This window comes from Ipomoea nil, unplaced genomic scaffold (assembly GCF_001879475.1).
Source record: "Ipomoea nil cultivar Tokyo-kokei standard unplaced genomic scaffold, Asagao_1.1 scaffold1562, whole genome shotgun sequence".
Classification (NCBI taxonomy): domain Eukaryota; kingdom Viridiplantae; phylum Streptophyta; class Magnoliopsida; order Solanales; family Convolvulaceae; genus Ipomoea; species Ipomoea nil.
In genome coordinates this window covers 211344-283432 of record NW_017617990.1, presented here as the reverse complement: position 1 = coordinate 283432, position 72089 = coordinate 211344, and the positions used below count along the sequence as shown (strand labels likewise).

At 39.2% G+C, this 72089-nt stretch overlaps 4 protein-coding genes and 1 long non-coding RNA gene across 9 annotated transcripts; 1 reads left to right on the top strand and 4 right to left on the bottom strand.

The window, feature by feature from the left end:
- Positions 1 to 12079: 12079 nt before the first annotated feature.
- On the top strand, positions 12080 to 13952 carry LOC109189703 (protein SOMBRERO-like). The gene is made up of 3 exons (XM_019340316.1): positions 12080 to 12281; positions 12370 to 12692; positions 13066 to 13952. The coding sequence occupies exons 1-3, from the start codon at positions 12089 to 12091 to the stop codon at positions 13825 to 13827; spliced, it is 1278 nt and encodes a 425-aa protein (XP_019195861.1). The 5' UTR covers positions 12080 to 12088; the 3' UTR covers positions 13828 to 13952.
- Positions 13953 to 24990: 11038 nt separating this feature from the next.
- LOC109189739 lies at positions 24991 to 25497 on the bottom strand. The gene is made up of 4 exons (XR_002055620.1): positions 25481 to 25497; positions 25312 to 25390; positions 25081 to 25213; positions 24991 to 25004 (listed from the first exon to the last, which is right to left on the bottom strand). It is a non-coding gene; the product is annotated as an uncharacterized LOC109189739 (long non-coding RNA).
- A 9829-nt stretch (positions 25498 to 35326) lies between these two features.
- Positions 35327 to 39931, bottom strand: LOC109189752 (probable receptor-like protein kinase At5g18500). Of its 5 annotated transcripts, none has more exons than XM_019340364.1 (9): positions 39714 to 39930; positions 39320 to 39623; positions 38098 to 38728; positions 37903 to 38007; positions 37511 to 37633; positions 37223 to 37393; positions 36746 to 36875; positions 35956 to 36168; positions 35327 to 35666 (listed from the first exon to the last, which is right to left on the bottom strand). In XM_019340364.1, the coding sequence occupies exons 3-9, from the start codon at positions 38715 to 38717 to the stop codon at positions 35625 to 35627; spliced, it is 1404 nt and encodes a 467-aa protein (XP_019195909.1). In that variant the 5' UTR covers positions 38718 to 38728; positions 39320 to 39623; positions 39714 to 39930; the 3' UTR covers positions 35327 to 35624. The 5 variants fall into 5 exon arrangements, with proteins under 5 accessions (XP_019195909.1, XP_019195910.1, XP_019195911.1 ...); XM_019340365.1 differs by having other exon boundaries at positions 39744 to 39930; XM_019340366.1 differs by having other exon boundaries at positions 39753 to 39930.
- Positions 39932 to 40467: 536 nt separating this feature from the next.
- LOC109189753 (vignain-like) lies at positions 40468 to 42079 on the bottom strand. The gene is made up of 3 exons (XM_019340368.1): positions 41277 to 42079; positions 41042 to 41182; positions 40468 to 40945 (listed from the first exon to the last, which is right to left on the bottom strand). Exons 1-3 carry the CDS (start codon positions 41970 to 41972, stop codon positions 40673 to 40675), a joined length of 1110 nt encoding a protein of 369 aa, XP_019195913.1. The 5' UTR covers positions 41973 to 42079; the 3' UTR covers positions 40468 to 40672.
- A 5549-nt stretch (positions 42080 to 47628) lies between these two features.
- On the bottom strand, positions 47629 to 49835 carry LOC109189751 (leucine-rich repeat receptor-like serine/threonine/tyrosine-protein kinase SOBIR1). The gene has a single exon (XM_019340362.1). The coding sequence runs from the start codon at positions 49690 to 49692 to the stop codon at positions 47812 to 47814; it is 1881 nt and encodes a 626-aa protein (XP_019195907.1). The 5' UTR covers positions 49693 to 49835; the 3' UTR covers positions 47629 to 47811.
- Between the last annotated feature and the right edge of the window lie 22254 nt (positions 49836 to 72089).

The following is a 72089-nucleotide window of genomic DNA, read 5'->3' as shown; positions in this document are numbered from 1 at the left end:
TCCGTGGTTCTTGGTTAGATGAACGCTTGTATCAAACGGTGTTCTAGCCAAATGATCATCATTCTTGTTAAATTTTGCAAGGATTTTGTCAATATAAGGAGATTGGCTCAACACAAGACCGTCAGGTCTTCTAATGATTTTAATCCCGAGGATTAAATCAGCTAAACCCATATCCTTCATGTCAAATCTCACATTTAACATGTTTTTGGTAGACTTGATCATCCGATCGTTACTACCAACGATGAACATATCATATATGGCCGTCTATAATTTCCTTAACGTAGACACATTTGTCACTTTCGTTTATTTTAAACCCATTGGTTAACATCGCGTGGTCAAACTTCCCGTGCCACTACTTAGGCGCTTGTTTTAAACCATATAGCGATTTAACCAACCTACACACTTTTCTTTCTTGGCCCAGAACCACGAACCCTTCGGGTTGTTCCATATAGATTTCCTCATCTAACTCGCCATTTAGGAAAGCGGTTTTAACGTCCATTTGATGAACTTCCAAATTCCGCAATGCGGCTATGACAAGTATCATTCTAATGGATTTTATTCTCGCTATGGGAGAATACGTGTCGAAGTAATCAAGACCCTCGCATTTCCTGTAACCCTTGATTACAAGCCTAGCTTTATACTTCTTGATGGAACCATCCGGTTTCATCTTCCTTTTAATGACCCACTTGGGTCCTAAGGGTTTACTACCCGGAGGAAGATCAACAAGTTCCCAAGTGTAATTCTGTAGAATATAATCCACTTCACTCTTTATAGCCTCTTTCCACATTGGTCCTTTGTAGAAGTCACAACTTATACATACGTTCGAGGCTCATTTTCTACCAAACAAGATAGAAAATCGGGTTCATTTTCTAATAAACAAGTTAGAGTATTAGACTCTAACAAGTAAGTTAGAAAATTAGGACCAAATTAATAACTTTTCAACTCTTGCCCGCTTACTGCGTCTCCGCTCGAGCTCGGGTTCTTTCTCAGATTCCCCACTATCATTATCCATAGCTTCGCCAAATGTCCGTTTTGACGTATTCGGTCCCTTGTTGGACCTACAAGGAAGGCTTCACTTTGACGTATTTAGTCCTTCCACCCTGGATGCAGCAAGTAGATCATAGATCCCACTAGGAAGGCTTCACTCAACACCATGCCCTCGTCACGGATTTCGTCGAAGATTAATTGCAAATCTTCTACCTGACTTAGCACGGTTTTGGAATCAAGCATTTTGAAGTCAAGGAATCGGCCAACTACAAATTTCTTTGCGCTGGCATCCTCGCTTCTATACTTATGATCCAAGGTTTCCCATAGTGCTTTCGCTGTTCCAATCTTGTGATATACATCGTATAACACATCACACAACTCGTTTAGGATGTAGTTACGACATAGGAAGTCCGAATCCTTCCAATAGCCAACCGCTATCACGGATTAGATATCTTGTTCCTTCAACTTAGGAACTTTCTTGGTCAAGAACCTTGCCAAGCCGAGAGTTGCCAGGTAAAACAACATTTTTTGCTGTCACCTCTTGAAGTCCGATCCAATACCGGTGAACTTCTCCAGTCTTTCAGTCCAGCCACATGGTACTGTAGGCACCCACATCGTTGGGATGTACCCCTTGGTGCTCCGACCATCTTGTGAACCAACATTCACTGGTGGTGCTTGGGAAAGTGCAACGTTGTTGCCATTCCCACCATTGTTATTCTCAACAACATTTTCTTCCCCATGATTTGGCAGTATGGGGTTCTCTATTTTTCTTCAAGGAAATTAGGAGAAAAACGAACGGGAAAACAAAGAAATAAGGTTTTAAGATTGTAGGGAATAAGGTTGGAAAAATCCAATAATAATCCTACGAAAAGGATTATTATTTTATGAAATACTGGGAAGGAAAGGACTAAGGGATATGGTTTATGAAATATTTGGAAGGAAAGGACGAAGGGATACGGTTTAGGTGGTTAGTATGAGTCGAGCGAATTACTCTTTCCTTAAAACCTTATTTGCTACCTCCCAAAAGTGCTAAGAGCGTTGTAGCCTAGGTTTCCCATAATAAAATGTACTACAATTCAACATTTGAGCACCCAAATGAATGAACCCAGCGAACTAGAGCTTGGGATGAACACAACAGGCTACGAAAGGAGTACTTATATAGGAGAAGGGGGATGAACACAACAGGCTATGAAAGGAGTACTTATATAGGAGAAGGTGGAATTCGTAGCACTTATATAGGAGAAGGGGGATGAACACAACAAGTTATGAAAGGAGTACTTATAAGAGAAGGGGGATGAACACAACAAGTTATGAAAGGAGTACTTATATAGGAGAAGGTGGAAACTGAACCGTTTCGGAAGACGACATTTGAACTGTTCCGTTTCGGAAGACGCATGCCTGCCAATTTTTCAGACGACATTCGTGCGGGTACACGAGTTAAGCCTTTTCAGGCTCATTTTGGAATTTGATTTACACCCCCCTCGCGCAAGAGAAAGCCTCTATGCTATACAAGTCAATGTGCCATAGAAATGACTCTTGTATAAATAGTGGTGCAAATCCACTTCCCAAACAAATGTGGGACAAAGCTACTTTAAGGCCTTTTCCTCTTCATTTTCCAACTCAAATGGGTCTACTTTGAGAATCAATTTCTCATTCACCCATTATCCATTTTGAGTGTACAATATATCAATCTATTCGTCTCACTACGAATAACCCGAATCCACTTTGACCCGACCCAAATTGAAAGTGGAACCCACTAATAATTGTACCACAAAATAGCTATTTAAAAAGCTATTTTATACCAATTTATGTTATGTTTTCCAACAATCAACGTCTAAAATTAGTAGTGAGATATCGTGTATACTACTTGTCTTATTTTGAGAATGTCCCCCCCCCCCCCCCCCCCAGTATATCTCTTGATATGATTGGCTTATTTCTTCGCTTACCTTACTACTTCATTTACATTATTGTTGGCCTGACTTACTGCTGGCTTGCCTTACTGCTATAGTGCTAACTTACCTTATTGTTGGCTTGCCTTACTACTATCTTGGCTTACTGTTGGCTTAGTTTATTACAATATTACTTTGTCTTTCTGCTTGTTGTCGTAAGACTTACGTCATTTTTGAGCTTTACTATTTCCGTCTTACTACCTTGATGCTTTCGTCTTGTAAGCTTGGAATATGTTTCCTTTACTACTTAAGCTTTATTAAGCTCTGAGGGTGTTTTACTGTTTTGTGAGATAGTTTTACTTTAAAAGGGTGTCTTAGTACCTTTCTTAGATTTGTCTTAGTGTTAATACTTGTGAACGTCATTCTCTGTTTCTCCTTCACTGTTTTTTTTAAATTTCTTTGCTACTGGGATGATTTGAGATACTTTTACAAAGTAAACTTGGGGGTTCTAATAAAATACTAACTTAATTAGATAGTAGAGTACTTGTAACACCCCAGATTTTCAAGACATTTAAAACTTATAATAAAGGTAGAATCTTATTAAATCCCAAGATATAAATACAAGCGTTCGGGGTGATATGCCACACCTGGGCTAGAGAACCCAAGTGCACAGGCTAACTAACTAATATCCTCAAAGCGTAAATATGTAAACGTGGCACGCAGGCCAAAAGGGAAACTATCTACTTCTAAGTTCTAGCGCACTCCAGTGACTTAATCTTCTGTGCCTGAAAGCCAAATATATCTGTTCAGCGAGAGATGCTGGTAACCCACTCCAACGCGTTGAAATACAATACATATAGAGATATATATAGATATACGAAAACCATTTTGAGCATGAAGATATATCCTACGAACTCTAGCTTTAAAACCGGGAATGACTCGACAGATAAGGCCAGACACAAGCAACAGTTATAACGAGCATATGCAGTTCACAACAGATAAGGCAAAGCATAAACAATGATCATGAACAATCCCCAATATAAATCCCATAGTCACATCTCCCAAGACACTCGTAATCACAACTCGTCCATGTCACAGCACATAACACACTTTGTTGGCGCCACAGGACCAATCGCATGCCCATACATGAGGGTTAGCGCATATAGCTCTGACACGGCCCCGCAGCACCCTGCCCCGTATCGCAACACGGAGGGGTCGATCGCAACCGACCAATGAACCGCAGCTCATCATAGTGTTTGATCGCAACCAAATAGTGGACCGCAGCCCAAGAGAATGTCATCTGACCGCAGCCAGGAAAAAGGACGAACCGCAGCTCGTATAGAAACGTTTGATCGCAACCAAACGGTGGACCGCAGCCCAAGAGTATCAACCTGACCGCAGCCAGCTTCTGAACCGCAGCTCAGGATAACCAATCCGATCGCAACCGAATTGGGGTAACACACACATAACACATAGCAAGCACATGCAACCCACATTACACATTAGGAAGGGGGAGAAAACGTATAACAAAACCTATGCGTGATCCATCACTTACTAAGAATAGTCCTAAGGGGTTCATACTTCTTCCACCTAGGTCAACGGGATACCAATTCAACTAGCATGCAATATAATAGACTCATAAACCTACGAACGGTACCCGAAACATCAAACTAGACATAGGCACGATAAACGGAGTCCGTTGGGACACCACGGGGAACGGGGAACATCAAACGGGGAAGCCGGGATCCCAAGTTGGGGGAATTTCCAGCGGGTAGCCGGTGGGTGGGGGGCCACCCGCCGGCTGCCCGCCGGTTTTACTGTTCCGGGCAGCGGGTCGCCGGCAGGCAGCTGCCCGCCCGCCGGCCACCCGCTGCCAGGCGGTGATTCTCGGCACCGGGTAGGTGGCGGGTCCCCTACCCCCCACTGACTCTTTTTCATCAATTGCGCCCCGGGAACCGTTGTGGAACCCGAAACCATGCTTAGACGCTTTACAACGCAATTAACGACAACACGTAGACAATTAACGGATCAATTACGAGAAACGAATGACACATAACCTATCATGCTTTTCTAAATATAATCAACACCCAAACATGCGATTTCCCCACCCGATAATCCAAGAATAAGATCATACGATACAACCTAGGGTTCTAATCACTTTTATATCAACAAGAATACGGTTCGTCTTCTAATTGCAAGATTTGGTAAGAATAACACATAAACATCAAGAGCATCACATAATTATCAAGAACAACGCATAATCATCAAGAACTCCATATAATTACCAAGAACACCATAATTATCAAGAATCTCCCAATATCAAGATTATCAAGATCCCTCATGGGATCATCACATCAAACATCAATAATTATCATCATATCTCGCCAATCACAATAATATGGGGGAAACCCTAAGGGGGAATCATAGCTATGAAAATAGGTTTTGTTGAGACATGGGTTACCTCTTAGCCTTAATTAATTCCTTGGCTATGAAGGGTCTTTCTTTAAGCTTTCTTGCTTTCTTGATTTCTTCTAAGGGGATTCTTGGAGCACTTTGGGGTGGTGGAACGTTTATTGTGGTGGGGGGGGGGGGGGGGGGTTCTAGGTGCCTCTTAAGTCCCCTATTTATATATTTAGGAGTCCTAATTAGGAACTAATATTATAGGCTTGCTAATTCTATTCCTTTTGGGACTAAGGATTGGGTTCCATGGTCCATAGTGGACCATATTAATTAATTAAAGAGAATCCTAATCATAATCTGAATAGTAAAAGACCTACTTCCTTTATTCCTAATAGATAACTAGGTCTAGGATTCCTAATCAGAATCTGAATAGTAAAAGGTTTACTTTCTTTATTCCTAATAGGCTTAAGGCTCTAATTTAGGCAAGGGCCCACGGTTCATGGTGGGCCTTATTAATTAATTAAAGGGAAACCTAACCGAATTAAATCATATTTAATTATTATTAACGGGATTAATTAAATAATTAATCCGGGATTGAAGGCCGTAACACGGGGTGTTACAGTACTAAAAAGGAGTAGGAAGGTAAACTAGACAGTAAAGTGAGAACAACAGAGAGATTAGTAACAATGAGTTGAAGTGTACACACTACTACAAAATGAGTCATTTGGGTCTTTAGTAAATGACAATAAGCATCCTTACAGTTCTAGATGTGAAAAATGCCCACTTTACACATCATGACTAGCTAGTTGTGTAATTTTTTGTACAATAGGTGTCTTTACTAATATAGTAAAGTAAAGATGCCTATTTTGTGTGTGTTTTAAATATTAATTTACGAATACAATAGGAATGCTAAAGACACATGCATGTTGTATGCTTTTTTTTAAAACTTTTTTATCACTATAGGCGTCTTTGCTAGTATAGTAAATACGGTTATTTTTAAAATAATTTATTTATATTTATGAACGGTAATTAGATTGCAGTGTTCAACATGTGAAGTCGAATCCAAGAATCGCTCCAAGAAGTCGTATCTACCCTACATCCCAGGCAAGCATGGAATCGCCGAACCTGGCGGAGAGGTCATTAGGAGAGCAAGATATCATTGAGCGCAACACAAAGAAGTCTAAACATGGCGAACCGATGCCCCTAGCCGATCAATCATCCCCAATGATTGACGTTGTGCACATAACTCCAATAGAAAATGATGCGAGGGTTCTCGACTCTGCAATCTGGTGCTTCAACTCCGGCTGCCTTCGGACAAACACCCCGGGAAGCTGTCACCCCCATGCCAGATGGTGATGATTTAGATGCCGATATAGTATCAGACGACGACACCTTAGGAGAGGATCGCGGGGAGGCCAACTACCCCACAATACTAGTCACCAAGGAAGAAAAAAAAAGGCTGCGAAGGCCTTGGAAGCGAACCCTCATTATCAGGTCCTCGGGAGGTCTGTAGGCCACGCTTACCTCCTTCGGCGACTTCACGTGATGTGGAGGCCTGAAGCTCCTATAGTACTAATTGTTGGAAATAATCGCAATGTCAATGCACGATCTGGAAGCCTTTTAAGAAGCACAGACACTATGGGTGTATGGTTGAAAGGAAATCTCTGCCGTGTTATAATAACACTACCTTAAAAGCGTTATTTGCCCGGTAACGGTGCAGTTAGAACCCTGGCACGCTTTCAACAGGCTACACAGACCTACTACGGATAGCATGCACTAGCAATTACGTAGGCAAACCTCACTATTTCTCAGACTAACAGGCAGACACGAAACTATATTATATATATATATATATATATATATATATATATATATATATATATATATATATATATATATATATATATATATATATATATTATAATATATATTAATTCTCGCACAGAAGGAAGGAAGAAGGCTTTTATTTTTTGTGCTTTTAGACAAAATGTCTTGCTTCTATATATAGTGTAGGAGAGTGAGGTCATTTCTCATTTCATCCACAGACTAACGAAAAGAAAGGGGAAGTGGAAAATAAAGAGATCTATGCAGCCACATCTTACACCACTAATTATGGATGGATCATTGTTGACCATCCAAAAGGGTGTTGCTGCTTTGAATTTCCAACAATCCCCCACACATTCAAAGTAGAAGGCTAGAATGAAATAATGTCTGAGCAATACAGATGAGTTGATCTTAATGTCAGTGTTTGAGAACTTGGACTGACACGTAGTGACACTGAGTAATTTTCTTTCTGAGAGTGATATGAATCTTGAACTCACCTGTTAGATAAATTTTGAACTCTAATGCACACACCAACTCAAAAAGCAGGTTCTATGAAAGTCAAACTCTTTGACTTCTTATGAACACCCTTAGTATTAAAGAATGTTATGTCTGTCTCAATATAGACTTCTACCCTGTCAAAGTCTATCTCAACATAGACTTTTAACTCTGACAAGTCTTACCACATTACAGATTTTTATGTCTTGTCAAGTCCATCTCAATATAGACTTTTAATTCTATCAAGTATATCTTAGTATAGACCACCATTAAAGGCTTATAGAGTAGTTAAAGACATAAATCAGTTGTTAGTCTTTTCTTTCTATCGTAGGCACTGTTATTTGCAATGCAAACGACAGTTTGTGTATCACAATGTAGTGAAGGTGCTGGACACCCCCACAACTGCACGGTTACCAACATGTTTCTTAGCCACTCAGCTTCTTGGGATAACCCCATTATTTTTCATAAGAGGCGGTTAGCCCCTTTCCACTCAAGTCAGGGATCTCTTTAGGTCTACCTCAAAATAGACCACCCCAATTGAGTATAAGTCCCCAAGAGCACTTTTGTACTCATGTCATTATGCGGTGAATTCATTAGGTTTGTCTCAAAAAAACCACCCTTCTCAAAGAGTTATGAATTCATTAAGAGCTGTAGCTCAACCTCACAAGTACACACATTGTAGGAATGACCACCTAGTGTACTGTTTTATAACTCTTTTCATGGCTTCGTTTGACCACAAAAGTGGGACCCACCACGAATTCATTACCACTTGAACTTTAAGTCCTTCCAATGATTTAGCGACTAATCCTCATGATTAGCCCTCAAGTAAGTTGATTCTCTTGATCAAACTTACATACACTTTGACGAGTACTTTGTTTACTCGTAAATAATCCCTTGAGATTTTCATGCTTAACATGAAACATTCTCTTCTACCATTATTGTTGGTACCACAGAGAGACTTTTAGGAACGAAATATATATAAAGAGTTAATTGCCCTCACAATGCAACACTTACAAATATTTTTCTCAAAAGTATTTGATCTTTTACCCAGATTGATCTTTGGTGCCCAACTTGGCTCCTTTGTAGACTGAGTTTTGTCGATTTACTTTGTGGAGCATTATAGTAGCTTCGCGCTTTGCCTGATACATACTCAATAGTTGAATATATTTCAACAAACTTGGTTATCTCAACCCATCTTAATTACCCTTTAAACCGGAATTATAGGTCTTTCAAGATGACTCAACTAAGAATTTAAATAATGTACATATATTATATATAAATGCTCATTGTTAGTAAGCCATAGAAATAATTTTGTCCACATGCTACATCAAGTTAATCAACATAATCACAAGTTTCACCTCATATTCTTACAAGAAATCAATCTCATACACAAAGAATATGTTCAAACTAACATTTATTAGGAAATATATCTCAACAAGGTGAATTCAAAGTTGCCACCTGCACAACTTTTCATTCACTTGAGGAGACTAAAACTCATATAAATCATTCATATGATGCAGATCAATATTACTATTGCAGTACTTCAACAATTTCTGTTGCAAGGCTTTAATTGTTTACAACATATGAAAGTCAACCTTATTTCAGGTGGAGATCAAGTGGCGCTCTAACTAGTCTACATAGTTTCATTTAACATTAATGAAAATTGCATATAAATATTTGATATCTAATCCCCAAAAAAACAAAGATATAAAAATAGTGTAATTCATTTACTACATAACATAGCAAGACGTAGCCTCATCAACATACCCGGAACAGTATCTGGGTACAATGTTAGATATTATTTATACACAGTAGAGCTTTCCTTTTTCCCCAAGATGTTGCGGTGGTGGTGGTATTATTATTAGAGTAGTAAAAATTTTTTGGGTACTAATTGAGTAGTAACATTACAATACGATGTCGGACAACCAAACCATGTGGTTCGATCAGAAAAGCAATCAAACCCAAATCCTATTCATAAAAGTAAAATTGTTAAACAAAAAAGAAGTAATATTATAAATTCAAAAAAAAAAAAAATAGATTAACAAAAATAATACTGCAATTTTATAAAAATTGCATTGATTGATCAGGTATTATTTAAGTATATTATTTATTTATTTATTTTTTATTAAAAACTAATATTTAAAAATATTTCATTAAAAATATATATGTTGTTGAGACTTTTTAAATGACACACACATATTCAATATATCATTTTAATAATTGTGTGATAAACTTGTAGTAGTGACATATAACCTTATAATAGTGACTTTATGAAGATACAATAGTTACTTAATGAACTAGTAATAACCTTTTAAAAAAAAACAAATAGTAATAACTTTATATTAATCTACAATAGTAATTTAATGAGATTTTATGAACATGAAGTTATGACTTTATGAACCAATATATAGTGTAGGTGAATTTATGAAACTACATATATAAGTGATAGGTTCATTAAAAAATTAGAAAGAATATTAATATGACTGTTATATATATATATATATATTTAAAATGTCCATTATTAAAATTTTTTATTAATATATTTTATACTTAAATTTATTTTTTTCCTTTTATTAATATATTAATATATATATATATTTTATTTTTTTACTTAAATTTACAAAAATAAAATTATAAGTTGAAAAAATTAGGCGGAGAAATATAATGAATATACGTTGTCTCTATCAGACGATTCTGTTTACTGTTGTCTCTATTGGGTTGTCTTATTTGAATTAGAGAGAATAATATATAGCAATAACTCATAAATATACGTTGTATATATGGTCCTCGTAATGTATAGCTGAAATGGAAGCGCAGCTTAGACATGGCTCCGGTAATAGTTTTAGGAAATCAAGACCTTGAATTGTGTATTTTGTTGGACCAACACGTGTATATTCCACTGAATTTTAGGATATTGTTTTCTTTTTTCATGCGGCTGATATATGTTATTTTCAATTGTTATACCATGGATCAGAGTTCATATTGCATTGTGATTTTTACTTTTGATATATAAATTTTGTACCTTTAATTAATATATTTTGTACCTCTTTAATATTTTATGTATATGTAAATAAATAATTTTATAATTATTGACACATAATATGATAGTTATATGTACATAAATTATCAACTGTAGGTACATAAACTACAGAAGGTGTCAAATCATAAATACAGAATTAGAAGATTATTGTTAGACTAAGATCTACCGTGAAAAGTAAACTCTGGTCCATGATATAATTTGCCAGTTATTTTACTCTTCTCTTTCCCTACCCTTTTCATGCACTTAAGCGCTCGTGACTTCTTTTGACTATAGTCGATATATCATTTAGACAGTGTGCTAAGTGCTTTCTTATTCACATTAATTAGCAAATATATATTACATTTTTCATCAAAAAGTATTACATTTACCTTTATAAATAACAAATTACTTAGAAAAATATAATACTTTTACATCAAAATTTAAAAATATTACATTTTTTTTTGCAAAAGTATTATATTTTTTATTATAAATATCATATCAGAACACTTTGTTCCTAATCAGTATTACATTTTCTGTATAAGTATTACATTTAATCTTGACCCAACCATCTCACGAATAAGGATTCGTGAGACGATCTCAGACAAGTTTTTGTCAAAATTAGATAGGATGGAAATGACCAGCACCTGGTGCCCACACCATATTGAGTGTAACTTCACATTGAGTGTGTCATGACTTAATCCAGTGTCCTTGTGCACAATCTATCACCCAGAAATTACCATGCATGCTGGTTCATAATAAAACTAATTAGATGAAAAATCGTTTTTATACTGTGGACCATATATATATGGTCCATATTACAATGTGATATTGAAAATTAAAAACTGACGTATATACATGTTCATATTTAATATATTAAATGTTTATTTTTAAAAATAAACCTTCAATACACAAAAAAAATATACATTTATTAATAGGCGACGGTATACATTGCGGATGAAAAGAGTGGTAGCTAGTAGTTTCATTATTGGGAGAATTCAAAAATAGAATTAAAAAAAAAAAAAAGAAAAAGAAAAAAGAAGAAGAATAGGACAATAATTGGGCCGCATTAGGTGAAATAAAAGTAGAGCGAATTCCGAAATAGGTCTCCCATTCAACAGCATTGAATCCTAAAATCCCCCCCTGCCCCACTCTCGATTCATTCTTAATTCACTTTGACATTTTCCGTGCATTCAGATAGATGCCGCAAGTTATTAGATCCCAGATCAGATCAGATCCTTAATTAAGGCTGCATATATAGCATTGGAAACCGGAAAAGAATTACGTGGGAATTACGTACCTACAATGCAATTACGTAGGAATCACGACGTATAGTATAGTATAGTATGAATTCAAGCTATCTATACTAGCAGCAGCCTGCAGGCCGGACGTATAGTAGTACAAATCAAAATCAACTAACATATATACTACTACTACTACTACACTAGAAGATCAGAGTATTATCTGATCTGATCTGATGATGATGCAAGGTGGTGCAGGAAATAGTGAGAGCGGGGGCCAAGTTTGTGTACCTCCCGGTTTCCGCTTCCATCCTACCGACGAGGAGCTTCTTTATTACTATTTGAGGAAGAAAGTATGCTATGAACCCATTGATTTGGACGTTATCAGGGAAGTTGATCTCAACAAACTTGAGCCTTGGGACCTCAAAGGTACATACTATCTCTATCTATCTCTAAATATATATTCCCTAGCTTCAATTCGATCCCTTTAATCGATCTACATATATATTGCGCGCAGAGAAATGTAGAATTGGAACAGGCCCTCAGAACGAGTGGTACTTTTTCAGCCACAAGGATAAGAAGTATCCAACTGGAAGCCGAACAAATAGAGCCACAGCAGCCGGGTTTTGGAAGGCTACAGGAAGGGACAAGCCCATATACCACCACCATACCTCATCATCATCATCATCATCCATGAGTAGTAGTAGGAGGATTGGGATGAGGAAGACTCTTGTATTTTATACAGGGCGGGCTCCTCACGGCCAAAAGACAGACTGGATCATGCACGAGTATCGCCTTATTATTGATAATACTAATCTTCATGCACATTCACTACTCGAGGTATGTAAATTAATTACTTACCTAAACCTAATTAACTTGCTTGCTACATACTCCCATCCACTTGACTTGGATAGAGGCCGGTAAAGGCCAAGTCTAGCACTTATGGCCGGGGGATTGTTTTGCCCAGAGACCAATAAAGGGTAAAAGCTAAGTCTAGCGTGCACTCGGTGGCTGGGAGATTATTGTTAGGTTAAAGGGTAAAGGCTAAGTCCAGCACCCAACTTGTCAAAAAATGTGTAATGGTCTATAAAGAAATAAAGTTAGACATTTGTTACTAGCTATAATTTTTAGCATAGTGGTAAATGCTTAATCCTAACAACTTGCTACCAACTCATTACATTAACTAACCATCTATTACGTACTATCCATCCAGGAAGATGGGTGGGTGGTGTGTAGGGTATTCAGGAAGAAAAACCACAGCAGATGTAGTCTCCAGCCTGAAATAATTATGAGTCCAAGTCTGCAGCAGCAGGATGATGATGATGAATGTTTAGCAGCTGTTCAAATGAACATGAAGAAGAAGGCCAGTTGTCCTTCATCTGGTGAGCTGTCTCAGCAACAACAACAACATAGTCGTCTACCGGGGGAGGAGGAGGAGGCAGCTAATAATAATAATAATAATAATAATAATAGTTTTGCTTGGTACCAGCAGGTGTGGGATAATATAGGTTGTAATTATATGCATCTCCCTCAACTGTTGAGTTCGGAGTCGACGTCTCATCATCATACATCTCCCTTCCTAGCTCCTGCACCGCCCTTCACCAATATGGAGACTACTGCGCCTCATGGGGTTCTTCAAACCTTCCTCAGGCCACTAGCATATTCACAACATCATCATAACAAATTGAATAATAATAATAATACCCCCGGTGGCGGTGGCGGCAGCGGCAGCGGCAGCGGCGCAGGCGATTGGGCATTCTTGGGCAAGCTTCTTGCATCAAACCATCGAAGCAATGATGATATTGCGCTCACTGGCCTTGGGGATCAAACCACATACTGCAACCAGCTGCTCTTGTCCCAAGCGGCGGCGGCTGACAATATGATCAACATCCACCACCACCTTTCTTCTACTTCTACTTCCACTCAACAATGCTTTCCATTCCAACACAACGCCGCCGCCAGCTTTGATCCATAGTTACGTTACACACCCACCTATACTAGTTAATTAAATTAGCTACCAACTTTAATTTTCCATTCCTACATCATATCATTATTTCATCATGATTTCGCTAAATGAATCAAATTATTATTATTATTATTTGTTGAGTACTACTAACTCTCTATTACAATATAGTATTTGTTCATATAACTACTTTCTCACTGAAGCACAAAAAGTCAATACTGCCCCTATTAGGGATCGAACCCATGATCTCCCATATGGGAAAGTCAATCTCATCATCCATCAACGAAATAGATCTATGGAGGATTAAAAATGTGCGTGTGCATATTAAGAATGTATTGTGTGCAACGTAGAGACATACTTAATATGCACACATCATACATAATGTCTAATATGCACACATGCGTTTTTAAACCTCCAATTAATCTCATCTATTGGTTCTCATGCACTCATGAGGGTTCTCATGGGATCTCACACACACACACACACACACACACACACACACACACACACACATATATAATTGGGTTCCCGTGCGGTTGTATGTGTCAGGTGCAGTTGTGGGGTGAGATAAGAGTCATTGATCTTGTCAATATCAACGTCCAGGATTAAAAAAAATTTAAGGCGTTTGGCTTTCCTTCTTAAGGTACGTGATTTTTGTGTTGTGTGCTTAAGGTGCGCCAGTTGTTGAAAACTTAAGTGCGTCAATCTAAAGCTTTAGGTGCGTGATTTTCTTTCTTAAGGTGCGTGATTTTTCTTCTAAAGGTGTGTGGTTTGTGTGCTTAAGGAGCGTCAGTTGTTGAAATTTAAGGTCCGTCGGCCTAAAGCTTTAGGTACGTGATTTTTGTGCTTAAGGTGCGTGGTTTTGTGATGTGTGCTTAAGGTGCGTCAGTTGTTAGAAACTTAAGTGTTAGTCTAAAGCTTTAGGTGCATGGTTTTCCTTCTTAAGGTGCATGTTTTGTGTGCTTAAGGTGCGTCAGTTGTTAGAAACTTAAGTGTTAGTCTAAAGCTTTAGGTGCGTGATTTTCCTTCTTAAGGTGCGTGTTTTGTGTGTTTAAGGTGCGTCAGTTATTGAAACTTAAGGTGCGTCAGCCTAAAGCTTTAGGTGCGTGGTTTTCCTTCTTAAGGTGCGTGATTTTCCTTCTTAAGGTGCGTGGTTTTCCTTCTTAAGGTGCTTTGTTTTCCTTCTTAAGGTGCGTGGTTTTCCTTCTTAAGGTGCTTTGTTTTCCTTCTTAAGGTGCGTGGTTTTCCTTCTTAAGGTACGTTGTTTTCCTTCTTAAGGTGCATGAGTTTCCTTCTTAAGGTGCATTGTTTTCCTTTTAAGGTGCTTTGTTTTCCTTCTTAAGGTACTTTGTTTTCCTTCTTAAGGTGCGTGAGTTTCCTCCTTAAGGTGTATTATTTTCCTTTTTAAGGTGCTTTGTTTTCCTTCTTAAGATGGATGCGTTGTTTTCTTTCTTAAGGTGCTTTGTTTTTTCTTCTTAAGAAAAAATAAAATAAAATGATTTTTTTATTAATTTCATGAATTCCTTTAGGTTGTCTGTCATCCCAAGTGCTCAAATGAGAGCATTAATGGAGGACATGCGCATTTTTTTTTTTAATTCATTGATTTGAGCCATTATGATCAAATCTAGATCAATAGCTCAGATCTAACCCAATTTTTTACCTGAAGTTTATATGTATTTTTGTGTGCCATTGTGTATTAAATTGTGTGCATGATACTAATTTGTCGTGTGGCCATTATCTATCCGCACAGTCCTCTATATATTACTGTCCTCATGTGAACGCATATATATATATATATATATATATATATATATATATATATATATATATATATATATATATATATATATATATATATATATATATATATACTAATTTTTCACGCGCATTGCGCGATTGAGATAATGCCAATATTTTTTTTTAAAAAAATAAGTACGTTAAAGTATATCAATGCAAGATTATATTAGAGTTGGTCATGTATAGATAATCAAATGGTGAATTTGCTTATTTAAATAGATAATTCTAAGTTTACGAATGTAAGATAATGCAATTATGATTGATTATAATTGTCACTAAAATAATCGATGTTAATTTTCTAAATACGTAGTCTAAAAATAATAGTCGAAATAATGCTAGTGTAAAAATAATAGTGTAAATAAAATCTACATTTGGTTTAAATTTCTCTAAGCCTTCTTAATTCTCTTGAGGGGAACATTGTCATTCTCTTCATCTTCAGTACATATCCTCTTCTTTTGTTTGGTTATGCGTCATGTTCAATTGTTTTAGTTGTGATATCATAGTGGGAAGCATCATGCAATGAGATTATAGTGTAAGAAGAATTGGATCTGCCTTGTTGTGTATATGCCTGGGATCGTAGTTGTACAACGAACTCTTGATCTTGAAGGCGTTTGTTGATATTTGGCAGTGGTAGTTTTTCCCCCTACATGTTTCATTCGTTGTGAGATGTGTGCCATATATTCTCATGTGACAGAATTAAACAAAATATTAATATATTTGTAGAAGGTTCATGAATAGTACCTCTTGTTCTAGTTTCATAACTTGTTTACTTGAATGTAACAACAATGACTCGGCAAGTAGTCCGAATACTGATGCCGCTGTAACACCCCGTGTTACGGCCTTCAATCCCGGATTAATTATTTAATTAATCCCGTTAATAATAATTAAATATGATTTAATTCGGTTAGGTTTCCCTTTAATTAATTAATGAGGTCCACCATGAAACGTGGACCCTTGCCTAAATGAGAGTCTTAGGCCTATTAGGAATAAAGGAAGTAGGCCTTTTACTATCCAGATTATGATTAGGATTCTCTTTAATTAATTAATATGGTCCACTATGGACCATGGACCCTTATCCCTAAAACAAAGTCCTTAGTCCTATAAGGAATAGAATTAGTAAACCCATACCATTCAGGCCCTAATTAGGAGTCTTCAATATATAAATAGGGATATAGAAGGCACCTAGATCTTTCACCACAATAATCTCTCACCACACAAGAAGTTCCAAGAATCTCCTTAGGAGAAATCAAGAAAGAAGAAAGCTTAAAGAAAGACCCTTCATAGCCAAGGAATTAATTAAGGCTAAGAGGTAACCCATGTCTCAACAAAACATATTTTCATAGCTATGATTCCCCTCTTAGGATTTTCCCATATTATTGTGTATTGATGATTCGTGATATTATTATTGATGATTGGTGGGATGATCCCATGGGTGATCTTGATGATGAAAGGTTCTTGACAATTATGGTGTTCTTGATGATTATATAACGTTCTTGATGATTATATGATGTTCTTGATGATTGTAGGATGTTCATGATGTTTATGTAATATTCTTACCGAATCTTGATATTAGAAGATGAATTGTGTCCTTGTTGATTTAAAAATGATTAGAACCCTAGGTTGTATCGTATGGAATTATTCTTGGTATATTGGGTGGGAATTCGCATGATCGGGTGTTTATTATGTTTAGAAAAGCATGATAGGTTATATGCCGTTCGTTTCCTGATTTTGATCCGTTAATTGTCTACGTGTGTTATCAATTGCGCTTGAAAGTGTCTAAGCATGGTTTCGGGTTCCACAAAGGTTCCCGGGGCGTTTTTGACGAAAAAGAGTCAGTGGGGGGTAGGGGACCCGCCACCTACCCGCGGCCAAGTTGGGCAACGCCGGCAGCGGGCAGCTGCCCGCAGGGCACCCGCTGCCCGGAATAGTGCCTCCGGCGGGTGACCCCTACCCACCGGCTACCCGCTGGTTTTTGTACCCCACATCGGGATCCCGGCTTCCCCGTTTAATGTTCCCCCGACCCCCGTGGTGTCCCAACGGACTCCGTCTATCGTGCCTATGTCTAGTTTGATTTTCGGGTACCGTTCGTAGGTCGTATGAGTCTTATATATTGCATGCTAGTTGAATTGGTATCCCGTTGACCTAGGTGAAAGAAGTATGAACCCCTTAGGAATATTCCTAGTATGTGAAGGATCACGCATAGGTTTTGTTATACGTTTTCTCCCCATTCCCAATGTGTTAATGTGGGTTTCATGTGCTTGCTATGTGTTACGTGTGCATGTTACCCCGATTTGGTTGAGATCAATCGGGCTATACGGGCAGTCGGGTGGGCTGAGAACCATACCGGCTGTTAACCAGGCTGGTAGAGATCGGTCAGGTATATAAATATTATATAGGACTAAGGTCCACTATACGGGCAGTTGAATGGGTTGAGAACCATCCCAACTGTTAACCAGGCTGGTAGAGACCAGTCAGGTATATAAATATTATATAGGACAAAGGTCCACTATACGGGCAGTTGAATGGGTTGAGAACCATCCCAACTGTTAACCAGGCTGGTAAAGACCGGTCAGGTATATAAATATCATATAGAGCTGCGGCTCATCGGTCGGTTGCGATCGACCCCTCTGTGCTGTGAGACGGGGCAGGGTGCTGCGGGGCCGTGTCAGAGCTATATGCGCTGACCCTCATGTATGGGCATGCAATTGGTCATGTGGCGCCAACAAAGTGTGCTATGTGATGAAGTTTGGATGAGTTGTTGTTATGAGTAAATTGGGGATAAGACTATGGGATTTGTACTGGGGATTGTACATGTTGGGTTATGATTATTTATTGTGCTTATCTTATCTGTCTTGCCTGTTGTGAACTGTATATGCCAGGTATAACTGCTGTCTGTGCTTAGCTCTATCTGTTGAGTCTATCCCTGTTTTAAAAAGCTAGAGTTCGTAGGATATATCTTCATGTTCAAAAATGGTTTTCGTATATCTATACATATATCTATTTATATTGTATTTCAACACGTTGGAGTGGGTTACCAGCATCTCTCGCTGAACAGATATATTTGGCTTTCAGGCACAGACAAGTAGATCACTGGAGCGCGCTAGAAGCTTGGGCGTAGCTTAGATAGTTTTTCCCTTTCGGCCTGCGTGCCATCATTTAGTATTGATACCATTTGAGGATATTAGTTAGTTAGCCTGTGCACCTGAGTTCTCTAGCTCAGGTGTGGCATAGCACCCCGCACTTTTGAATTATGTTTTGGGATTTAATGAGATTTCACCTTTATTTTATAAGTTTTAAATATCTTGAAAATATGGGGTGTTACAGTTGGTATCAGAGCCTAAGTTTGACCCTAGGATAAGACTCTTAAGACCGGACTTTAGGACATTAGGCTTGAAGTCTAGGTATTAAGGAACATAGGATTCAGGAATCTTAGGACGCGCGGTGAGATTGTGAAACCTACACATAACCTCCCATCACTTTATCGCTCTCTAAAAGAACTCCCCCTACGCTTACCACACCAAGGTAAGGGTGCAGCACACTGACTCATCATTACAATAAATATTGACCCTGAAAACCAGTAGCATGGCGCCATTAAGAAGACAGTCAAAGATCCCACACTCCTCGAAGAATGAATCCGAACCTTCAACAAAATCCTCGGGTTAGGAGAATGCCCAGAGGAACGCCACGTAGAGATAGCCTCGTTCTACTTCAAGACACGAGGTTGATCTTTGATAGGTCCACAAAGAACTTATGGGCAACAACCGGGGGTTCAACTAAGAGTACCTAGGGGCACGGCTACAAGGACGACTCCACCCCGCACCCGCCATACTCATGGACCTCATGAACCGAGTATTCCAACCCCACCTGGATGACTTCGTCATTGTATTCATTGACGACATCCTAGGCTACTCCCGAAACAAGGAAGGACATGAAAGGCACCTCCGCATAACCTTACAAACTCTAAGAGAGCACCAGCTATACGCTAAGTTCTCCAAATGCGAATTCTGGAAAGACAGCGTGACCTTCCTGGGCCACGTAATAACCAAAGAAGGAATTAAGGTGGACCCCACCAAAGCCCAGGTCGTTAAGGAATGGTCCACACCGAACTCACTTTCAGAGGTCCGAAGCTTCCTGGGCTTGGCTGGCTACTACAGGAGGTTTGTACCCGACTTTACCAAGATAGCCCAACCTCTCATTAAAAAGGAGACCTCTTTCCGATGGGACGACAACTGCGTCACAGCCTTTTAGGAATTGAAGGATAAGTTAACCACGACACCCGTACTAGCCATCCCCTCCGGGGTGGAAGGGTTCGAGGTCTTCAGTGACGCGTCCAAAAAGGGGTTGGGGTGCGTGCTAATGCAAAAAGGCAAGGTAATAGCATACGCATCTAGGCAACTCAAAACCCACGAAGAAAATACCCCACCCACAACCTCGAGCTAGCCGTCATCGTATTCGCACTGAAAATTTGGAGGCATTACCTATACGGAGTGCAATGCAAGATTTACACAGACGCATAGAAAGTATCATACAACTAGAGCCTCCCGGCAATAAGGGCCTTACCTTGGAACAAGGACCTTGATGGTTTTAAGGCACCGTAAGAAGTACATGTAACACACAAAATCACCAAAACACCATGCGACGTCAAAGGGCAGTCAATCAAATGCATTCCAAGGAAGAGAAACGCATCACCAAGCACTTGGTCACCAAAGGATTGAACAAAGAACGAGCGACAAGCCGAACTCCAAGAAAAACCAAGAAGGCTTGTCATCAATCAAGCAAGGAAAAGACAAAGTTGGCTTATAACCAACTTCCCGGTGAAGGTGACGAGGTTGCTAATTGGAAACCGGACCCGACCTACTGAACGGAAAGAACATGCGAGAGTCTTGACTCATCTATAACTCGTACATAAGGATCAATAAAACTATACGATGGGTCATCCTATGTATTCAAGTACCTTTTTATTGTGCACATGGGCATGGGGCTTGTCGGGACTTGAATCGGTGCATTCTTGGGATTTTTCCCGAAGAAATTCACTCTTCCTAGTAACCTTCCCGCGGGTCCCCAACGGGACCTTGATGGGACCCTAACGGGTCCTGGACGGGACCTTGACGGGTCCCTGACAGGAGCTTGGCAGGCGGACGACCGCCCACCTCGCGCCCACTGGTACAATGTGCTGATTTCTTAACCCCTCGTTTTATTGATTCGTGGCGCACTTGTGTGCCTCGATTGCTGAACGCGAGTCTTGGGTAAGGAACCATGAGTCGCCCAAACATGGTGTCATCGGTAAAAGACCTTGACACGCAAGACACCATCGGAAAAGCACAACAAATTGCATTACACGTGAAGTTGAAGTTGGATTCTACGATGCAACCGACTAGGGATGATTGGCATAAAGGATTGTGCAGACCAAGGAGACGAGTTGGGAACTCGTGCTAAGGACTCACAAAGGCCTTAAAAGTCAAAATGCTAAGGATGGATCGGGACTCCTCCAAACCATGGATATCGTTCAAGCAAATCAGAGGACTCCTTACAAGTTGTATGGAATCAAGAACGACGTAGCCCGTGGTGCTAGGCAAAAAGTAAAGAGCACATTTGTGCCAAGATCTCAAGGGTCATTAAGGACCCACAAGGAAATGAGATGACTCATAAACTCACCGAGTCATTCCACAATGAGATTAGGTAACCAACTGCGCTTCAAGAAGAAAAAGAGCATGCAAGGACACCTTCATCATTAAAAGTAACACAAAAGGGCACAACAAGCCGAACCTCGGAGAAGACATGAAGTCTTACTAAGAATTTCACTCACTAAAGAAGAGATGAAATTCAATAAGAAAAAGTCAACCCAAAGCTTATCGACTCCCAAGAGACTTTGGGAAGAATTTGGGAAGTGCGCCCTAAGAGATCGGCTTGGTTGACCAAACTTGGTCAAGACCTTGGACGCATTAACGAAGTAAGTGCTAAATCATCACGGGAGATTCCCTCAAGATAGGAGAGAAGGATGAAACTTTAGCGTGGGAAGCAAGGTCTAACAAGGATCTTAAAGTCAAGCAATTGCCAACACCAAGGAAGAAGGATCATCAGTTCGTCAATACGTCGGGATCAAAGCATAAAACCAGAATAGTCACTTAAAATCGAGAACCCTTAACGCATCCTAGCCGAATTCCTTTCCCTCCCTCGGGAAATCGGCCCCCTCCATATTTCAAAACCCTTTCTACCCTTTAAACCACATTCTTGATTCCCTATTTTAACGATTCCATACAAGGTGGCAACCTCACACCCTAAGTTGCAACCTTGAAAACTTTGATCCTAATTCCAAAATTCACTTTGTCCTTAGGTTTGAAACCCACTCTCTTAACCCTTTAAACCTAATCGTTCCCAAAAACCCAGCACACATAGACATACAATTATACAGTTTCCCCGCAGAATACTTTCTCTATAGGACCACCGTACTACCTTTGACTCGTTACCCCCGCAATGATTTCTAAGCTTCGGGGACGAAGCTTCTAGTAAAGGGGGGAGAGTGTAACACCCCGTGTTACGGCCTTCAATCCCGGATTAATTATTTAATTAATCCCGTTAATAATAATTAAATATGATTTAATTCGGTTAGGTTTCCCTTTAATTAATTAATGAGGTCCACCATGAACCGTGGACCCTTGCCTAAATGAGAGTCTTAGGCCTATTAGGAATAAAGGAAGTCGGCCTTTTACTATTCAGATTATGATTAGGATTCTCTTTAATTAATTAATATGGTCCACTATGGACCATGGACCCTTATCCCTAAAACAAAGTCCTTAGTCCTATAAGGAATAGAATTAGTAAACCCATACCATTCAGGCCCTAATTAGGAGTCTTAAATATATAAATAGGGATATAAAAGGCACCTAGATCTTTCACCACAATAATCTCTCACCACACAAGAAGTTCCAAGAATCTCCTTAGGAGAAATCAAGAAAGAAGAAAGCTTAAAGAAAGACCCTTCATAGCCAAGGAATTAATTAAGGCTAAGAGGTAACCCATATCTCAACAAAACCTATTTTCATAGCTATGATTCCCCTCTTAGGATTTTCCCATATTATTGTGTATTGATGATTCGTGATATTATTATTGATGATTGGTGGGATGATCCCATGGGTGATCTTGATGATGAAAGGTTCTTGACAATTATGGTGTTCTTGATGATTATATAACGTTCTTGATGATTATATGATGTTCTTGATGATTGTAGGATGTTCATGATGTTTATGTGATATTCTTACCGAATCATGATATTAGAAGATGAATTGTGTCCTTGTTGATTTAAAAATGATTAGAACCCTAGGTTGTATCGTATGGAATTATTTTTGGTATATTGGGTGGGAATTCGCATGATCGGGTGTTTATTATGTTTAGAAAAGCATGATAGGTTATGTGCCGTTCGTTTCCTGATTTTGATCCGTTAATTGTCTACGTGTGTTATCAATTGCGCTTGAAAGTGTCTAAGCATGGTTTCGGGTTCCACAAAGGTTCCCGGTGCGTTTTTGATGAAAAAGAGTCAGTGGGGGGTAGGTGGGGGTATGGGACCCGCCACCTACCCGCGGCCAAGTTGGGCAACGCCGGCAGCGGGCAGCCGGCGGGCGGGCAGCTGCCCGCCCGGCACCCGCAGCCCAGAATAGTGCCGCGGACGGGTGACCCCCACCCACCGGCTACCCGCTGGTTTGTACCCCACATCGGGATCCCGGCTTTCCCCGTTTAATGTTCCCCCGACCCCCGTGGTGTCCCAACGGACTCCGTCTATCGTGCCTAAGTCTAGTTTGATTTTCGGGTACCGTTCGTAGGTCGTATGAGTCTTATATATTGCATGCTAGTTGAATTGGTATCCCGTTGACCTAGGTGAAAGAAGTATGAACCCCTTAGGAATATTCCTAGTATCTGAAGGATCACGCATAGGTTTTGTTATACGTTTTCTCCCCCTTCCCAATGTGTTAATGTGGGTTGCATGTGCTTGCTATGTGTTACGTGTGCATGTTACCCCGATTTGGTTGAGGTCAATCGGGCTATACGGGCAGTCGGGTGGGCTGAGAACCATACCAGCTGTTAACCAGGCTGGTAGAGACCGGTCAGGTATATAAATATTATATAGGACTAAGGTCCACTATACGGGCAGTTGAATGGGTTGAGAACCATCCCAACTGTTAACCAGGCTGGTAGAGACCGGTCAGGTATATAAATATTATATAGGACAAAGGTCCACTATACGGGCAGTTGAATGGGTTGAGAACCATCCCAACTGTTAACCAGGCTGGTAAAGACCGGTCAGGTATATAAATATCATATAGAGCTGCGGCTCATCGGTCGGTTGCGATCGACCCCTCCGTGCTGTGAGACGGGGCAGGGTGCTGCGGGGCCGTGTCAGAGCTATATGCGCTGACCCTCATGTATGGGCATGCGATTGGTCCTGCGGCGCCAACAAAGTGTGCTATGTGATGAAGTATGGATGAGTTGTTGTTATGAGTAAATTGGGGATAAGACTATGGGATTTGTACCGGCGATTGTACATGTTGGGTTATGATTATTTATTGTGCTTATCTTATCTGTCTTGCCTGTTGTGAACTGTATATGCCAGGTATAACTGCTGTCTGTGCTTAGCTCTATCTGTTGAGTCTATCCCTGTTTTAAAAAGCTAGAGTTCGTAGGATATATCTTCATGTTCAAAAATGGTTTTCGTATATCTATACATATATCTATTTATATTGTATTTCAACACGTTGGAGTGGGTTACCAGCATCTCTCGCTGAACAGATATATTTGGCTTTCAGGCACAGACAAGTAGATCACTGGAGCGCGCTAGAAGCTTGGGCGTAGCTTAGATAGTTTTTCCCTTTCGGCCTGCGTGCCATCATTTAGTATTGATACCATTTGAGGATATTAGTTAGTTAGCCTGTGCACCTGAGTTCTCTAGCTCAGGTGTGGCATAGCACCCCGCACTTTTGAATTATGTTTTGGGATTTAATGAGATTTCACCTTTATTTTATAAGTTTTAAATATCTTGAAAATCTGGGGTGTTACAGCCGCAGTGTGCCCAGTTTCATCAACAATTTCCACATCCATTTTGCACCTGTGCATTTTATATAGTTCATATTTTTGGAATTGGTATGAATGAGTGTAGTACTTAATCTTTGTGTGTGTGTGTGTGTGTGTGTGTGTGTGTATTTTTTGTTAAATTGGTTTGTTGAATTGATACTAACCTTGGAGTACCCACCGCTCTCTTTTCACCACAGTGCATACAGTTAAATTGCTAGTCACTTTGTGCATAAACCTTTTTTAAACAATGACTACATCCTATATACCAAGTGTTGTTGTTGTTGTCCAGGTTAATGCTGATTTTTCCCTTAATCCCAAGCAGGTTGAGACTATAAAATGAAAGTGATTGTTAACTTATATTAGTTTAAATATATTTAAAGAATGCTCAATAAGTATTTTACTTACAGGATTAATGAATGGTGGAACGGTCGCTATTTTTTTAATTTCTTCTTTTTCTGGATTTGCAAGTTTGATTGCAGCATTGTTGTAGTCTCGACATCTTTTCAATGCGTCAAGTGTGTCACGATGTTCTTTCGCCCTACATAGACATTTTTAATAATGCGTTTTTCAATATAGCTACGCAAGCTAATGATATATTTCACATGTACATAAATTATTACAAGTATAGAAGTATACCATTCTTTTAGGTGTTCTGCTCTAGGTACCTTTGGTTCAACCAGTATTGTTGAATGAGTTCTTGTGGATAGAGAAATGCCTAGTTTATTCAAGGAATGAGATAATATAAGATTAGGTATTTAAAAAATTTATACATTTTAAATCATATTAATAATGAAATATGATTTACCTTTAAAGTGAACCACTGTGACGTAATCCAAAGATATTACAGGGTAGTTTCCCGCTTCAATTTCTTGAGTGATTTGAATACCCTCTTTGTCAACAAATCCTCCCCAAGTAGTTATTATGATTGGCTTCAACCTGTTTTTTATTTTTATTTTTATTTATTTTAACATTGGGCATTTTAAAGGCAATATAACTTATGGAACTATATCTCTTAAGTATAGTAGATAGATATATATATATATATATATATATATATATATATATATATATATATATATATATATATATATATATATATAATTTAAGAGTATAAATGGAGTGGGGGGCTTACTTTTCATCCACAAGAATTAAGTCATTGATTTTTTGATTTCCATTAGCTGTTGAGACAAATTCTTTTGGTAGCTTGTCAATGACAATTGCTACAATTGTTCTCAATAGAGGATGAAGATATATAATTTAGAATATATATGGTTAGAATAGATATTGTTATAATGATATAGTACAAAATAAAATTACACATTTCTCTACAAGTTTTCATGCATTGATAAAAATCTTCGAATGGTGTATAAACTTGTTCAATTGGAGCCAGTGTGGTGTCAACATTGTCAATTGCTAGTATTCTGGTCCTAGCATTTAGAATCCAAGTGTAGCTGTATCTCTGATCTACAACTTTGAAATCAGATCGCGCGGGTCTGACACCGGCATTTGAAATATTGTACCATGAGTTTGGTTGTAGAACCATATCATACATTGGAATGTCATATTCAAACACTGTTGCTTGAACTCGAGTTCCCTACATTTAAATGTATCATTTATGATTATGCATTTGATAAATGAAATAATAATAATAAGAATAATAATATATTAATAACAATAATAACAATAATAATAATAATAATAATAATAATAATAATAATAATAATAATAATAATAATAATAATAATAATAATAATAATAATAATAAGAGTAAAAGACATTTTTGGTCCTAGACTTATAGTGGCTTGGACAATTTTAGTCCTTTATAAAAAAATTTGCCATTTTATGGACAGAGTTATTGTGGCGAGGACATTTTTGGTCCTCCGTCTATATTTCGAGGACATTTTTGGTCCTCCGTCTATATTTCTGTTAGATAACCGTATGAGAGAGGGGTAATTACGTCAATTTAGGCTATCTCCTTCTATCTATTATATCAATGTGTGTTTGGCGGCTTCGATTCTCCTTCTATCTATTTGATTAGTAACCTGTTTGGCGGCTTCGATTTTCCGGCAATTTCTTCGTACAACTGCAACTTGGACTCTCCGACTCCTTCGAATTATGACCGAGAAGAAAACAAAACACACATAGATATAATAGATAGAAGGAGATAGCCTAAATTGACGTAATCACACCTCTCTCAGACGGTTATCTAACAGAAATATAGACGGAGGACCAAAAATGTCCTCGCCACAATAACTCTGTCCATAAAATGGCAAATTTTTTTATAAAGGACTAAAATTGTCCAAGCCACTATAAATTTAGGACTAAAAATGTCTTTTACTCTAATAATAATAATAATAATAATAATAATAATAATAATAATAATAATAATAATAATAATAATAATAATAATAATAATAAAAATAATAATAATAATAAGAGAGATTATGTTTTATGAATTACTTACACTTTCATCTTCAAGGACAATGAACATGTACTTTTCCCCCTTTGTTGCAATAGCAAATTTTGGTTCATTTTTCTTAATAACACGAACTTTATAATTCCATTTCACTGTTTGCGTATCAATATCAATTAACTTGTATCCAGTTGTCATGTTTAATATCCTCCTGCCACAAGAGTAAAGAGTAATAGGAATTCATAGATTAGGTAGGAATTTATAAATATTTGATTTTTAGAGTTTGGTATTGTTTGCAAAATAAATAAATAAATAAATATAAATTAATAAAGATTAGGATTTAATATATAAAATATACTAAAAGAAGAAAGAAAGAAAAAAGGACGCAACAGAGACGGTTTAATCTCCAGTTTCTCTTTTTCTTGAAGGCGAGGTGGAGAATAATGTTGAGGCGGTGAAGAATGGTGGGTGGTCAGTGGAAGCACATATGGGACTGGTTGATCGCCAGTGCGATGTGGCGGGGAGGCTAAACAGAGAGCGGAAGGCTTTAGGTAGGTTAATGGAGGTTGGACATAACATTATAGAAACATACCTGCAGAAATTTCCGTGCTGTAGAATAATTTAGGTGTCTCCGACTTTGATGTTGTGCTTCATAATAATTTAGCTTTGTACCTCTAACCAGTGGGCAATGGCTTAATATACTGGTGTAGTTAGAATTGTATAAGGATTTGTGAATTAGATTTTTCTATAAGGATTTGTGTGTTAAAATTCTATAAGGATTTGTGGGTTAGAATCCTAAGGATTTGTAGTTTTTTTAAAAATGAGAGTGGTTGGTTTTTAAAATTCTTCCCGTACTGTGAATTCTTTCTTCTTTAAGGTAATGTCGTATTTATTATTTTCTGTTTGTACTGTGAATTCTTTGTTCTTTTGGATTCTAATATTGTATGTCTTTTTTATTGCAAAATATATGTGTGGCAGCTGCATATCATCCAATCAGAGAGATTTTAGAAAAAGAGAAAAAGGTAATTAGTCCCATTCTGTGACTTCTCAGGATTTGTGAATTTCAATTCTATAAGGATTTGTGAGTTTGAATTCTATAAGGATTTGTGGGTTTGAATTCTATAAGGATTTGTAGTTTTTAAAAAATGATAGTTGTTGATTTTTTAAATTCTTCCTGTCTAAAAAAAGAGGACACCTGAAGCTTTATCCGAACATTTCACGTAAGTGACTTTTAATGATAAAGAGAGACATTCTGACATGCACCATAATTTTGTTATCTTTATCATTGCCAAGTATTCATTGCAATCCTGAAATCCAATAATGTGGTAATAGGTGCTTTCTATAAATGGTAAATTTCTGCAGATTCTTAATGGTTAATATGTTGCAATTTTTTGTTATAATAAGAGCCTTGGCTTTGTTTTGGGGGCTCAATTAGATATTCACGGATGTGGATGAGAACATGTAAAGAAGTAGATAGAGCAATGAAGCAGAACCTTTGATAATTACACCAAAGTGACCTTTTAAACGGAGCAAATGTAGAGAATTCAGGGCAAACTAACAAGAGAGAAAGTTGGAGTCTTAAAATGAGAAAGATGAATTTGATAGTTATGGAGATGGTTTCAAATGAAACTCAACAGTGATATTCTTACTCAATGTGATTGTTTATCTTTACTATTCACTTTTGTGTTCATATATGTTGCATTGGTATTTACATTTAAAGAGATAGAGTTACAATTGCTTAACGCCACCTCCCCGGCAACGGCACCAATTTGATTGCGATAATTTGGGCAAACAAATAATACCCGGAGTATTCGGGTTATCGATCCACAGGGAAGTGGGGTACTAAGCACTAGCTACTTGGTTACTCATATGGAACTAATCTGAACGAAACTTGAAAATTTGATAATTGTAGAAAATAAAAGACAGAATAAACTAATTAACAAGGTGTTGTAAGCAATAGAGCAAAGCAGGATTCTTGGGATCACAATGTTTAATCACCTAGTGCCAACCAAAGTCGTAATATTTAGTTTGGAATTAAGACTAGTGTGAGAATGCAATGTGGAATTGAATTACTCTCGTAATCTCTATCCCTAGTGAATTTCCACTCTCGTGGCTTAAACACTCAATAAGAACGAAGAACATCATTCATTAATTCCCAATTACTACCATCTCTCGATGTGCAACAATCTAGAATAAATTCCCCAACCAATTTGCCCTTTCTCAAGGTGCAACAGTCAAGTGCAATCGTGTGTGCCCTAATTTATGCCTAACTCTCGTTATGACATGAACATGGCTATGTAGCAAGTAATTTAGGCCTTTAATTACTACCAACAACATATTAAAACAAGATTGCAACACAAATCATAAAACCAAACGTAAATATATTAAAGAATTAAAGAACTAGGCACATAGGTTCATAAACAAATTCACCCAAAAATCCCTAAGGGTTTTTAGCCACTCATGGCCATAATAGCAATCAATACAATCTTGAAAGATAAACAAACAACAATAGGAATAAGAGAAAGAGGGAAAGAATTCTCCCGAATCTTCCTAGCCAATTCTCTACTCCAAAGCCAATTGTAAATCTTGAAGTTGGTCCTCTTGGTTTTTGCTCCTTCTTGCCTTCTAAAACCAAAATCTGGGAAAAAGAACTCTAGGATTGATGGAAGATGATCCTTTTATAGTGGGAATCCAATGGAATTATTTTAGGAAAGTTTCATACTTCCAAATATTTCAGCAATACGCGCTCTCGACGCGTTGAGCCTCTGATCTGGGCACGGTCTTTAGTTACTGGAAATTCTCGACGCGTCGAGCAACGAGCTCGACGCGTCGAGGCTGTGATGCCTCAACTTCCTCCTTTTTTTGACCATTCGTGCTTGAAAATCTCCCCTTGCTTTTGCACTTAACCTGTAATGGTTAAAAAACACTACCAAACACCGTAAAACGTTCAAAGCAAGTGTAAAACCATATCCTAATGAGAATGCAAGGAAAACATGTATTAAATAAGCAAAATTAAAGAACTTAGTTACTGAGATGATTCAAAATAACAGTAAGAATATGCACAAATGTGATTACATCATCGGTGAAATTGTACAATACAATGTTGTCTTATCTTATTCGTCCAGATGAAGCTCGGCTTCAATCCCTCATTAGTTTGTGAGTCGACAACTCAAATTATGCAGTGTGGAACCTACCAAACTCAGTTGTTGTAGCCGGCATGCAAAATTATTTTCATGAGCAAGCTCCCCGATCGCCCCTGCCGGGTTAGCAAACCATGTTTCGGCGATCGTACAGGTCAGAACGAATCGTGGTTCGCGAAGAGTTCCCGGTCATCGGTTCGAGTTAATTTTAGTGTTTTTCACTGGCACTGAACACGCATGATCATCCCGGACGCGTAAGAGCTCCTATTTGAAAATCTGGGCGAAAAGTGCAACAGACCGTTTTCTAGACTTAGATGATCTTCCCGGATGCGTCAGAGCTCATATTTGAAAATCTGAGCGAGATGCACGACATGCCATTTTTTGTTATTAGATTTGGAGAGTTTATAAATTATTTGTAATTTAATTCCGAGTTGTAGATTGTATAGATTAAAGCCCGGTTAGGTCGGTATTTCCACCACCGGCACCTAAACCCCGGTTAGATCGACCTTGCCATCACCAGCATAAGTCCAGGTCCGTCCGGGAATGGTCGGTAGACCAAGAAGTCCTACGAGGGTAGGTATAAGCCCAGGTCCGTCTCGGCATGGTCGATAGGCCAAAACGCCCTACGAGGGTAGGCATAAGCCTGGGTCTGTCCCGGCACGGTCGGTAGACCAAGAAACCCTACGAGGGTAGGCATAAGCCCGGGTCCATCCCGGCATGGTCGGTAGGCCAAGAAGCCCTACGAGGGTAGGCACAAGCTCGGGTTCGTCCGGGCTCGGTCGGTAGACCAAGAAGTCCTACGAGGGTAGGCATAAGCCCGGGTCCGTCCCGGCACGGTCGGTAGACCAAGAAGCCCTACGAGGGTAGGCATAAGCTCGGGTCCGTCCTAGCATGGTCGGTAGGCCAAGAAGCCCTACTAAAGTAGGTAAAAGCCCGAGTCCGTCCTAGCACGGTCGGTAGGCCACAAGCCCTACGAGGGTAGGCATACGATCGGGTCCGTCCCGCCCTGATTGGTAGGCCATATGCTCATAGGCTTGTGCCGACCTCATATGGTCGGCGGTAGGAGGTAATTAGAGCCCGGGTCCGTCCCGGTCTAATATGGTTGGGAGTATGACTAGGGATAGTCCCTAAGTCCAGGTAGTCGCCGGTCCAAGCCCTACTAAGTAGGCAATTTTGGTCTCTGGACCCGTAAGGGCACAAGTCCGACCTAGCGACCGCAGTGTCGTTTGAACTCTAAGTTCGGTTAGGTCAGCATCGCCACTACCGGCGCTCTAAGTCCGGTTAGGTCGGCATCGCCACCACCGGCGCTCTAAGTCCGGTTAGGTTGGCATCGCCATCGCCGACGCTCTATGACCGGTTGGGTTGGCATTACCACCACCAGTTAGATAGTTGAGTCTGGTTAGGTCGGCATTGCCACCACCGGCCCGGCTAGCCCGAGACTGCATCTCGGCCTTAAGCTCTACGAGTTAGGCAATTGAACTCGCGAGGTCGGGCTTCCAACCCCAGGTAAAACCAATCTCTTGATTGGTAAAGATTGATCACTTGATCGCGCTAAAAACCCGATCGCTTGATCGGTAGCTTGCAAATCTTCTATCGTGTTTGAGGTCCGATCTCTTGATTGGTAGGTCTAGACTCCGTAAATTCTCAAAGTCCTACAAGTTAGGCAAATCGACCATCGATGCTATAAGTATGGTCCGGTACATTGGCATCTTGAGCTCGATCGAGTCACTACCCGATCGCAATCAAAGTTAAACGGCAAACTCGGGAAGCTATTGTATCTACTCCCTCATGTTGACGATTCTCGCAACATAGGGAGTGGGGGGCTGTTGATAGGCCTTGGCCTACGGAGCCCACTAAAGCGCTTCCCAGGCAAAGTAACCTTCCCGCCCTCGTCGTCGCTTTGGTCTCCTAGCATAGTGACCTTCCTGGTCTCCCGATCGTTAGACCTTGGCGTCTCCTAACGCCTTGCACTTCCCGATCAAAGCGACCTACCCGGTCTCGTTATCATTAGACCTTCGGGTCTCCTAGCGCCTTGTGCTTGCCAAACACAGCGACCTACCCAGTTTTGCTATCGTTAGACCTTCAGGTCTCCTAGCGCCTTGCGCTTCCGGATCAAAGTGACCTACCGGGTCTTGTTATCGTTAGACCATCGGGTCTCCTAGTGTCCCCCCGCTTGAGACTCTCGGTTTGTAAACCGAGTGCAAAAAGGGGGAAATCGCCCCGATCGCAAGTAATCCGACCTCCTGGTCATACCTAAATTTAATCCCATGCTTGGTAAAGTTAGATCTCCCGATGGCCATTAATCCGACCTCCTGGTCATACCTAAATCCAATCCCATGATTGGTAAAGTTAGATCTCCCGATCGCAATTAATCCGACCACCAGATCATACCTAGCAATCCGGTCATGGCTAGTTTCCCGATCGCTAGATCGGTAAAGATTCGACCTCCCGGTCATATCTAGTTGAATCGCGTTGCAAATTCGATCCCTCGATCAGCAAAACTCAAACGACCCTTTATATTCTATCGGACTGCGCTTAAGGTTGTGCTCTTTTTTCTTTAGCTAAAAATTTTCCCACTGAGTTTTTTCTTAGCCTAAGGTTTTAAACGAGCCAACCAGTGCATGTCGCGGACCGTATAGTCGACTCTTCCAGCCCGAACCCTTTCTCATTAACTCATCGTCAGGGCACGGACTGGGGGGCTACTTGATAGGGAATATCCCCCGGAGTATACCCCGGGTTCAGCCTCTCCGTACGCTTCGTGCTCCGATTTGGGTCGGGGTCAAACGGTTAGGGTCATGGTCCAAGTTGACAGGTCAAGTCCTATATAATTGGGATTAGTTCTTATTGTGTGGGGGGTTTTTTGGGGCCTTCTCCTCTACTCCTCCACTTTCTCTCTAGAGCATAAAATCATCTCTACCCTCTCTAAACACTCAAGAACAACATTGAATAAAAGAGTTCTTTGATCTTATTTTCATAGGATTCTCATACTGGCTTGTACATACAATGTACAGTACTATACACTCCAGGTAATTATCCACATCAAACCCATTTCAAACAATTTGTCCAGTTTGAAGATTTCCCCCCTTTCTAACAGGTCACCAATTTAAAATAATTTTTATAAATAATTTTTTAAAAAATAATTAAAATAAACTAAAATTAAAAAAAAAAAAAACACACACGCACATCGTCTCCACCGAGACGAAGAACATATCTTCGTCTCCAGCTATGGAGACGAAGGTCCGACGAAGGGACCATCGTCTTCGCCGGAGACGAGGAACGCATCTTCGTCTCAGGCCATGGAGACGAAGGGACCTTCGTCTCCGGCCGGAGACGAAGAAGGGATCCTCGTCTCCGGCCAGAGACGAAGAATGGATCTTCGTCTCCGGCGGAGACGAATTATTATGTTTTATTTATTTATTTTTAGTTTATTTTAATTAATTTTTTTTAAATTATTTTAAAAAATATGTTAAATTGGATGACCTATTAGAGATGGGGAAAATCTGTAAATTGGACAAACTGCTTGAAATAGGTTAGTTTAGAGGTTCAATTGCAGTTTTTTTGAGTTCAGTGGTCTAATTGCATTATTGTGTGTTGTTCGAGAGCCCTATTTGACCCTTACAAGAAGTTCATGAGTAGTACATCTTGTTCTAGTTCCATAACTTGTTTACTTGATACTAACAACAATGACTTTGCAAGTAGTCGAATACTAAGTGTTTTTGTTGTCAAGATTGATGCTGATTTTGCCTATAATCCAAATTGGTTGAGTCTTGAAAATGAAATGAATTGTAAATTTATATTAGTTATAATATATTTGAAGGATGCAGAATAAGTATTTTACATACATGACTAATGAATGCTGCAACAGTGGCTATTTTTGAAATTTCTTCATTTTCTGAATTTGCAAGATTGATTGCAGCATTGTTGTAGTCTCAACATCTTTTCAATGCGTCAAGTGTGTTGCGATGTTCTATTGCCCTACATTACCATTTTTAATAATGAGTTTTAAATGTAGCTACGTAAGATAATGATCTAATTACCATTTACATATTATTATCAACATAAAAACATACCGATCCTTTAGGTGTTCTGATCGGGGTACTTTTACAATCGTTATGCTGTGCATCCGTATGCACCATGCATGGTGCATACGGATGCTAAAACGACGTCGTTTTATTAAAAAACGCGTGTCTCCCCTTTAAAAAAATTCAGGTTCGATTCCCAGCAACAACATTATATTGTTCATTCATTCTGGAATTTTAGTTCATAGATTATGGAATTATAGTTCATTGATTATGGAATTATAGTTTATCGATTATGGAATTGTAGTTTATCGATTCTGAAATTTTAGTTTATAGATTATGGAACTTTAGTTCATTCATTCTGGAATTTTTAGTTCATAGATCAGATTATGAAATTATAGTTCATCGATTATGGAATTTTAGTTCATATGTTGTTGCTGGGAATCGAACCTGATTTTTTTTTTTTTTTTTTAAGGGGAGATGCGCGTTTTATTAAAACGACGTCGTTTTTGCATCCGTATGCACCATGCATGGTGCATACGGACGCACAGCATAATTTGCCGTACTTTTAGTTCAACCATTATTGTTGAATGAGTTCTTGTGGATAGAAAAATTCTTATAGCCTAGTTTATTTATATTAAGGAATAAGATTATATAAGGTAGTAAAAATTTATACATTTTAAATCATCTTAATAAAAAAAATATAATTACCTAGATGTGATGTAATCCAGAGATATTACAAGATAGTTTCCCACTTCAATTTATTGGATTATTTGAATACCCTATTTGTCAACAAATTCTCTCAAGTAGTTAATATAATTAATTTCAAACTGTTTATTTATTTATTTATTTTTTCCATTGGTATTAATAAAATACTTAGTGAATAAATATATAACATACTTTGTATTATAACTTTGATATTTAATTACAAAATAATGTAAAAATAAGACAATGGACAATGTAGTGAATATAATTAATTAATGAATTTGAAGATAAAAAATCTTTGCATTGTAAAAAATAAAGACAATATAACTAATAAAAATTGATAAATGACAATAGTCAAGAAACTATTCCCGGAATTAACAACAATAAATGAATATAATGGTCTAACTTAATAGCTACATATAAATGAAAGCCTTAACAATAATATAAAGAACAATGTATACCTCATAATGCTTGATACCCGTTCCATTTGTCAATAGTATAACCCAAACTTCTCTTGTATGATTTTGGTATAGATAATCAGAAAGGGAATTAAAAGTAAATTAGACAAGGAGGTAATGTATAGCTGTATACACATGCTGCTCTCCTGCTTTCTTCCTTCAAAGTTGGGCTCTAGCTCCGGTCCGGTCCCTGCCAAACTTTCCTTCATGAGATTCAGCTCACTGAACCTGCCTGATTTTTCTGCTGTTTTCGGCCCTGATGTGGATAGAGTTCAGAGAACCATGTTAAAAACAGTTACACGTTTGCAAAGAATTAGATCTCTTCAAAGCACCAATAGCCTTGTGGTCTAGTGGCACCAAGTTTCTCTCCCATAATAAGAGGTTATGGGTTCAAGCCTTAGTGGGCAGTACTGACTCTGTGATTCAGTAGGTTGAGAAAGTAGTTGTGAACAAATACTGCATTGTAACAGAGTCAATAGTACTCAAATAATAAATAAATAAACTCTTCAAAGCCTAATAAGGTAAGTTCAAAGGTAGAAATGAACCTCTCGTGGTATTGGATATTGCTCTGATTCAAGCATGCGCACAACTTGACTCATGGTAGGTCTTTTATGAGCATCTGGGTCAACACATCTTAAAGCAGTCAAAAGAGCACGCTTGAAAGCCCTTGTAGATGGCCTTGTATCAATGAAGGGGTCAACAACTTCTTCTGAGCGTTTGCTGGCTACCATCATTTTGAGCCAGTCCACAAGGTTTACCTGCAGTAGCCAACACGAGAGTGAGCATAAAGAAGTTTGAGGTATCTTGCCATTAAGAAATTATGAGCGAAGGGTAATCTTAAAAGTTAAAATTATGCTTAATTAGACAACAATAATGCCTTCAACAAGGACAGTCCTTCCTAAGTCAATGCAAAGCTATTTTGTGGCAGGATGGTTTGCACATCTAGGGCATGTTACGTACTCGTACGTAGGTAACAAGCACAAAGTATTGTAGTATATTACCTATAAAAAAAAAAAAAAAAAACAAGCTTTTTTTTTTTTTAAAGGAAAAGAAGAAGATAAGCCATTGTATAAAGAAAATGAATTTCAAATAGATTTCTCAACATAAGATAAAAACATGAAAAGTTGTGTATTCATCCATGAAGTAAGACTCCTCTGAATTACTTGTCTAATTTTATTTTTTTTAAAAGGTACAAGTCCTGTGAATCTGAATCACACTGCATTAAAGGCTCTCTATATTTTGAGACTTCCATATGCCAAACAATAAAAGAACCAGGTACTTGCTCTCCCAAAAAGCAAATTAGTTCTAACTAAATCCAATATCTAATTAACAAACCTCATCAGCAGGGCGCCCATAATCCACCGGATCCCTTCCAGTAATTGCTTCCAGAAGCAAAACCCCGAAGCTATAAACATCACTTTTCTCATTTAGAAGACCACTATTTGCATATTCAGGCGCAACATATCTGTTAGGCACAGGTTAGATACCTAAGCATTCAAGAGTAGATGATTGCTTAACTAGCTTCAAGAATATTTGAGTATCATTATGTGCCTGTTTGGTAAAGCTTATGATTATGGATTGTCAATTGTGAATAATCCATAATCTAGTCCAACTTAGGGATTATTGGATTAAATATGCTAAAATGTACTGTATAACCCATAACACCTAGAAAGCAATCAATTAAATCATAATAGTCTAAATAATCCAATTAAATAAGCTTTCCCAAACAGGCATAATATCAAGGATCTAAAAGGATACATAATGAACGAAGATACCATGATGAAACCAATCTCTTAAAAAAAACAAACTCACCCAAATGTACCCATTACCCTGGTTGTAATATAACTCTTTCCCGCGCCAAGCATCTTGGCCAGACCAAAATCCGAAATTTTAGCATTAAAATTGTCATCAATAAGTATATTGCTTGACTTAATGTCTCGATGGACTACTTTAGGTTCAATTGCTTCATGTAAATATGCAAGCCTGAAAAAGAATTATATTGAAGTGTAATTAAAGAGGCACATCCTTTCAAAAAAAAAGCGGCACATAAAATAACAAATATGTTCATAGATCAGTAAAAGTTTAAAGAGAGAAACTCACGCTTTAGCAGTACCAAGAAGAACCTTCATGCGGGCTTCCCATGTGAGGTACCCATGATGTCGCATGGCCCCATGAAGCCATTGCTCTAAATTGCCATTGTTTATGTATTCATACACCAATAACCTAAATTCAACAGGGAGACTCGGCAACAAAGATATATGCTTTCAAGTTCCAAATATCTAAAGTTGCAATTTATAAAGCTGCTGCAAAACAATCACATTTCTTTCTAAGCAGACATGCATTATATCACAAGAATGTGGTTTCTCATTCACTTCTTTCCCTTTTGTGTCTGTGTGTTTCCCCTTATTTGTTTATATATATATATTTTTACTTTAATTTGGGGAGAGATGCGGGGGGAGGGGTGGCTGGGGGAGGAGGGAGGGAGAGATTACCTTTGGGTACCCTCAATGCAATAACCCAAAAGTCGAACCAAATGTTTATGTCGAACGTGCCCAATGGCTTCAACTTCGACTCTGAATTCCCTCTCTGCTTGTCCTCTAAAGTTAGAAGATTAGAAAGTTCAATACAACTACATCATCGGGAATAGGAAGAAATTAGTTCTGCAGAAGTAAGGGCAAGCAACTTACAAATTGTTGAGTAGTTTTTTGATGGCCACAAGAGTTCCATTGACAAGTTGGCCCCGGTAAACAATTCCATAGCCACCCTCCCCAATAATATTTTCTTTAGAGAACTTGTTAGTTGCAACTTCTAGATCCCTTAGAGTAAACCAATGGCCCCAACTAAGCTGAGAGAACTTGGGCGAATCAGACAAAGAGGATGGGCCAGTAATGGGTGTACAAAGAATTGCAGTAGAATTTCCCTTGTCCCCTGATTCAAGCCCATTGTTATTCTCCAAATTATTAAATGTACCAGACTGGGTGCTATCATCAAACTTTTTAGTCTTCTTAGAATGGCCCAAAAGCTTATCAGAATCTTTGTCTCTAAAAGTATCTTGAAAGGAGTCACAATGGTCATTATAGTTATTTTGTGAATAATTGTCAACTCTAATCTCCTTTGAAACCGGAGGAATGTGGCTTGTGGGAAGTGTTTCATGGTTCTTTCTGAACTTTTTACGTGATAGACAGAAAGGCACCACTAACAGAACTACTACAATAAACAGGCCCGCACATATAGCTATCAGTACCCACACCTTAAGATGAAAAAAAGTTGTTCTCTTTGACAATTCAGAGCTAAGGTTGGATGCCATTTCAGCAAAACCTGCCAAACATGAATAAAGAGAAAGAAAAAAAAAAAAAAAAAAAAAACAACAAAGTAACTACACATTTTTGTTGCTTTCCATATAGTAGTTATCCCTTATTGATCAATAAAAGAATTGGGTACAAAGTACTGCAGGGGCAAAGGCTAGACACAATTAGCATTTCAATGGATGCTCTGATTGTTACTTGAGATTTGAGAATACATTATTTCTTCTGCTGGTTGTCATGGATTTTCATAAGAAACATTGACAAAAGGAATAGCCATTTAATAAAAAATCAAATAAAGCCAATAATCTGGCATTGAACTGAGTTTGTAAGCATTTGCACATTAAAGACCATCCATTCAAATGTGGGATTGTGCAGAAAGAGAATAGAAGAGAAGCAAAATATGCAGCACATCATTCCTAGTATCTAGTAAATGTAAATATGAAGAGAATCCATATATTCACATTTTTCAAATATATTTGAGCTTAGTTTTCTCTATTCAGCTCGCCTCAAAATACGTACAAGCCAAGATCTAGAATGTGAAGGTTCTAAGAGTTGAATCTTTACCTATTAAAAAAAAAAAAACGCATAAAACTTCACACTTTACCTAATAGCACGACTTGGGGGAACAAAAGCAAGACGGAATCCAATATCTTTCACCCACTCCTTGTTCCCCCAAGGAAGAAGCAAGGCTTGAACCCTAGATCTCCCATTTAAGAATGTACACTGATGCAGAGGGCGAAAAATGCAACCAAGCCAAGATCCATTGTCACCGGCAAGAGAGGGCTCCCAGATTTATTGCATGACTTTTAAGATAGAAGGAACTTTCCTTTCTTGTCAGTAGCGTTTCTCTATCGGCTATAAAGCAGTACTGGTTGAAGCCTTCCTTTCAAGTTGAAAATCCCAACACTCTGAAAGCAAACAAAGCACGCAGAATTCTTTAATGAATTTATCACAGAAAAATGTGGGGGATCAGGGATGGAGGACACAGGAAAGGGTACTTGTGGTCGCCTGTTAGGTAGTGCCTTTACATTACATACAGTAGAACAGAAGCATCTGGGTGATTTTTCATTACGGTAGACGCAAAAAGCTTCTTAAAATTCCCCCTTCTGAATTTGTTTTGCAGAGGAATTTGGAGGTGATTTCGAAAGTGACACTCTTAGAGACGATGAACCATCACTGTGAATGATCATCAGGAGCTTATTAATTGATCTCTGTTCTTTTGTTGGTCAAAGTTCTTACGCGTAATGCAGTGTCATATTTATCATGATGAATTCAATTCATGTTTGCATTTGAAATTAGTTTAGTGGGAATAATTGTGGGTCAAACATGAGGTTATGGGTTTGAGTTGGACTCTTTGTCTTTCACTAGATTGAGGAAGTAGATACGATATTGATTCTATGTGCGTCAATAGACAGAGAAAAGAGATAAGATATTGACTTTTTCTGCATCAATAAACAGAGAAAATAAATATTAACATATATTACATTCTAATGGAGGAACTTTTTGCATCAATAAATAAAGAAAGTAGATATCAACATATATTACATTTTAATGGAGGAAGCAGTACTCAAAAAAAAAAAAAATGCAACGAATAATTTGCCCATCTTGAACCCCTAACTTATTCGTTTACTACATTTTTGTAATTATAATCACGAATTTGATAGATTAATGTTAATTACTTAAAAGATAACAAATATTAATAAATAAATAAAATCAAATAATAGAACAGGGGAGAAATGAAGATGAAAAAAAAAAAAACAGAAATATGAAGTTTTATTCAATATAATTCTTTCACCATTTATATCAATATAGATGCTACAAATACATAATAAATTCATGAGTAGTTGCAATATAATGCTTATAATTAACAATAAAAGTGAAGTGAAGTTTGTAATGTTTGATATATAAATGCCTATATATATATATCCAAATTGAATATATATAATATTGGATGAGATCAGAGCTCATCCTTAGGCTTAGGTTGATGAGATGATGAGTGTTGGGGGTTGGTATTGGAGTTCTTGAGTGGGTAGGATGCTTGCATTGCTATTCCACACAGTCCCTCTTTGTCCTCAACTCCACGTTTCATCCTAATGTATCCTTTTTCTCCCCATTCACCTCCCCACGAGTTCTTCACAATCCAATATTTGGTCCCGTCAAGCGTTGTTCCGTACCCCACTATTGCTACGCCGTGATCCAACTCTTTCCCGCATGCTCCATTGAAAACACCCTGCAGTTTTGCACCACCAGTAATAATAAGCTAAGCTAGCAATTCAAGCTATCCTAGATTTGAAATACTACATATATAAATATATATATATATTACCTCTGAATAGAACTGTAAATCAAATCCTGAAGCTTCTATGGCTACAGAGACAGGTTGATTGGCTACGGCTTTAAGCAGTGCATCCTCATCGTTAGCAGGCACATCCTCATGTCCGTCGATGGATACTACCGGGGAGTTCATCTGCATGCATATATGCGCGTATATATATAAACATCATATCATATCGATCGATCGATCATATATTAAATATTAAATATATAAATGAATTAATTACCTTTTGAGCATCGCACCGGCCATCTACAGCCCTGTAAGGGTATATCTGTTCCGTGGAGATGCCTCCTTTGTTGTTGATGAAATCGAATGCTAAATCCATGAGTCCTCCATTGCAACCTTGGTTTTCTTGAGTGTCACAGTCAATAAGCTCTTGCTCCGATAAAGACACCAGTTGGTTTGTTTTGATTTGGTTTATACCTTCAACTGCTACAACAGTGGAAAATGCCCAACAACTTCCGCATCGGCCTTGGTCTTTCACATTGGTGACAGCGCCTTTGGCCCTCCAATCAACAGAGGGTGGGATGTCACTCACATTGGCGTACTTGAAAGATGGGGAAGCTCGAGAAGTAGCGCCTTGTAGCATCCGATGGTGCTTGATTTTGGAAGAGGCGTACAAGCTTTTGAATTCCTGGGTAGTCAGGGCTGCAAACTTGTTCAGCTTCAGCTTGTAAGGCTTGTCCTCCTTCTTGTTGAAGTTGTGGACATACTCAACATTAGCCTTGAACACGTTGAACCTCTTTTGCTTCTCCTCTAGACTCGTGGACACCGTGTGATGGCTCCTCCACCTCTCGTACAACTCCCACAACCTTTCCTCGCTCTCTAACTCCCACTCCTTGAAATCGAACCCTTCCCCGGACCCCACAACCAAAGCTACGCATACCACAACAACCACCAACCACCACTTGTTCATCATCATAATATATATTGGAAATCTAATTAATATGTATCAATCAAATTAAATTTGATAGGATGAAGAATTGAAGATGTACTGGATGGAGGACTGTGGGCTGTGGCACTGCCTTTTATAGATATCTAAGCTAGTGCGTGTATTTATGGGCAACAACAAACCTGCCGCATGCAGGATCGGAGCATAGTAATAATATAATAATACTCCGTATATAGTAGAGATGGAGGCTGAGAAACTATGTAGACTTTGTAGATGAGTAGGACATTAAGGAAAGTTATGGGGTGAAAGCTAGGTATGGAAATTCGCAAACTTTGCTGTACAAGCAACAACTTTTAATTTTAAAGTGCGCGTTAGTTTGGTTTCGTAATTATAAAGGCTGGATTGGCTTGGCTTCCTTAACACATGATGGAGCGAGCAGTTATGTACGTTTCATCATTTAACTGATTACTTTTCGTAAATAGGCAAGCCAAACACGTTTCGATCTTTTTGGTCCGGCTCCATGAAAGACGACAAGTCGTGAGTCAATATTGTCTTTATTGAGCCTCAATCTCACAACCTCTCTTATAAGGGAGCAACTTGGTGCTATTGAACTAATTTATTTATTTTGGTTGTGAGGCCTTAAGGTACCTGCTGAGCTAAGCCACAATATGTATATTCTTCGTAACTGCTTTATCTTAGCTTATCACAGAGAAAATATTAGGAAAAAAATGGGGGAAATAGCATTTTTAATAATATAATATTTACTATTTAATATTTTCTTGTTAAGTGTTATATCACCTAACTATCCATTGGAATTTCTATATATTTTATATAAAATATCTAGAACAAACTTGCTTTGTTGTTTTATTTTATTATATTCGGAAAACAATAATAGTATGTATATTCCGTATGATTTATTGGAGAAGAAATTTTATTAGTGCAAGAAAGGATCGGAAAAATGTAACGGATTGTCTTTTTGGATCTCTAAAAATAGTATGAAGATGAAAAATTAAGATAATCTATACTATCTATCTATACTATATATAAAAATAAAATCTTCCATTTCAACTTTCCGCCCAAAACAGTCTTATACTATTAAGATTTGTGTAATCTTATAAAATAATGTAATACAATTCCTAATAGAACCTACTTTCTTATTCGTACTATAATTCTACATTAAAATTCCTAACAGAATATATTGTTTCCTACTTTCCTATTCGTACTACAATTCTACATTGAATTCCTATTTGTAATACAATACGACAATTTTAAAATTCATATTTCTATTCAACAATATTATATTAATCCTTTTCCGGTTAAAAATTATATTCTTCATTATTAGTTTTATAATTCTCTGTTAAATTTACTAAATTTCAAACTCCCATTAAAACTCAACTGCCGGACTAAATTATTAAGATTTAAATAAAAAATCTTTAAAAACATGCATGTTTAATTCTCCGGCCTTTATCTTCCGGCAATCACATACAAGAAACCTAATTCCATACAACACTGATAAACCTAGTTAAAATCAAACCCAATCTCCCAACTCAATGTTGTACTCAAACACTCCTAACTCACCTATAAATATAGCCCAAAATCCAGCACTCCATCAACAAGACTGAAACAGAAGATTTAGGAAATCAATTTGGAGCTTGTTTTTTTTTTTTTTTTTTTTTTTTTTTTTTTTTTTTGAAGCAAACAACTTAATGCATTAAATCTCGAACCAAAGTGCTTACAAGAAACGGAGGGGGGCATCAAACCACTCCCCAAACCTGACTCCGAATAGCCTCCCTAGCCACAATATGGACGGCACTGTTCGTAGATCGCCTAACACAAAGGAATTGAACATCATCTATCGTCGAAGCCAATTCTTTAACATCATCCAAAATAAGTCCAAAATTAGAATTAAAAGAATGGTAAGATAAGGAAAAAAAAAAACATAGTCTGTGAGTCCATCTCCACGTCCACCCCACCCATTCCCGTGCCTTTGAACCAACTTAACGCCTCTCTCAACGTGATCGCCTTTGCTTCATTTACTGTATATGCCCCATCCATTCACACATTCTTTGCTGCCAAGAACGTGCCCTCGTGATCTCTCAGCACCCAACCTAACCCCATCAAGTTACTTGTTACATTGATTGATGCATCCTTATTCAGCTTGAATCTCTCTGAGGCTGGCCGTTTTCAATGTTTATTACCTGATTCAGTTCGGCCAGCAAGTGCAACAGCATTAGCATTCTTCCAATTTTGCCAAAATGCAAGCGTTCGGCGTAGCATCACATGCACATCAAACACTACCCCTTCCTAAACATATTGATTTCGGGTTTGCCAAATTCCCTAGCATGCCATTATATATTTATCCAGGTTTTCACCATTCAACAGCATAAGGGAGCCAAAAAACCAGTCTATGACATTACCATAAGATGAAGCTGCTACAGGTACGCCCAGCAGCCCCCATATTCTAGGATTTCTAGCAGCCTCGTTGCAAGTTGCGAAAATGTGAAAAGCACTTTCAGGCTCAGCCCTGCACATGTGACAAACCACATAACTATTAATTCTTTTAGACTGTAGGGCATCACATGTTGGCAAAAAGACGAAGCTAGCTGCCATGCAAAGTGCTTCACCTTCGACGGTACTTCTGCGTTCCACAACCGGGACCATGGCCGATTATTATGTACATCGCCCTTTATCTATTATAACAAGATTTAACAGTGTAATCCCCTTTCTGATCCCAAAACCAGTACCACGCATCTTGTGGCTTCCTAACAAAGATCAGAATATTCAAAATCAAATTGGCATCGGGTATTAAAAGTATTCCTAACATTATTCACATTCCAACCCGTACCACTACTGTTAAGGAGAGTAGCCACAGGTGCTTCATACACATCTGCCGTCAAGATTGTTGTAATAAACGGATCATCTTGTGCTGGTAACCATGCATGTCTCCCTATCACGATGCCAAGGCCATTTCCAATAACACGCATACAACCCTCTTTGAGCACTTGCTGCACTTCTAGCAACCCCCTCCAAATAAAAAGATGGGTTACTACCTGCAACAACATTAAAATAATCACCGTTAGGATAATACCGTGCCTTATACACTCTTACCACTAAGGAAGTGGGCTTAGTAATCAATCTCCAAGCCTGTTTGCCAAGCAGAGCCTTGTTCATCTCCGCAGGGTTCTGAATCCCATCCCCCAGCTACTTTCGGGTTGATAAATAGGATTACACTCTCCACCGCAGGCCTCTGCTATTACCAACTCGCCCGGTCCACCAGTATTCATTCATCAACGTTTCAATCTTCTTGCATAGACCTTCGAGCAATAGGAATACCATCATAGCGTAGGCCGGCATTGCTTGGACTGCATTCTTTAAAAGCACCTTGCACCCAGCTCTGGACATGAACTTTGCATTCCAACTCCTTATTTTGTGTCTTATTCTTCCCGACTAATGAGGGTAACCCCAAGTACTTGCCCGCGGTATTACCCTCCGATACCCCAGCAAACCATTCTGGGCCTGTACCTCGGACTTTGTACGTACTATTTTGCGCTTAATGCCCCGGATAATAAACCCAGTGTTTTCTACCCCCGTCTTGTGTCTCTATACCCGGTTTATGGTGGACCCGGTCCCAATAAAACCATCACCCCCGAATGTCTCTCACTTCTTCTGATACGAGATTGCCCTTCAAGTTCCAGCATAAACAAATTCCATTGATGCTTGAATATGCCATGACTATCAACAAAAGCCAAGGCCAAACACTAACTCATGTTGGGTTATTGCTAAAAAAATCGGTCTTTAATCATGAACAATTGTACGTGTCTTTCTCCCGAGTCACCCATCCTGATTGCCCTGAAGGTGATAGCTCTAGACGAGGATGGACAAGATTGTGTTGCGACTACTAATGTCGTCTACAAAGAAGTTTTCAATAATGTGTAAATACAATCGATGATATTATGTTTTTTTTTTCCAAAATTGCTATATATCTAGACAAAAATATGTCATCTATACAAATGAATTAGGATAGCAATTGATTACTATAACTAAGTTGCTAGAGAACGAGTACATTTGCCCAATTTATAAAAATCCTAAATGCTGATATATAAAATCTCTAAACTTACAGCACCGCATGCATACATCTACACATTAGCTATTAATTTGAGTAATTATTTGCTCGAATTCAAGCAATGATAACATCAACAAACATAAACGATCCAAATCATATATTCAATTGCATTATATAATATTTGATGTTATAATTTAAATAATTGTATATTGATCCAAATATTTTTAATATATTATAATAAATACATTCCGTGTATCGCACGGGTGAAAATACTAATAAATATAATAGCTAGAAATCTAAAACTACAAACTTATCAAATTTTGTTTTTTGTTTTTTGTTTTTAAATGTCTACCAGCTTTAAACTTCAGTTAAAGTTATTCATTTGTTTTATATATAAGTATATAACTCGCACGTATAGATCATATACTATACGGATCTTTGCTGTATAAAAGTAGTTCACGACATATAGGTTTTAGTAAAATAAAAGTCATTCACTTTGCAGTTATTTCTGGATTGAAAACTGCAGAAAAGATGCATGGAGTGAGAATTAAGGACATGAAGTTATTGCTCAAAAGACAGGAAAATGTTGCTTGTGGGCTATCGTAGCGTAAGATACATGGGACTACCGAACTACGGATAATAATTTATATGATCTATTATTTATGGGTAGAATTTATGATAAAGTTGTTCCCGTTAATGGCAATTGGCAATTGATGCATGATTTTCTGGAAATTTAAACTTTTTTTTTGGGAAGTGGAAATTCAAACTTTTATAACAACTATATCTATACTTTTAAATTTTGTAAGGGCCTCTCACACTCCGATCCAATGTAAATCACGTTGACTCAATGGTGCAGTAGACAAGGCGACTCAATGGTGCAGTAGACAAGGCTAAATGCCCACTTTGGGCATAATTCTCACACTGCCGCCGAGATTTGAACCTTGGTCTCTTGTTCCAAATACTACCCACTAAACCATTGCGCTAAGCCCGTGCGGGTTACTTTTAAATTCTCTTCCATATGGGAAGTTATGGTTAGAACCGCCGAGCATGTTATCGTGGTCATAGGCACTTCGCTAACCACGTAAATCTTATTTTATTTACTTTTTGTCATTATTATTACTTTTTGTTCTCGTTAATCTCAACAGTATCTAACGACCGATTTTTTCATTATCGTTATTGCCTGTTTTTGAAACTTGTATCTATATAAGAAAATTCTGAGGTTTTTCCTAACTTTTTTTTTTATTCGTTGAATTATTTCGTTGCAACCTAGCAATTTGTCTTGTGTCATATACATGAATACATGATTATTAAAAACTTGTAGAGGAAAGTGTATTGATACAAGGCTGAATTGAAGTTATTGATTTCCCAGTGATTTAATTTTCCAGCCGAGATTATTAATAAGTTTTTTCCAAGAAGCTAAGGGACAATGATTTTCATGAATTGTTTAGGTTTTTGAAAGCGAGAAACTTTGACATTGAGAAGGCAAATTAAAAGAAATGTGGCAGAAGATGGTTTTGGGGCTGAAACTATGATGGAGGATTTTGTCTTCACAGAAAGAAATGAAGTGCTGCAAATCTGAAACTATCCAGGCCAAATGTAAGGTTACATAGTACATATTATATTCATCCACACACACTACAAATATGTATATATAGCTCAACATTAACCCGGCCAACGTAACTACAGAACAGAAATTAATTTGAACAACGAACGTAAAGTAACCAACCTCGAGGCGAGGCGATGCAACTAACTTAAACTTAACAGTACATATCGTGCTAGGATAGCTTATTCTTTCCCTCAATCATACTACTCATGTTTAATCTGCATTAACATACACCTGACGTCCTTACTGTTAGGCCTCTCTTTTGGATTATCAAGAGTGCAAAAGCAAGCAATCTTGAGAACCAAAAGCATTTGCTCCTCGTACCCATTTCCTAACAGCTTAGGATCAATGGCTCGCTTGGGATCGTCAGAAGCAGTCATCACATTTCTCAACCATTTCACCAAACTCATCTCAGATGTGTGTTGGAAAAACTCATCCGATGGAAGCTTCCCCATCACAAGAACGCCTAATAACACCCCGAAACTGTAGATATCACACTTGTCCGTGAACTTGAGTGTTTGGTGATATTCGGGAGCGATATACCCCACAGTTCCTGCCACATTCGAAGTAGTGATATGGGTATGAGCATCGGGGACTGCCTTTGCCAGCCCAAAGTCTGCAATCCTTGCCTCCATGTCGTCATCTAGGAGGACATTTGCTGGCTTCAGATCCCTGTGAATTATGCGTTGAGTATGATTTATGTGAAGATACTCCAGACCGGCTGCTATTCCCACTGCAATTCTGTGGCGCGCCAGCCAATCTAATTCAGGCCCACCCTGGAGTGCATCTTGTAGGCTTCCATTCTTCATGAATTCATAAACTAGGTAATGACAGTCTGGTCTTGGCATATGGGCTAGCAGAGGAAGTAGATTTCGATGCCTGATTTGACCCACAATCTGAATTTCTGATTTTATCTGACGCATCTTCTTATTCATAAGCCTGCTATCTTCTTCAGCCAGCTCTGCAGCATCCTTTGCAGGCTGCACAATCTTCTTTATAGCAATCAACTTCCCATTACTTCCAGGTAACTCAGCTTTGTAAACTTCTCCACATCCACCCTTTCCAATGATCTCTAGCGACGCCAATCCATCTTCTTTCTCCAAGAAAGCCAAGTCCTCAGCTTTCTTGATCAGTGGGCTGAAAATTGTTAAACTCGAATCTTTCCCGCGCCCTCTGATTAAAAACATTAACGCCTTGAAAAGCACAGAAAACAGCACCCCTGATAAACTCCCTGCAAAACCTCCAACTACAAACCCAATAATCCACCCCCTTACTTTTTTTTTGCCCTTGTTGTGTTTATGCACTTCTTGTGGAGCTGGAGCTGGAGCTGGAGCGTTGTTTGCGGCTGTAGGGGCCATTGCTGATGAGGTTAGATTTCTTTCTTCAGCAAAAATATAGCGTTTTGGTTCGTCATTCAACTCTGCCTCTGCTGATACTGATACATACTCAACCTGCTGCTTCATCACCGGCACAGGACCTCTTAGTAAACTGTTTCCGGAAATGTTCAAGAAACGGAGATTCCGGAATGATTTCAAAGACTGAGGTATTTTGCCAGTGAACAAATTATCGGAGAGGGAGAGTTTTTCCAGGTTAGGAAAATACTGCAAGAAATTCAGGTTCCCAGAAAACTTGTTCCTTGAAAGGTCAAGGATTCGAAGGCGTAGCAAAGCAGACAATTCAATAGGGACTTGGCCGGACAGCTGGTTACCTCCAAGGTCCAAGATCTCCATTTTCTTGCAATTAAGAATCTGAGTTGGGATTTGATCAAAGAGTTGGTTGTTTGCAAGAGAGAGCTCTTTGAGCTCAGAGAGCCTTGAGATCTCCGGAGAAAGACTCCCTCTAAGCTGCTTGGATTCATAAACAATCCGCGTCACCCTCAGAACGTACGAGTTGTTTACAACTCGTCGTTCGCAGTATATTCCGGGGGAGTCGCACGGATCTCGAAGAAGAGCATTGACGCCCAAGTGTTTCTGAACAGACAACAGAGCATCGTAATCACAAGGGAGGAGACTTAGCTTTCCATGAACAACAAGGATCACAGTGAAGCAGTAAGACAAAGAAAAGAGGGATGATGAGAAGGCCATGGTATTGCCGTATGGTGGGTGTTTTCCGGCGGTTTACTAATGGTGGGTAGTTGGCCGGCTGGTAAGAAGCCATCGCGGAAGCGTATGATGATAAATAACGCAGGCCAGCCGGCATTTAGCGGAGACTTGGGAAGTCAATGAACCGTGTGGAAATTTCGCAACCAATTATCAAGTGGCCAACTATTAAGTCCTTGACGGGGAAAGAAAATAAATTAGCATGTGGGTACCATGGGTTGACTTTTGAAATTCCTAAATTGCCCTTAATTCTTTTGTATAATTTCTATTTGCCCTTAAGTATCGTTTGGTACCCATGTCATGCAACATTTTTTTTGAAAGCAAAAGCAAGGGATATTAATATATTAATATATTATAATAACGCAGAAATAGAGTTTGAAGGGACGATGTCCCAGTACAGCAGTACATATAGTTAGCTTGAGAGTAGGCTTCTGAAGCAAGAGTGTGAGCTAGTAAATTAGCTAAATGTGACACTAAGCTAAAAGAATAATGAGTAAAAGCACACAAAATCCCCCTATAATCCTCAATGATCAGTCCAATGTATGAGAGAATGTGTGGCCGGGAGAGAGACAAGCAATTGCGGAGCTCTGAACAAACCGATGAAGAAGTCGGCAAACGATACTCCACGCTCTTTTAGTCATGATAAAGCCTCTGTGCATGCAAGGGATTCCACCATTAAAGGAGACGAGTAGCTGGAAAGACGCCCACTGACCGCAGCAATGAACTCCCCTTCTGGCGAGTGGAGAACAGCTCCAAACAAAGCCTCCCCCGTCGACTGGTCGTATCCTCTGTCGAAGTAGCACCTGGGCAGTATTGTAGCTGGCTGGGTGAGCACAGCATTGGCAGTGGGCGGAGAGCTGCAGACATTGAGCTGCCTCCAAGCATGTAATGTCGACGAGACTGTCCTTAGGATCTTCCGCGGCAACGTCAAAATGCCCACCCAGACAGCCGAATTCCTTGCCCTCCAAACATGGCAGAACACTTGTAACACCCCCAAAACTTAAACAAATAATAAGTATTTAAACTTAGAAAATAAAAGCAATTTCCAACCATTAACATAGGTAAAACCAGCGGAAGCTAAGCAGAGTTGTAGGGATGTTATGCCACATCTAGATTTCATATCTAGATGCACAGGCTTACAAAAACTAATATCCAAAAGTCAAGTTCACGGCACACAGGCCAAAACCACTAAGCTAAAGAAAGAAACTAGTCTACCAGGCTCCACTAACGCGCTCTCAGCTCAACTAAGCACCTGAAAACATAAGGTATAACAACCGTTAGCAAAAATTGCTAATTAACCCACTCCAACGAGTTGAGTACAATATATATATATATATATATATATATATATATATATATATATATATATATATATATATATATATATATATATATATATATATATATACTTTATAAGAAAATCATTTGAGACTTGAGAATATATACATATATTCCTAAATAACTCTAGCTTTCAAAACACGAGGAGTAGAAGTAATACTCCGACCATACAACCAAGTGTTCCACAATACCACTCAAACACGAATCAACAATAAGAGTCCACTCAACAAATAGAGATATAAATCAAGAGATACGAATCAAGAATTAACGAGTCAAGAGATAATGAATAAGACAAGATAAGCATAATCAATCACATGGTGGTTCTCAACACAATCAACAATCAATCAAATCCCGACAAGGTTCCAAATCCATAAAGGACATCGCCAAACCAAGTCAATCAACGCGGAGTCACCAAATGACTCGAATCACAATGGATCAAGATGAGGGCCTATAGCTAATGTGTATCGCGGGGTCACCGGACCCTTGTATGGATTCCGCAGGGTCGTAGACCCGATTAGAGATATCGTGAGGACACTAAGTCCCAATTATGGTTTTCGCGGGGTCAGAGGACCCGGTCCGAAGACAAAAGTAACAAATCTGCGAGGTCACCAGACCCGATTCAAATAACAATCCGCGGGGATCTAGCTAGTCCCGATTCAAACATACCATTATCTCGAATCCCAATATTAGTAAAGCCCCCATTGTCCATCACAACAAATCCAACATCTCAACAAGAGTCAATACACAAGGAATCTAAAGATACAAGGCAATGCATAGATTCCAAACGAATTGTATATCACAACGGGTAAGCTCAATAATAGCTTAATCAAGAATCAACAAGAATAAGGTACAACAAAAGATCACAATGAAAGGAATTCACCAAAGAGATACAAATAAAATATTCCAAAGGTAATGCATCGAATTCAAGGATTCCAATCAACGGATTACAAAGAATAGATAGGCTCAAGTACCAATTCAATTAAGAATCAAAATGGTGATCATAGGGAAAACACATACTAGTACCAATAAGCAATGTAACTAGCATGCAAGTCACAAGGTAGTCACAAAGACTTATTCGAATATCACAAACTTCATTTGAATCCAATGAATCACAATATTGGATTACAACACGATTCAAGACTCCAAATCCTACCAAAGGATACTTAATACATCGCTATAGACTTACGAGACATCAACAAATACACACAAGTACACAATGGATCAACAAAACGGATGCCAAACACCAACGTACCAGCGGGTGGTTCGGCGGGAGGCAAACTACCTGCCCAAACTACCCACCCGTACCAGCGGGTGGTTTGGCGGGTAGTGAAGCGCCTGCCGAACTGCTCGCTGCCCCAAAGCCTGTACCGGCAGGTGGTTTGGCGGGTGGTGAAGTGCCCGCTGGTACCCCTGTAGAAGAAATTCCCCACTTCGGAAAAAATTCCAAGAATGCACAAATTCAACTCCAAACACTTCAATACTCACATGAACAACAAAAGGGACTTGAACACAAGGAACAACTCAACAAATAGCATCAAGAACCCTAGATACAAGCTCTACAAAAGCATATACACAAGAATATGCATATCACCACTCAAGAATATCAAGAAATCATAATAGAAATGAGAAATAGGTTTTGTAGGACATGGGTTACCTTCTTTGCTCAACCAAAACCTTCCAACTCTTTAGTTTACTCTTGAAATTCCTCCTCCAAGTGATCTTCATCAAAAGAACCCAAAAGCCCACAAGCAAAGGAAAAACTTAGATAAAGAAGAAGTAAAACTATGAAATAAAACTATAGAATCCTAAAACATACTGTGACAACCCAAAATTTTATTTTATAAATTCGGTTTTAAGAAATTCCAAAATAGTCATTTTTCACTCTATAAAATTTTTTTAGATAAATTTGGTGTTTGAATAAATTATTTTGGGTTACATTTTAAATGAATTCAACACTGGAACTTATTTTAATTCAAAAATCCTAAATTCTCGGGTACATTGCGTACCTAGTTTTTGATCCGAAAGTCAATCTGAGTGAAACCAGGAGAAATCTGAGAAACCTCAACTAAGTGGTTGTCTAGAAAGTATTTTTGGAAAAATGCAATTTTACCCCAAAACTATTTTAAAACCATGATTCTAGACTTTGGTGCATGATGCTTGGTGAACCACTAGACTCCACCTTCCCTTGTCTGATATTTTAAAGAGTCAAGCCAAATTACCATTTTGCCACCAACCAATCATTGATAATCTACCTAGGGTTTTGCACCCTATATATACTCCACTTTTCCCTTGTTACCATATGATTCCCTCTCACTTGCCTCTCCATTTCTTGAGCTCTGTAGAAGAAAGAAATCAAAGGCAGTAAGATTCATCTCATCCCTTCATCTCTTTTCCTTAAGGTATCCATCTTAGCTTTCAATCTCTGAGTTTTGTTAGGCTTGGCTTGTGTTGTTGTTTGAGGTGTCTAGGTGGTGAATGTAGTGGTGTATGAGTAGAATAGAGGCTGAAATCCACACAAGGAAGGAGAACAAGAAGAAAAGGCAACAAAGGCATAACCCCATGGACTCCCATCTTAAGTTTTGGCTATGTGAAGTCATTGTTTTATAAGTAGAAATGAGTAGTAATGTTGGATATTTGAAGTGTTTGATCTATTAAATGATCTATTACTTGTCTATGATGTGTTGTTGATGTTTTGGATGTGCTAGATTTGCCTGAAAATGTTTTGCAGATGAGAAGAAATCATCTGGTGCACAGGCAGTGTGTGCACCAGTAGATTCACCGGCCCCAGCCAACGGCCCAACAAGGGGACCGTTGGCTAGAGTCGTGGCCAGCCGGGCCTAGGGAACGGCCCTAGGAGAGGGCCGTTGCCTAGAGCCGGCGAGATTGCGGTTTGAGGGGCGGGCCTAGTTGAGCCCCGCCCCAAGGTCTGTGAAGTTGTTCCCTGTGCAGTGGCCGGGACCTTGCGGCTCAGCTACGTGTCATTTCGGACCAAGTGTCACGGGCCCTTGTGGCTTGGTACCTCGGGGCCGTCATAACGCACGTTTGGCCTTTGATTTTGTTGAATTTGGTTTAGAAATGAGCATTTTATGATAGAATTTGTGAAGCAAATGTGTCACAGTAATGTTCCAGTGTTTGAAAATGAGAAGTATCAGACTTGGTTTTGCCTATGTGAGCTTCTTGATACTATTTGATTGTTAAGTTGAGAAGCATGATCTTTAATTGAATAAGTCTTGTTAGAAAAGCATGCCTAAGGTGCATGTTGTGATTCATAGAGATTATTTGTTAAATTCCAAGTATTGAAGTGTGCAGAGCATGTTAGTCTTGAATGTTATCATCCAGAGAATAAGTCTAAGTTGATGTTGTTGGGTTCCAAATGCATGATGAATGATTGCTAAGTGTTTGATGAGGGTATTTGTCAGATTATGAATTTCAAGCATGATTATGTGCCTTTTGAGAGTTCACAGTAATATAGAATTGAAGTATGTTGCACAGTAAATTGCATTCCAAGAATATCCTGTTTTAAAAATGCATGAGTGGCCAACGTGAGCCTAAGTATTATTTTCCAAAACTCATGAGCATGTGGAAAGTCATTATCTTGTTGCATGGAGAATTTGTTGAGAGGTTACGTGTATAAGATTGCATAAGTAGAGGAGTCGCATGAGATATATATGCTATCTATATAAGTGAGGTTTTGGAGGACCCGTTGGGACTATGTCCTTTCGGAGTAAAAGAGAAAGTAACGGACATTGCGATCCGACAGATTTATCATGTAACGCGGTGTATTCCCACGTTACGAGGTTGGAGACTGCCCGCTAGGCTTGGAATCCTGGTTAGGGGGTGTGCACACTAAAAGTACGATACCTGATTCCACAGAGAAATCAAGCAAGAAAGAAAGATAAAGAACCAATAGAGTGGTTCTGTGGGCGAGTTGAGTATGTGGCCGGCTAGGTTGCCGAACCGGTTAGGTCCATTCACGATTCGTGAAGACCTACCTCCCCATGAGTTAGAGGTTCCGTAGTTACAGATGTGGCGGATGCACGAGATTGCACCGTACGCTAGGGCTTCGCTGCGGCGGAGTACCTGCCTCGCACAAGAAGAGAAATGAGAAGTATGAGAAAGTTTGAGCAAGAAAGAAATTGAGTCAAGAGACTCAAGAGAAAGAAAGCGAGTCATTGTGACTCTAAGAAACCTCCACAGAAAAGTATTCTATTTACAAACGAGTGTATGAGTATAGTTATCCTATAACATCTTATTGCATTTGAGTATAGTATTGCACGAGATTGCATAATGAGAACGTTTGCACGAGATTGCATAATGAGAATGTTTGCACGAGATTGCATAATGAGAATATTTGCACTAGATTGCATATTGAGAATAATTACCCGAGATTGTATATTGAGTATGATTGCCTTAGTTGCATATCAATGTTTGATATTTCCAGTTTGCATGATGAGAACTTGAAAGCATGAGAATAATTTCTTATTGATTGATAGCACGAAATTGCTTGATAAGTTTGTGTTAGCATGAGATGGTTATTGAAATGTTATACAGAATTGAGATTTGCTATGTTAAGTATGCGATAGTATGAGCATGTTGTTAGGTTGATATCGTTGAAGTATGCCTATTTGATATTTTAAGTTGTGAGCATATAGAAAGCCTTGTGGTTTATATCTAGGTTTTGTCTAAGTGATTGAGATTGCTTAATTTGAGAATGTGAGCAAATATTTTTCCAAAGTATATATACTGTAGTATTTTACAGGGTTGCGTGTGGTTATACTTAGCTTCGTGCTAACGGGTTTTTTCTACTTGTCTACTTGTTGTTTTGTAAAACCCCTTTCAGGTGGGCCCAGCGTTTGAGAGTTGTTCGAGTTAGACTAGTTTAGTAGATCTATTAGTCTAAACTCTGTTTATCTTTATGATGTTATGGATGATGGTTGTAGACTTATGTTACTTATGTTTGGTGATAGACACCGGGGTACTTTTCCCCAAGTTACTTTAATGTAGTAAATTTCGAATGTTAGTTTGACTTGATGTTTAGTTTTACCCTTAGTCTGTGCAATCACCGTGGGAAGGTGGTTGTGGCGGTGACATTCCCACTAAGTTTGCTAATTAAGTTTGATTTTCCGCTGCTTAGTTTATCTTAATTTGGTTTTAGAACTTTAATTAAGTTTAAGAAAAGTGGGGTGCTACACATAACCTTCCTAAGCTTGAAGAAGGTGAAAGGTGAAATCTTACTTGGTTTTCTTGAGTGAGGAGGTGAAGAGTTCTCTTGGTAGAATGAGAGGGTTAGGGTGGCTTGAAGAATAAGCTAGAGTATAGAGAGAGTTTGGGCTAGTGAAGGAAATGCTAGGGTGAGTGTGCCTAGAAGATAGCTTGGTTTCTAAGTTAGAGGTTGTGAAAAGATAAAAAAGGACATCTTCTTTCTACAAAAAGCTAGAAGGCTTTCTTTTAAGTTAAGGCTAGAGTACAAGGTTTAAAGCACAAGGTCCTCCCATTGACCAATTTAAAAAGGCTAAGGGATTTGGGTCAACCTAAATCCCTTAACTAAACTCAATGGGAATTATGAAAAGAATTGTAAGCTTAGATAGGGATTAATTAAGTAATTAATTTGGATTTAAGGGATTAAATTCCCGGAGTGCATGTCACAACACTGCCACAAGCAGACCAAAATTATCCTTGGAGAGCATGCGCATCACATTTCTTAACCATACAGAAAATGTATCCCCAAAAATGCTAGAAATAGGTAAAAGAGACTCATCCCAAATTAGCTTGGAAAAATCACATAAAAGTAATGCATGCATGGTATTTTCATTATCAACCCCACACATTGGGCATGTGGATCCACAACCACTCTCTTTATAATCAGGTTCCTAGTGGTAGGGAGGATATCACAAAGAGCTCTCCATAAAAAAAAATCATCCATTTGGGGGGACCCTCAATTTCCATATTGTTGTCCATCTATCAAAGCCGTGTGGGCTGTCCTCAAACTCCCCAATAATGGCTCTATAACCACTCTTCACCGAATAACAACCCTTTGGATCCCCCTTCCAAAGCCATGAGTCTTCATAAGCTGGGCTAATAGGGATTTTATTTATACGGCTCACATCAACAGGCATAAAGATATCTGTTAGAATGTAGAGATCCCAAGAATTAGTGTCTGGATCAACTAATCCTGAAACAGTGAAACCAATGATCCTTGTAAATTATTAGGCATAATAGTGTGGACCAGTGGACCTGGGTAATTTGGTAACCAGGGATGATCCCATATGAAAGTTGTCTTACCATTACAAATCTTACGCCTCACACCACTGCATATCAACTCATGGGCAAATAAATAAACGAGTATTTAAATTAGAGTGCACAACGGAATAAATATATGTAAAGTGTTATGCCCAAAAGGTAACTTAGATCATATGCACATCGTTAGATATGCTTAAAGGATGTATAAGAACAACAAGAATATCTTGAGTATTTAAAGGAGATGGTGCACTCAATATTTAACAAGATTATTCAAGATTGTGTATAAGACTTCGTGCGGAATCAATCGTGTGATAAATGTTACATGCAACACGTTAAGATTACTTAGAATAGCTTAGGTGTTATGCATGGAAAGTTTGAGTTGCATGCACACGTGAAAACACACTAAACCCGAATGATTAAGATCAACAGTGAATAGTAAACGGGTTAGTCAAATACAAAGTAAATAGAGTGATTTAAGTAAGTGCGGTATGTAAATGAGAGAGAGAGAGAGAGAGAGTTTATAGTGGTTCAAAAGTGGCATAATCTTCCTAGTCCACTTTACTCCTTTCACTTCTAAGAGCAATTCACTATTTTCCACACACAGTTACAATAGTGAATAAGTGCTACACAGGCACTTCTTCGGATGTCTTGCACACAGCTACACCCAACTCCGAGTGTTTCGCACACAGCTACACTCAACTACGAGTACTTCGCACATAGCTACACTCAACTACGAGTACTTCGCACACAGCTATACTCAAACGCCAATTAAGTGTTTTTGCACACAGCTACACTTAGCAACTATGAGTGTTTTGCACACAGCTACACTCTCTAGATTATTTTGCACACAGCTATACTCTTTTTACAATTACAATTGTAGGGGTAATTGTATCTCTCCAGCTTGAGACTATTCAGACTAAGTCTCTCTTCTAGATATTTCAATGAATATTTAGCACTTGAATATTTTGAATTTGCACTTGTTCATCCATGTCCTGTATCTTCAAGTCTTCATGGCTTTTTATAGATAATCAAATGTATCCGTTGGAGTGTGATAATTTGATATTTGAAATTTGAATTTTGTAGCCTGATATTGTTGACAATAGTAGGTCTTCAGTTTGATTTGATTGTCAACTTGCCTGATAAGATAATATTTTTATTTCAACTTGATTTTCAAGTTGTTTCTAAAAAAAAATATTATCTTCTGACATGATTTAATTTTTAGGATAAGGTTCCCCACCGTTCTGATCATATCCTCAGGCAATTATGGATTCTTGTGGCATATGAGATGAACCAAAAGAAATTCATTCGAATTTATTTAGATTCTGATCATCTTGCTTGTTTGTCTCATTTTGCTCCTTACAAAATTTAGCCATATATTGCTTCTTTGTTTGGCTTGATTTTGATTGTGCATCTCAGAAGTTTCTATTGTGCATTTTAGCTTCTTGCTTGTGCACATCTTGCTTGTCTAAAATCAGGTCTTGCTTATAGTTACATTTGTGCTCCTTTGATCTTGCTTGTTTGACCTTGGCACTTTTTACTTGATATACATCGTGCTTTTCTGATTTGATCACATTGTGCTCCTTTGGATACATCTTGCTTGTTCAGACATCGTGCTCCTTTGGACACATCGTGCTTGTTTGAACATTGTGCTCCTTGGACACATCGTGTTTGTTTTAGACATTTTGCTCCTTTGGAAGAAGGCTTTGGACACATCGTGCTTGTTTGAACATTGTGCTCCTTGGACACATCGTGCTTGTTTGAACATTGTGCTCCTTGGACACATCGTGCTTGTTTTAGACATTGTGCTCCTTTGGAGGAAGGCTTATAAAAAGATAAATCCTTGGGGGGATTCAATCTTAGGTATGATCGTTGTATGTAAGAACTTCTACCATTTCACCGTGAGGCTCATCCGGTCATTCATTGTAACATCTTTGCTTAATGTTTGTCTTCCGGATGAATACTTATAGGACCAAAATTAATTATCCAAATTAACTTTGTTCTTCATGTAGTAATCTTTTCCTTCTGCTTTTGGCTAATCTTTCTGAATTATGATGCTTGTGCTAAAGTCCTAAATTCTAAGGGGATCTAAAATACATTTGGCTCATCAAAACTTTATTACAAAAATATTCCTATCAATTTTCCCCCTTTTGATGACGCCAAAACCTATACTCAGTCATTTGACTTGTCTTAAAAAAAACTTGAATTTTTAAAACAATTTTTATTATTTTGACATAGCCATGATGAGTTTAACAATTGATTTTGACTCTAGGAAAGGTATTTTTAGCAAGAGCTTCCTATTCGCATTTTTGGATTTTTAATGTTAATGAATTTTGCAAAATTTTCCAATTATGCAATTCATACATTCTAAGCTAAAGAATTTACCTTTCAAGACAAATTAAAACAATAATAGACATAGTATTATAAGCATCATAATCAGATAATGAGCAAAAGTATCATAGCAAATTGTTCATGACCATACTCCAAGTTTGTAGATCAAACAAAAACATTGTAACATCAATCATACAAATCACTTGATTATCCTGTTTCTCCTTTCTTCTAGCATGCGATTGATATGATTTTTAACATCAATAAAATTGTTGCTAATTGCATAATCTTTGCATACCTGCCCAATCATATAATAATTGAAAGCTTCAATGATGTTGTCTCCGGGCAGTACACTTTCTTCATACCAAACAATGCATTCTTCTAGACTTCTATCTCCTTGTAGTTCTGCAACATTCACCTTGATGTAGTCTAGAAGCACCATCTTCATAATGGACCTTACATAGCTTTTGATGCGTCTGAAATTTCACTTGAAATCCACACGTTTTGATCACTTGGACCACTCTTCTTCATTCCTTTTGGTAGATCATTTAGATTTACCATTCTTGGCATTTCAACTCTGCCATCTCTTGGTGTGGATTCCAAATAAAGAGCTACTTTGTTGAACCAGTTGATTTGTTCTTGATTTCCTCCTGCACAAACAATGTCACGAAAAGATCTATTAGTAGTATTGGCACTACTTGATCCTCCTGGACTGCTTGCATCACCACCAAACCAATATTCCATTCCTCCTCTTCTGGTTGTGTTGATTCTGCCAGATCTGCCTCCTCTACTGCTGCTTCCACTAGCATTTTTGGTAGCCATGGCAGTCATGATGGCTTCCATCATTCCATCCAAATGACTGAACCTTTCTTCCCCCTTTCTGGCGTAATCAACAAGTTCATGGACAAATGCACGAAGGGAAGAAACTGATTATGCAATGGTGTCATAGGAACCACGAAGACATCCAACTTTGGTGTTGAGGGAGTCAATATCTATGTGTACATCTCTGATTTGACTCTCCTGTTGATGAACTACGTTGAGAATTCCTTGACTTTGGTTCACAGAAATTGCTTTACTGGCCTTCCTATTATTCTTGAGAGCTTGAGAAATTTGTATGAAGAACTCAATGAGCAATCCTTTAATGTTGGCATTCAAACCACCAACTTGTCTCTCCAAGGATTGATGCGTGTCAATCAGATGTTTTTGACTCTTTTGATTTTCAACGAATGAACCTTCAATTTTTCCAGTTTGTGTATTGAAAATATGATCCACATGAGAATAAATTCCTTGGATCATGCTCTCCATTCTGTCAACTAGACCGAACACAATATGTTCCAGTTTCTTTAAGTGATCATTCGCGGCAGTAACATCAAGGTTTTGCTCTTCTTGATTTGTGGATTGAGATCTTGCTCCTTCTTGAGCAGAATTATCTCCAAGCAAGTGAGATTGTGCTTGATTTTCTTGCACATCTCTTTCTCTTTCCGGTGTGTGATCCTCCAACACAAACGTGTCACCTTGACCACTTTCTAGATGTTGTGACTATGCTTCCTCAGTATGGTGACTGGCTTGCATGGCTTGGTTTTTATTGCTAATCTCAGTCTAATTCAATATACTCACATCATAAAGACCAATGTCCATAAAAGTTGGCCTCACCATATTATGATAAAAAAAAAACTGAGAATGTGAACCACCAGCAACTTTCGGATTTGTGACTTGTCTAGATAGTTCAAGAGCTCTATCAAAGTCATCATCATTTAAAAAATCATTTCCAGTTGGCGATTTCTCTTGCATTGTATTGATTTGAACATTCTCGGCTAGCTTCTCTTTGAGTTTGGCTATGAATGCCCCATTAATAATTGACAACTTTGTAGCTTGGACAACTACTTGATAACCAATCTAGTTCAAAGAAAAGATTTCTTCATTTTCCATACTAGGCCCCCGTGTCATCAACTCTTGATATATATCAAGTCTCCAATTTCTCCAGATCAAAACTCTTTGGTATTCGCTCACTAAAATTGAGTCTAGTTCATCAACTTGGCATATTATCTCACTTTGCACTTCTTCCAAAGATGCTACCAGAGAGGTTGGTTTTGTGAGATTAAGGGCAGTGTTTTGGTTGGAATTTTGATTGAGGCTAGAGGTGTGAGTGTGGCTTGGATTCGGGTTGTGGCTTAAAGTAGGATTGTGGCTTGAATTTTCAGTGTTATGAGGTTGGGATGAGGTTTGAAGATTTCCACTAATGATGTCATTTACCAATCTTTTTCAGGCTGGTATCGTTCTGGTTTTTCTTTTTTCTTTTGGGGTTAGACTCAGTTAATATTTCATAATCTTTGTAGAGAATCCGGTTGTTTCCAAAAGGCTTCCACACTCTCATAATCAATCCTTTTTGCTTCACTATTTCTCCTATTAGCAAACCAAAGCCCAGAACTCGACTGAATCTCCCATTCTTAATTTTTTCACCTTTTACAAAGTGAGCAATTCTGCTTAATATCAACTTGTTCCAGTCTGCCCTAACCCCAGATATTAAAGCATGCAAATAACCTATCCTTGTAGGAGATATGTCCTCCATACTGTTTAACTTGCACAGAACACATTTGTAGATAATGCTGATGAACATTTGATATTCTGTCTTTAAATCAGATTTATGACCAGAAAGGTCAGGCTCAATAGATGCATTTTCATTTAGAATCTCTGCTAAGACCTCGGTATGGTCATATGCTTGCATGTCTAAATCCAACAATGGTTGTTCTGGACTAGACATGGGTAGTCCAAAAGTTGAATGTAACTCATTTCATCAATGGAGATGAGAGTTCCATTTACAATGGACTCAATGGTGTGACACCCCAAAAATCCATATTTCAATCCATGGATTAATTGAGTAATTAATCCTATTTCATTTGAGGAATTAATTCCTAAGATACTGATTTTTAATACTCAAGGACTAGTATTTGACTAGTCAACCTTTAAGTGGTGTTGTACCTTGAGCTTTGAGGGGAGTTCCCTTGTTCCTTACACTTTCTAAAGGTTAGTAAGGGTATTATTGTCCTTTCACCAAGAGTTTGTATTGTAACCTAACCTAGAAGACTTTTTCATTTCATTCCTTACAATTCTTAGAAATTAGCTCCACCTTCTCTCTAGAAAAGAAGTGTAGCTTATTCTCCAAGCCAAGTTGAGACCCTTGTCAAGATTTCAAGTTTTGCTTCCAAGATTCAACCTTTCATCTATTTGGGCATCTAGGATGGTAAGATATAAGTTTGTCTTGTCTTTTTGGTTCCATCTAAGTTGTCTTTTTCTTAAAGGTAGGATCTTTATGATCTTTTGGTTTGATCTTGAAGTGGGTTTGGAAAGTAAGCCTTGTGGGGAGCTTGTTGTGGTGTAAAGTGAAGTCTTTTGGTCTACAAGAGGTAACCCATGCTCTACAAAACCTATTTTGCTTACCTATATGTGATTTCTTGGATTCTACTTGTGCTTTGCTATGAAATGTGAGGGTTTATGCATTTGTCATGTGATATTGCATATCTAGAGCTTGTGTTTAGGGTTCCTTTGTGCCATTGCTTGGCATTTTCCATGGTTTAATTCATTTTGTTGTATTGGGTGATATTTGGCATGTTTTGGACTTGAATTTGTGTTTGGAGAAGAAAATCCCCGAAGGGATCTTTTTGCCCAGGAGTATGTACCCGCGGGCGGAACGGCGGGGAGAGCCCTACTCGCCGCCCACCCGCAGGTACATAGGCTTGTGGGTAGTGTACCCGCGGGCGGAACCACGGGTAAGGGCTTACCCGTGGGTCCACCTGCGGGGAACACAATGGTGTTTGTTCGGGATTTGTTCCACGTGATTCGTTTGTCTCGGTATTTGGTCTTTTGACTTCCCGTTGTTCATTTGTGGAACTATTTGAGCGTCTTCTTGATGTTTCGTATGTCTAGAACTATATGGTAGGTATCCATGTAGGTCTTTGGTGTCTTGAATCGTGCTAAGTGTTCAACATTGTGTTTCGTTGGACCAAGAGGTGTCTTGTGTGTTCCTCGGAACTATCTTGAGTTTCTCCGTTGTTAAGCATGCTAGTTTATTGTCTTAATGCTAGCGTGTGTGTTGTTTGTACCTTCCGTTTGGTTGATGATAATTTGTGTTATTCATCGTTGTTGTCGTTGGGTTGTGACCCGTTCCTTGATTGAGTTTGTTTCATACCTTCGTTGTAATCCGTTGATTGACTCGTGTGAGTGGTGGTGCGTGTGTGGCTTTACCTGGATTGCACGATTAGTGGTATGGGACGCTAGTCACCAAGGTATTGCAGCGGTCCTCGTGGTGGCCGTGATGTGATTATGGAGATGTGTCCTTCGAGTAAGGTTCACGTGATTGGGGGATAACATGTGTTATCCGGGCATGTATTTCGCCGTGTACGGTACCTTGTGTACTATGAATTAGTGGTCTTGTTGGTGGATTGTTGGTGGGGGACGATGGTCCAGGAGAGAAAAGGTTGGACTAAGAAGTACAGGGGTCCTGGAGGTAACGGTTGGTATGAAGGTACAAGGTCGGGGGTAGCCATAAGGTTGGAACAGGGCATAAGGAAGGCATATCAACTCGTGATGGGTGATGTCACGAGGGCTTGTGTAGCTGTTGTGGTGAGTTCTCTTTCTTGTGACGTGTGTAGTCACAAGGGCATGTGTTGCCATGGGTGAGTCTTATTCCTTTGTGTTGTGGTTAACCTTTGTGGTTTGGGAAGTGTTCCCGTGTTATATTTTGTGAGGGATGAGTCTCGTGTTGAGTGTTGATCTTCGCTTTTGACTTATATACTTATGTATTCTATTTCGAAAATGGTTTTATGACTTATATCTATCTATATATGATACTTAACGGTATTGGTGGGTTACCAGCATTATCGCTGACTGGGCGTCGTCCCAATGTTTATCTTTGTATCTTTCAGGTGATGTTTAGACGAGCGCGATGTCTAGTGCCTGGTAGCTTAGCACCTTTATCCTTGTTTTTGTGGCCTGTGCGCCAATGTAGTTAGACTGATGTTTTGGGATAGATGTATACACTTGCAGATTGTTTGCCGTAGCGTTTACCGTGTTTGGTAGACGTGGCGTGACACCCCGTTGGATTTCTTTTATCCAGTTCTCGTTTTATCTTTCGCTGTGCTAGTTTTGTTGTTTAATCTGCATGTGTTAGGGCTTTTATTTGGGCCTTGTTTGAGGGGTGTTACATTTGGTATCAGAGCCTAGGTTTGAGCCTAGGAAGAGTTAGGTCTAGACTTTCTAAGTGGTTAAGCGTGTTTTGAGACATCTAAGCGACCTTAAGAAGCTAAGTGTTAGGCTTAGGACTCTAGGTTGCGCGGTGAGTTGTGTGTTGCTTTCTGTCTTGCTTGTTTGCTCTCTTTTGGTAACCTCGTTGTTGTTGCAGAAGTCTGTGATGCCTCCTCGCCAGCGAACCGCAACGTTTGAAGATGTGGGTGAAGTGGTTAAGAAATCTCGGTTGGCCGGATTTAGCAATGCTTCTGGGGTGATTGAACGGTGGATCCGGAGAGGCACGTCCGCAAGAGTAAATCCTAGTGCAGCTACCTTGCCAGCATTCCGAGATGTAAGAGGACATGGGAGGATAGAAGTTCATCATCCAGCGGAAGGGTCATCCCAAGAGAGAGTGCTCACCTTAAATGAAGTTCAAACAAGTGACAGTGACGTAGTAGTGGGAACCTTTCTTGTGCAATCCGTGCCAGCAACAGTCTTGTTTGATTCAGGAGCGTCTAACTCGTTTGTATCACCCGGACTCGTGAAGAGGTTGGGCTTATCTGGGGGCACGGGAGTGAAGTTTAACGTGAAGGTAGCATCGGGAGAAGTTATAGTGTGTGGCTGCCTCTTCGAGGGCGTCAAGATCAACATCAAGGGAGAAGAGTTCCCTAGCGATCTAATCCAGTACGACTTGGACGGGATAGATGTGGTCTTAGGTATGGACTGGTTGGGGCGGTTTAGAGCCCAAATCCTGTGCAAAGATCAGAAGGTGGTGCTACGAGGACTCAGCGGGAAAAGGGTGTCATACCGTGGAAAGTTGGAAGAACCCGGGATTAAGTTGGTGTCTATGACAAAGATGAAGAGGTATATGGATAAAGGCAATGAGTTGTACTTGTGTTCGGTCAAGAACTTGAAGGCAAAGGGAGAGGTAGCTTAATCTATACCTGTAGTCCGTGAATTTCTTGATGTATTTCCCGAGGAAATACCGGGTATGCCTCCTACTAGGGAAGTGGAGTTCTCAGTGGTCCTTATGCCAGGCACTGCACCCATTTCTAAGGCCCCATATCGTTTGGCTACGCCAGAAATGCAAGAGTTGAAGACCCAATTGCAAGAACTCCTCGATAAAGGTTATATCCGGCCCAGTACATCACCATGGGGAGCTCCGATTTTGTTTGTAAAGAAGAAGGACGGAAGTATGAGGTTGTGTATCGACTACCGGGAGCTGAACCAAGTCACCATCAAGAACAAATACCCCCTCCCAAGAATCGACGACTTGTTTGACCAACTCCGCGGCGCAGGAGTGTTATCCAAAGTTGACTTGAGGTTAGGATACCATCAGATAAAGGTAGTAGACAAGGACATTCCTAAGACTGCGTTTCGGACTCGGTACGGTCACTATGAGTTTACAGTTATGCCGTTTGGGTTGACTAATGCCCCTGCAGTTTTTATGGACTTGATGAACAGAGTGTTCAAACCCCACCTCGATGATTTTGTGATCGTGTTCATTGACGATATTTTGGTCTACTCGAAAGATAAGAGGGAGCATGTTGGACATCTTCGGACAGTACTTCAAATCTTGAGGGAGAAACAGTTATACGCCAAACTCTCTAAGTGTGAATTTTGGAAAGACAGTGTGACGTTTTTAGGCCACGTGATTGATAGTAGGGGAATTTCTGTGGATCCAGACAAGATACGGGCAGTGAAAGATTGGACTGTACCTTCATCGGGGGTGGAAGTAAGAAGTTTTCTTGGTCTCGCGGGTTATTATCGAAGGTTTGTTTTGGATTTCGCCAAGGTGGCTCAACCATTGACTAAGTTACTAAGGAAAGAAGTGCCTTTCGTTTGGGATCAAGCTTATGAGTTAGCATTCCGAGATTTGAAGGAGAGGCTCACGTCTGCACCAGTCTTAATATTGCCATCAGGAACGGAAGGGTTTGAGGTATACAGTGATGCGTCCAAGAAAGGACTAGGTTGTGTGTTGATGCAAAATGGGAGAGTGATTGCTTACGCCTCACGCCAGCTTAAAGTTCACAAAGAGAACTACCCTACACATGATTTGGAATTGGCCGACGTAGTGTTTGCTTTGAAAATTTGGAGACATTATCTATATGGGGTGCGTTGCAAGATCTTCACGGATCACAAGAGTCTCAAATATATCTTCACCCAAAAGGATCTCAATATGCGACAACGAAGGTGGTTAGAACTCATCAAGGACTACGAGTTAGATATTCAGTATCACGAAGGAAAAGCTAACGTAGTGGCGGATGCCTTAAGTCGGAAATCGAAGCATACAGCCAGTTCTATTTGGGTAGTGGCGGATGAACTTTGTAAGGAGCTCCAACGGATGAACTTGGAAGTGGTGGAACAGGGAGATGTGGAGGTAGAAGTTCGTTGCTATAACTTAAGGATTGTACCTACATTCCTGGGAGAAATTAAGGAAGAGCAGCAAAAGGATGCATATTTGATGAAGGTAAGGGATGACCTAGCTAAAGGGAAAGGGGGACCTTTTGAGTTGTCTACGGATGGAGTGTTGAGGTATAAGGGACGGTTGTGCATACCCGCGTCATGTGATCAGTGGAAGCGACGGATTTTGGAAGAGGGTCATAATACACCATATTCGGTCCACCCCGGAGGAGACAAATTATACAAGGACGTGAAGGGCTTCTTCTAGTGGCCTAATATGAAGAAGGAAGTTGCAGAGTTTGTTGGGAAGTGCCTTAACTGCCAAAAGGTAAAAGCGGAACGTTGTAAGGTAAAGGGGTTGGTACAACCATTAGAAGTTCCACAAGGAAAGTGGGATTCTATATCTATGGATTTCGTGGGAGGACTACCGACGACCCGTTCGGGTAAGGACAAAATCTGGGTGATAGTTGATCGTTTGACCAAGACTGCCCGCCTTATCGCGATGAAGGAGACTTGGACAATGACACAGTTGGCTCAAGCTTATGTCAACCAAGTGGTAAAGTATCATGGAGTTCCGAGGGATATTGTCTCCGATAGGGATTCAAGGTTCTTGTCTCAATTTTGGAAATCCTTGTAAGCAGCCCTTGGAACTAAGCTAAGTCTCAGTACTACTTTCCACCCAGCCACCGATGGACAAACAGAAAGGACTATATAGACTATCGAGGATATGTTGAGAGCTTGTGTGCTAGATTTTCAAGGGTCTTGGGAGGACCATTTGGATTTGATCGAGTTTTCTTACAACAATAGTTATCATTCGAGCATTCGCATGGCACCCTATGAAGCTCTCTATGGACAGAAGTGTCGCAGCCCACTATATTGGGAGGATCTTGTCAATCCGATAGTTTTGGGACTGCAATATTTATTGGACACATCCGAGAAAGTTAAACAGATTCAGGAAAGGATGAAAGCGGCTCAGAATCGTCAAAAGTCTTATGCTGATTTGGCTAGAAGACAAGTGGAGTTCTCGGTTAGGGATAAAGTTTGGTTGAAAGTATCTCCCACCCGGGGAGTAATGTGGTTTGGAAAGAAAGGGAAGTTGAGCCCTAGGTTTATAGGCCCGTATGAAATCCTGGAGAGGGTTGGGAGTTTGGCTTACCGTTTGGCGTTGCCTATGGAGTTAGAAAGGGTGCATAGCATATTTCACGTATCACAGCTCAAGAAATATGTTCACGACCCGGCCCATGTTTTACCACCGGAAGTAATACCTATAGATGAAGATTTGTCTTACGAAGAAAGGCGGCTCAGAATTTTGGACTTCAAGACTCGGGACACACGTAGGAAATCCGTTAAGATGGTGAAGGTTTGGTGGACACATCATGGAGTTGAGGAAGCTACTTGGGAGCTGGAGGCATCAATGCGGGAGCGGTACCCTGAGTTGTTTGTGGAAGGTACCTTGTTTTCCTCGTTTGTTATTTGCCTTGTGTGCTTGCTTGTTGTTGCTTGTTGCCTTGTTGTTTGGTTAGCTTGATAGTTAGTGTTTGGAGTTAGAAGTGTAGTTCTTGGTTGTTGTCTAGAAGTTGGTGGTTGTGTTGAGGCTAGAGTTCTTGATGCTCAATCTATCCGTTTGTTAAACTCTTGCCAATCCTTGAACCTGAAATGCCTTCTTACTTGCTTTGGAATACTTCTTTGCTTCGGAATCCTTGTGAGTTCTTTTGGAGTTTTTGACCAAAAGAGTTATTCTTGAACTTCTTGTCACAATGTTGTTTCCTTTCACCGTTTACTTTTAATTCGTCGTACCCAAGCTTCGGGGACGAAGCTTCTTTGAAGGGGGAGAGGATGTGACACCCCAAAAATCCACATTTCAATCCATGGATTAATTGAGTAATTAATCCTATTTCATTTGAGGAATTAATTCCTAAGATCCTGATTTTTAATACTCAAGGACTAGTATTTGACTAGTCAACCTTTAAGTGGTGTTGTACCTTGAGCTTTGAGGGGAGTTCCCTTGTTCCTTACACTTTTTAATGGTTAGTAAGGGTATTCTTGTCCTTTCACCAAGAGTTAGTATTGTAACCTAACCTAGAAGACTTCTTCATTTCATTCCTTACAATTCTTAGAAATTAGCTTCACCTTCTCTCTAGAAAAGAAGTGTAGCTTATTCTCCAAGCCAAGTTGAGACCCTTGTCAAGATTTCAAGTTTTGCTTCCAAGATTCAACCTTTCATCTATTTGGGCATCTAGGAGGGTAAGATCTAAGTTTGTCTTGTCTTTTTTGGTTCCATCTTAGTTGTCTTTTTCTTAAAGGTAGGATCTTTATGATCTTTTGGTTTGATCTTGAAGTGGGTTTGGAAAGTAAGCCTTGTGGGGAGCTTGTTGCGGTGTAAAGTGAAGTCTTTTGGTCTACAAGAGGTAACCCATGCTCTACAAAACCTATTTTGCTTACCTATATGTGATTTCTTGGATTCTACTTGTGTTTTGCTATGAAATGTGAGGGTTTATGCATTTGTCTTGTGATATTGCATATCTAGAGCTTGTGTTTAGAGTTCCTTTGTGCCATTGCTTGGCATTTTCCATGGTTCAAGTCGTTTTGTTGTATTGGGTGAGATTTGACATGTTTTGAACTTGAATTTCTGTTTGGAGAAGAAAATCCCCGAAGGGATCTTTTTGCCCAGGAGTATGTACCCGCGGGCGGAACGGCGGGGAGAGCCCTAGCCGCCGCCCACCCGCAGGTACATAGGCTTGTGGGTAGTGTACCCGCGGGCGGAACCACGGGTAAGGGCCTACCCGTGGGTCCACCCGCGGGGAACACAATGGTGTTTGTTCGGGATTTGTTCCCCGTGATTCGTTTTTCTCGATATTTGGTCTTTTGACTTCCCGTTGTTCTTTTGTGGAACTATTTGAGCGTCTTCTTGATGTTTCGTATGTCTAGAACTATATGGTAGGTATCCATGTAGGTCTTTGGTGTCTTGAATCGTGCTAAGTGTTCAACATTGTGTTTCGTTGGACCAAGAGGTCACTTGTGTGTTCCTCGAAACTATCTTGAGTTTCTCCGTTGTTAAGCATGCTAGTTTATTGTTTTAATGCTAGCGTGTGTGTTGTTTGTACCTTCCGTTTGGTTGATAATAACTTGTGTTATTCATCGTTGTTGTCGTTGGGTTGTGACCCGTTCCTTGATTGAGTTTGTTTCATACCTTCGTTGTAATCCGTTGATTGACTCGTGTGAGTGGTGGTGCGTGTGTGGCTTTACCTGGATTGCACGATTAGTGGTATGGGACGCTAGTCACCAAGGTATTGCAGCGGTCCTCGTGGTGGCCGTGATGTGATTATGGAGATGTGTCCTTCGAGTAAGGTTCACGTGATTGGGGGATAACATGTGTTATCCGGGCATGTATTTCGCCGTGTACGGTACCTTGTGTACTATGAATTGGTGGTCTTGTTGGTGGATTGTTGGTTGGGGACGACGATCCCAGGAGGGAAAAGGTTGGATTAAGAAGTACAGGGGTCCTGGAGGTAACGGTTGGTATGAAGGTACAAGGTCGGGGGTAGCCATAGGGTTGGAACAGGGCATATGGAAGGCATATCAACTCGTGATGGGTGATGTCACGAGGGCTTGTGTAGCCGTTGTGGTGAGTTCTCTTTCTTGTGACGTGTGTAGTCACAATGGCATGTGTAACACCCCGTGTTACGATCCCTAAAATCAATTAAATCATTTAGCCAATTACCCAAAAGAAAGAATTAAATCACAATAATTAATTAGGAAAGGCCCACCATAGTCCACGGGTCCTTATCCCTAAACCAAATCCTTAGTCCCAAAAGGAATAGAATTAGCAAGCCTATAATATTAGTTCCTAATTAGGACTCCTAAATATATAAATAGGGGACTTAAGAGGCACCTAGAAACCCCCCACCACAATAACGCCCCACCACCCCAAAGAGCTCCAAGAATCCCCTTATAAGAAATCAAGAAAGCAAGAAAGCTTAAAGAAATACCCTTCATAGCCAAGGAATTAATTAAGGCTAAGAGGTAACCCATGTCTCAACAAAACCTATTTTCTTAGTTATGATTCCCCTCTTAGAATTTCCCCTTATTATTGTGTATTGATGATTTGTGATATTATTATTGATGATTGGTGGGATCATTTCCATGGGTGATCTTGATGATGAAAGGTTCTTGATAATTATGGTGTTCTTGATGATTATATGACGTTCTTGATAATTACATAGTGTTCTTGATGTTCTTAATGATTATATGAGGTTCTTGATAATTATATGATATTCCTACCGAATCTTGATTTAGGAAGATGAATTGTGTTCTTGTTGATTTAAAAATAATTAGAACCCTAGGTTATATCGTGGAATTTGTATGGTATTATTCTTGGTATATTGGGTGGGATTTCGCATGATTGGGTGTTTATTATGTTTAGAAAAGCATGATAGGTTATGTGCCGTTTGTTTCTTGATTTTGATCCGTTAATTGTCTACGTGTGTTATCAATTGCGTTTGAAAGTGTCTAAGCATGGTTTCGGGTTCCACAAAGGTTCCTGGGGCGTTTTTGGTGAAAAGAGTCAGTGGGGGGTGGGTGGGGGTAGGGGACCCACCACCTACCCGCGGCCAAAAAGAGGAGCTCCGGCAGCGGGCAGCTGCCCGCCGGGCACCCGCTGCCCGGAACAGTAAATACTGGCGGGCAGCCGGCGGGTGAACCCCCACCCACCGGCTACCCGCTGGAAATTCCCACACTTCGAGACCCCGGCTTCCCCGTTTGATGTTCCCCCGACCCCCGTGGTGTACCAACGGACTCCGTCTATCGTGCCTATGTCTAGTTTGATTTTCGGGTACCGTTCGTAGGTCGTATGA

Bases quoted from the DNA above. Each gene is read 5' to 3' on its own strand.
- LOC109189752 (XM_019340363.1), bottom strand. From the start codon at position 38,717: ATGGCATCCAACCTTAGCTCTGAATTGTCAAAGAGAACAACTTTTTTT. The intron at 37,394-37,510 runs GTGAGTTTCTCT...ATTCTTTTTCAG, and splicing joins CTTCTTGGTACTGCTAAAGC to GCTTGCATATTTACATGAAG. The intron at 35,667-35,955 runs GTTCATTTCTAC...TATCCACATCAG, and splicing joins AATATCCAATACCACGAGAG to GGCCGAAAACAGCAGAAAAA.
- LOC109189753 (XM_019340368.1), bottom strand. From the start codon at position 41,972: ATGATGATGAACAAGTGGTGGTTGGTGGTTGTTGTGGTATGCGTAGCT. The intron at 41,183-41,276 runs GTAATTAATTCA...ATATGCATGCAG, and splicing joins GCCGGTGCGATGCTCAAAAG to ATGAACTCCCCGGTAGTATC. The intron at 40,946-41,041 runs GTAATATATATA...GCAAAACTGCAG, and splicing joins ATTTACAGTTCTATTCAGAG to GGTGTTTTCAATGGAGCATG.
- LOC109189703 (XM_019340316.1), top strand. From the start codon at position 12,089: ATGATGATGCAAGGTGGTGCAGGAAATAGTGAGAGCGGGGGCCAAGTT. The intron at 12,282-12,369 runs GTACATACTATC...TATTGCGCGCAG, and splicing joins TGAGCCTTGGGACCTCAAAG to AGAAATGTAGAATTGGAACA. The intron at 12,693-13,065 runs GTATGTAAATTA...CTATCCATCCAG, and splicing joins ATGCACATTCACTACTCGAG to GAAGATGGGTGGGTGGTGTG.
- LOC109189751 (XM_019340362.1), bottom strand. From the start codon at position 49,692: ATGGCCTTCTCATCATCCCTCTTTTCTTTGTCTTACTGCTTCACTGTG.